This window comes from Pinus tabuliformis, chromosome 7 (genome assembly GCF_031772625.1).
Source record: "Pinus tabuliformis cultivar Carrire ecotype Pingquan chromosome 7, CPIR1, whole genome shotgun sequence".
NCBI lineage: Eukaryota > Viridiplantae > Streptophyta > Pinopsida > Pinales > Pinaceae > Pinus > Pinus tabuliformis.
The window spans coordinates 1,226,312,399-1,226,384,487 of NC_142293.1; the positions used below are offsets into that span (position 1 = coordinate 1,226,312,399).

General features: G+C 35.4%; 1 protein-coding gene across 1 annotated transcript; it reads right to left on the bottom strand.

Moving 5' to 3' along the window:
• Positions 1–18,679: 18,679 nt before the first annotated feature.
• On the bottom strand, positions 18,680–19,426 carry LOC149251804 (uncharacterized). Its single transcript, XM_089453995.1, has 2 exons — positions 19,266–19,426; positions 18,680–18,926 (listed from the first exon to the last, which is right to left on the bottom strand). Exons 1-2 carry the CDS (start codon positions 19,424–19,426, stop codon positions 18,680–18,682), a joined length of 408 nt encoding a protein of 135 aa, XP_089310121.1.
• Between the last annotated feature and the right edge of the window lie 52,663 nt (positions 19,427–72,089).

Consider the following 72,089-nt stretch of genomic DNA (forward strand, 5'->3'; position numbering starts at 1 on the left):
TAAATTTGACAAAACCATATGTTGTCTTCCATGTGTCCTTAATATTAATTAGATGTTTTGTGATATATTCCTTCTTAATTTCAACATGTTATATAAAGAAAAAACATTCTACATGAAAAGATGTACTAAAAATGTTACTGGTCATGTCATTAGTTTTCTTGCTTTGTAAAATTATGAGGTTACATATTTTTGGTGTAACTACCTCTAAAACTAATATGCTTATTAAATTTTTATACAACTAATTCATTTTAATATTTAATCAATATTTTATCTGGGCTTTAAGTTAGTGATTAATTTTGACCAAGTCATCGTTTAAATGATAATATATTGCAAATCCAACTTTAATGGTCCAATAGCTAAATTTAGTTAGTGATTGAGTTGGAAATTTATTATGATCTATCAATAAATATTGTTGAACCAACCTTGAGAAAATGGCTAGTATGAACAAAAAGGGTTGATCCACTATGGATTAGGAAATGCCAAAGGAATTTCAATGAAGGGTGGACCAATACAAACTGGTTGATGAAAAATCTTTGATGGAGGAAAACAAATGGCATTTGATTGAAACAAGCCTTGTTAATGATGGTTTGTCAATCACAAGCATTCCATTCATTATTTTATAAGAGGTATATATTGATTATATGGAAACATGTGATCAACTTTTAATATCCAGTGTTTTAATATTTTCTACTACAAATCCCATCATTATAGATCACAATAATGCAACATTAATAATTTTGTTGGAGTTATTATCAAAGGAAAAATTGTTGACAATGCAAGTTCATATTGATGTGAATCATGTCAACATCACCTTTTGTTAATGTTGACACATTAACACTCATTAACATTGAAGATAGTCAACTAGTTGTAATTACCTCTAAAATATGCTTATCAAAAATAACTATTTAAGCTAGTTGATTTGGTCAATTAAAGCATTATGAGACGTTAAATTATCATAATTGGTTATTGCTAAGGTTTAATATCTAAGGAATATTTGAACTATAAGAATAATGGTTCTTCCTACTCAAATTACTATAGTGAGATGCTTCAATTCAAAAATAACTAGCATAACCACATCTATTATTAATAAATGTGGTTGAAAAACTCTCATAGGTGTTAACTCTCATAGGTGTTAATAGTATAGATATAATATTAATGAAAATATTATTGTTCATATTCATATATCTATAACAATAAAAAATATATATAAATAAAAAATATATATAAATATAGATATTATTATTATTATTATTATTATAAATTGAAGTATTAAATACAAATATTCAAATCAATTACTATTATTACTAAATACTTATTATTTATTAATGATGATTCTTATTATTAATTAATATTGCTACTTTTTCCATGGGAAAATCAAGGTAGATCAACCCGAATGGATCTACCCACTGACCAAATAAGTAAGGCCTAACCCCAAGGGCATCGAGGAGATTTGACCTGTGACCTCCCAACTAGCAAGGTACTTAACAACAGGAACTCAACCAACTAAACTAATCCTTGAGGCTAATTAATATTGCTACTATTAAGATAATCATATTAATTAAGATAATAATAGTTATTAATTATTGTCATTACTAAATACTTATTTTTTATTAATTAAATTTTTTATTATTAATTAATATTGCTATTTTTTTTTTCACTACTGGTTCACAGATACACATGGTCAGTGGGTCCGCTACGTCCAGGATCGAACAACGCTAGGGTGGACCCCACCTGAAGGGGGTCACACCCCTCGGCCTATTGATTGACCTAACCCCAAGAGCTTTCGGGTTTCGACCCTGTGACCTCCCATTGGCGAGGCCCCGGGTTGACCGATTGAGCTAACCCTTGGGGCTTTAATTAATATTGCTACTATTAAGATAATCATATCAATTAAGATCATAATATTAATGTAAACAATAATATTAATTGATTAATATTACCATCTTTATTGTTAAACCCAAGGAAATAATAAATGCAACGGATTGATACTAAATATTATTATAAACCATAAAATAAGCATGGTTCACCATGCCTCACCATGGTTCACAATAAGATGTTGGACCATGGTTGACCATAATTGACCGTGATTGATTTTCATATGGAGATAATCTTTGTCACAATGTGATGTAGGACCATAGTTGATTTTCATATTGAGAAAATCTTTGTCACAATGTGACGTTAGACCATGGTTAATTTTCATATTGAGAAAATCTGTCACAATGTTATGTTGGAGCATGGTTTACCAAGATTATAAAGTCAAAGATTTATATTATAAACCCTAAAATAAACATCGTTGACCATGGTTGACCATGGTTCATTTTCATATTCAGACAATCTTTGTCACAATGCGATGTTGGACCATGGTTGATTTTCATATTGAGAAAATCTTTGTCACAATCTGACGTTGGACCATGGTCGACCAATATTATAAACCCAATGATTTATATTAAACCCAAATATTAAGATTATAAACCTAAGGGAATTATAAACCCAAATATTAATACTGAAAACCCAAGGAATTATAAACCCAAGGGATTAATATTGTAAACCCAAGGTATGTAAACCGTAAGATAAACATTATAAATCCTCAAATAACATGGTTGACCATGGTTGATATTCATATAGAGACAATCTTTGTCACAATGCAACGTTGGACCACGGTTGACCATAGTTGACCATGATTGATTTTCATATGGAGACAATCTTTGTCACAATGCGATGTTGGACCATGGTTGATTTTCATATTGAGAAAAACTTGGTCACAATGTGATGTTGGACCATAATTGATTTTCATATGGAGACAATCTTTGTCATAATGCAAAGTTGGACCGTGGTTCACTTTCGTATTGAGAAAATATTTGTCAGAATGTGACATTGGATCATGCTTGACCATTATTATAAACCCAAGGGATTTATATTAAACCCAAGGATTAATATTATAAACCCTATGAATATGAACCCTTACATTAATAAATCCAAGGGATTGATATTATAAATCCCATGGATAAATTCTTAAACCCCTAGGCATTATAAACCTAAGAGAATAACATTAAACCCAAGGGATAAATATTATAAACCCTAAAATAAACATGGTACCATAGCTGGCGATGGTTGATTTTCATATTGAGACAATTTTTATCACAATGTGACATTGGACCATGGTTGACCATGATTGGCCATGGTTGACAATGGTTGACAATGACTAACCAAGGTTGATTTTCATATTGAGACAATCTTGGTCACAATGTGATGTTGGGCCATGGTTGACCATGATTATAAACCTAAGGGATTTATATTAAACCCAAGGATTAAAATTATAAACCCTATGAATAATATTACACCCTAGCTAGGTATATGAACCCTTATATTAATAAACCAAATCGATTAATATTATAAACCCAGGGTTTTAATACTAAATCCCCAAGGGATTATAAACCCAAGAGATTAATATTACAAACTCAATGTATATAAATACTAATATACATATTATAAAACCTAAAATAAACATGGTTTACCATGGTTTATTTTCATATTGAGACAATCTTTGTCACAATGCAACATTGAACCATGGTTGACCCTAGTTGATTTTCATATTCAGACAATCTTTGTGACGATGTGACATTGCCCATGATTGACTATGATTGACCATGGTTGACGATGACTGACAATGGTTGGCCATGGTTGATTTTCATATTGAAATTTTCTTGGTCACAATGTGACGTTGGACCATGGTTGACCATGATTATATCCCCAAGGGATATATATTAAATGCAAGGATTATTATTATAAACCCCATGAATAATATTATACCCTAGGTATATGAATCCTTAGATTAATAAACCAAAGGGATGGATATTTTAAACCCAAGTGAATAATAAACCCAATGAGTTAATACTAAAACCCCAAGGGATTATATACCCAATGGAACAATATTAAACCCAATGGATTAATATTATAAACACAAGGTATATAAACCCTAAAATAAATATTATAAACCCTAGAATAAACATGGTTGACCATGGACGATTTTCATATTTAGACAATCTTTGTCACAATGTGATGTTGGACCATGATCGATTTTCTTATTGAGACAATCTTTGTCACAAATTTCGTATTGGACCATGCTTATCGATCATTGACAATGGTTTACCATTGTTGACCATGGTAGACGATGATTGACAATGGTTGACCATGGTTGATTTCCATTTTGAGACAATATTTGCCACAATTTGATGTTGGACCATGGGTGACCATGGTTGAGCATGACTATAAACCCTAGGGATTTATATTAAACCCAAGGATTAATATTACATAATCGATAAATAATATTATACCCTAGGAATATGAACCCTTACATTAATAAATCGAAGGGAATGATATTATAAACCTAAGGGAATGATAGACACAAGGGGTTAATACTAAACCCCAACACATTATAAACCCAAGAGAATAATATTAAACCCAAGGTATTGATATTATCGTAAACCCTAAGATAAATATTATATTACAAGCCGTAAGATATTAATTAATTAATATTTCTTTAAATATTAATTAATCAATATCTTTTAAATATTAATAATTAATGATAATAATAATAATAATTGACTATTATTAATAATAAGTATTAATATTAATAAGCAATAATTTATAATTAATATTAATTTTAATTAATTATTATCTTTAATTTTTCAATATTAATTATTATCAATTATTAATTAATTAATTAATTAATAATGATTTATTATTATTATTATTATTTAAGCAATAATTTATAATTAATATTAATTTTAATTAATTATTGTCTTTAAATTTTCAATATTAATTATTATTAATTGTTAATTATTAATTATTAATTAATTAATTAATTAATAGTGATTTATTATTATTATTATTATTATAAATAATAATCCTAATTAATAATTAATAATATTAGTATTATTTATAGTTAATAGTATTATTAATATTTTAAATTATTATTTTTATTAATAATAAGTATTATTATTATAAATTAATATTATTTGTGAATTTATTAATTAATTAATCAATGAATTAATTAAACAAACTTTTTCTTAAGTGAATTCAAATTAAATGAATTCAAGTTAATTAATTTGAGTCATTTAATTTATATAGTTCCACTAATAGTTAATTCTACCAATATATTATCATAAATTAATGCATTTAATAATTATTTCTTTCATATATTAATTAAAATTCAAGTAATTTTATACTCCAAATTTTGATTTATGTTTAATTATATTTTTTCCTTAAAATATTTTATATATCATTTTTGTGATGCTATATATTTTTAAATTTATAATAAAATTTATGAGTTGTTTTATTTCTCTCAAACATCTATCCATTTTATATAACCTTATTATTTAAAAAATTAAGAATGAAAACTCCAAACTATTTAATGTTTATGCAAATAACATCTTAAGTTTGTTATTTTCAATAATTTTTAACGAAATTTCCAACTAACTCATTAATAAATATAAAAAAAAAAAAAACTTTAAAACATAAATTATTTATTTATAAATGTTAATTTTTTTTATAATCCATCAATTTTTTCCTAAACCAATAAATTTACCAATTTATACCATAAAAAAAACACAAATCAAACAGCAAAACATTCAAATCTCACAAAATCCCAACTAGAACAGATCAATTATTTTTTTCAGAACGAAAAAACATAATTGTATTATATTAAGACAATATAAAAATACCAGATAGTACATCAATGCTCTTTTTATGGCATAAAACCTTACTGAATACATTTGCAATCAATGAAGTTTAAATTGGTTCACTTTCATAGTATGAAATTTGATCTTGTATGACAGCTTTAATTCTATTCATGCATAGATGAACTTGTTAGATCTTTTACTTGCCACTCAAGCACTGTCATATGGTTTTAACAAGTGAATGTTTAGATTGATTTTGAGTAAAATTTCTTCACAATTCATGCTCTCTTATTGAACTTCACTCGAATTTTGAGGCACATTACACCTGTGGCTTTCTTTCTTTAAGGTTGTAATTATGGGCACCTGTGTTGAATGACTTTCTATCTTAATGTTCCAATAAACTGTTCATATTGTTACAACAGAAAGATGAATTGGATCTCGCATATGGTTTTATCTTCATGAATAGATGTATTGGATAATTATATCCTCTTGCTGCGATAATAAAGTCGCAAGCATTTCAACAGTGCTCTAATGGTTAGCATTTTACATGAGGATGATATCATTTCCTTGCTTTTGTAACAATTTTCAAATTATCTCTTGAATTACTGTAAGGGTTTTAAGTCTTTGATCATCAAATTGCATCCAAGTCACCATTTCGGTTTGGACCCACCCTTGGAAATATTTTTCATTAGGAAAGATTTTAGGACTGGTGTTGTAATTTTAATAATTTTGAATAACTATTTTTAAATATATTTAGACATTTTTGGATTATTCACATCACAATTTTTTATTATCTAGTTTTAAAGCTAGCAAGTGTAGCTCATCATATCAAATTTAACAAAAGATTAATAAATTAAAATATTCATAATAATTAATAAAATTATTAACAAAAAAATTTACATGCTAATAAAATTTAAAAGTATTAAAAAAATAATAATTATAATATAAGAAAAAAAAAACTAATGTAGAAATATTTTTAATTAAATGCTTTAAAAAAATTAAAAGAAGCAAACACATATATCCATGTTTTTCATCATTTCTATAAAATTTTAGAATTTTTTTTAGTAGAAATGTAATAGAAAAATAAAGATCAATATTTTGCTCCTGAAAAGAAATTGTCATCCTGCTGAGCTCCATCCCCATCTCTAGATTTGAGAGAGCATGTAAGCAAAGGTGTTATGAAATGAATGTTATTTTAAAGTATGTCAAAATTTTAACTATGCTACTTGACATGAGGGAGATATTTAATGTTTAACTATTTTGTTGGATCTCTAAAATTTCTAATATAACAGTGCATTAAATTTGTAGATCATTTTATTGTGTGTAAGGTTTACTCTTAGATAGAGGTTATATCATGTAGGGAGTATAGATCTATCTTTCAACTCAACCTTCTCATTATAACTCAAGAGTTATTAATAACATTTCTGGCCATTAATGTTGACATGGACTCACTAAAAATTTAAACAACTTCAAAATTTGCATTAGCATGTCTAGCCCAATTTTGTAGGCAACACTTATTTCTTAATCCATAAACTTATTAATGCTTTCAAGTTGTATATGCATGACCCTTAGATTTAAACAATTTAAAATCTAACAATAGCTAATGGCTTGTTAAATATTGATAATCAATTTGTCAAAAAAACCCATAAAAATACAATAATAATAACATCTTCACCATTGACATTGATATGGACTAAAAAATTAATTTTAATTTAGGTTGGTATATCCAACAATAAGCAAAACATCAACCCCCATACTCTAGTTGCAAAAATCCATAGTATATACAACTTCATTTTAGATCTTCTCACTTCATTCTTTTCACTCGTTTCTTAACGGAGGATTTCACGGATTTCTTCAAACCTGGAGTGCTTGCACTCTTAATAGAGTCAGATGTGCAACATCTTAGTTAGGATTGTCACCTTTCTATCTTTGCTTAGCTTTTCTATAATTGACGTTGATCAATAAATTCTTATTCCCAATATAATTTCTCCGGTTATAAATTATCTTTGCATATTTCATGTGACTCTTGTGTTCACTATAATATATAACAAATAATAAATAAATTGGAGATTTCATTCGTTAATTTCCACTTCTAATGCCATTGCACCAAAAGGAGAATTGTGCAAATTTTCCTTAGTTTGCAAACTTTACTCCACTATAGGAATCTTTAGCACTAGCTGGTAGATTACTTATCTGGTATAAAGTGAGCATATACAAGATAGAACAACTAACAGTCAATCAATTTGGTAGCAAGTGGTTCTTTCCACTAATATTTATATGGAGGCATTTTGATGGTGAATACTAGAAGCTAATACTAAATATGTGGAGAGCATTTGTGGGTGGTATTATATGCCATTCATTATCTTTTGACTGAAAAAGAAAAAGTTATGTTAAGAGAAGAAGATCAAATAATTATTGAAGAGGAAGAGTTTGGGTTTCTCTGTGGTAGTTTGATGAGTGTGTGGTAGTTTGATGAGTGTAGAGTATAAGTTATTGTCTTTTTAACAAGATATGTAACAATAATAAAATCTCAACAAATAAATAATATGATGAGTTTGTTGTTTCTATTTAACTCATTAGGCATGTTTTTTTCTATTTCTACCAAATGCAAGTGAACAATGTTTGGTAATTTGGAAATATCTTTAGTATTATAACTATTGGCATAATTGGTCCAATGTTGCTAAATTTTATAGTCACTTTAGATATGGTGAATTTGACAAGCACCACTACCAAAAGTGTAATCCCATGTTAATCATTGCTTGGTATACAAAATCCTCTTAGAATGGAGACAAAGATATAAATTAAGTTGTTTGATGGATCACTTAATGCCTAGAGGTAGAAAAATTGGCTACATAAACATAGGTGTACTTCACTTGAGCCAAACATTTTTAGACTTATATTATTTTTTAGGTTCTTAATTAAAAATGTTAAGAGATGTATCGTTGTGCTAGGAAAGTTCATGCCAAGGACAATGTCAAAAAATGAACTAAATTCTAATCACAAATATAATGAGCTTAAATTCATATTATGAAAGAAGTTCTATGAGTTTGTTATAAATGAGATATGAAATTAAGGGTGGCATGCACTGAGGGGTCATTCTCAACCTTGATGAAAAAAAAGGTAATAAAATATTCTTGGGGCTTGGGACACATGGCCAATAATCATGAAGAGGCATATGGAATCCTTCAAGGAGTATTGTTGGCTAAAACATATAGGATTGATGATCTAGTGGTAATTGGGCATTCACAAATGATCATTCAAAACATGGTCAAAACAACATTGCCAAAATATGATGAACTAAGGGACATAATTGAAAGAGCAGAGGCCATAATGCAATCCTCCTCCTTGGCTTGTTTCTTTCAAATCTTGAGAAGGCACAATAATGAAGTGGATAGGTTAGCCAATGAGGGATAGAAGTTGCAAGAGGGTTTTCGAGTTCAGAATGGGCATTCAAGTTTAAACTCCATCCATAGGATTCATGAGTAGATATACAATAAAATATATTAAAAGGTGGTAGGGTAGGTCCATGCTATGCATGCCCTCCCATCCTCAAAATATGCATGCACTCCTCAATCATATAAGGAGTGCCTTCATCCATCGTGAGTACAAAGTGGTGGGAAGAGTTAAGTGGTTGTACGAAGAAGAGCATGCAGGTTTTAACCCTATATAGATAATACGTGTAGAAAAATTCTAAAAACTAATGGAAAAGATACAATGGATTTATCACATAAAATATACACAAAGATTTTTCTCCTCAAACCCAAAATCGAGAAAACCAATTTCACTTTTCATTATTTTCCTTTATAATGTTACAATATCAATATATATATATATATATATATATATATATATATATATATATATATATATATATATATATATATATATATATATCATAACATTCAAAACCTCAATCCATTAACCCAAGATTAGAATATAGCAATAGTTCCTTTAACCGGATCTACAAAACCATGGGAAAAACCAGCATGCACTCAAAAACTGCTAACAATGAAAAGCTATTGTTGTAAACCATCGAAAACATACACAAAAAACCACCCAAATAGTTTTTGAGGTGTTGCCCTGAAACCCACGCAAGGGATCTGCCACGCCCTTATAGCCCCCTGTTGCAGCCAATGCATACGTATCATGCATGGGGATAGCCATGCAAATAATACAACACATACCCAACATAGAATGGGGCATTAAATGCACATGCAAGAGATGCTTTTCACCCATAAGGTAAGCAGTAAGAGAGCTCAACCACCATTTATGGTGGTAGCCCAAGTTGTGACAAGACTCAACCTTAGAAAAATTAGTAATTCACCTCCAATGAGGCATATTCTATTTAGCTCTAAATTTATGGGTGATTGGTCCCGTCTTAGAGATATTTGTTTTAATTTGGGAGAAATACATCATTATGTAATTTTTCTTAGTAGCACTTGGAGTAGCACCTAGGAAAACCTCTTTAGAGAAACTACTACCTCCTTTGGGCACTTGATCCTACACAATTGTTGGTTGCAAAAGGAAGAAATTATAGTTTGTAAAGGAAACACAATGTGGGATCACATTGAATTGTTATAGTTGGTAATAGTTGAAATCCTTATCCAAATCCTTTGAATTATAAAATTCATTTGTGTAAGGCCAAAGTGGCCAAGGGCTGTCTCAGAATTACAACATTAAAATTAGGCTTTAATTATGGGGAAACTTTGATAATTTTAGATGCATATCTCCAAGTGTATCCTCCTTCAATTGTGAATGGTTATATTGATTGCATAATATTTTATCCCTAGCATATTAAGTAGGGTAAGATTAATGAAGTGTTTACAGTAAAGAAGGTTTGTTCAGTTGTTTGTCCCCTAAGAGTGTTATGTGCTATAGGTGAAAGTTTTTCTACTGAAATTGAGGAAACCTCTGCCATTGTGAAGGGCATAATAGATGACAATTTAGAAGAGACCTTAGCCTCATTTATCCTTGTTTTAAAGCACATTGTAGTCTCTTGATGTATAGGTTGCAACCCAAGAACAAAATTTTTACTGTAATATAAAATTCTCATCACTATTAAAAAGTTGAATGATATACGCAAATTAAGTGGATATTTCTTTGGGAAAATAGGGGAACATGATAGAAGAGTAAATGATAGAGTTCCATCAACTTTATATCATGTTACATATCATAGAGGATGAGGAATTAATAATGGTAAAATATGCCATAAGTTTGCGTGAAAACATTCAAAAGGAGTTAGCCTTATTTGAAATCAACATTCTCGACTATGCAAATGCCAAAGGTAAGTATATGGAAGCAAAAGGAACAAAGCGTACCTCAATGGAAAGTGCATCCAACAACTCTTTTGGATATTAAGGTGTATGTAAGTGAGAGGCTCCTAAAAGGATTTTAATGTTACTAAGAATAAAAAAACAAAGAAATAAGGGAACAAGTCAGCGATTATCTACAAAGCACTATGGTAAAAACATACTTGAATGAAAAGAAGTTATGGAATCCTCATGTGGATAAATCTCCAAGCAAGTGAGTAAATTCCTACTTGATATGGATAATTACGAAGAACAATTCAATGGAGATGATGAAGAAGATGAAAAATTTCCTCACATGGTAAAGTTGCAGCCTAAAGCTTAGGTAGAAAAATAAAACAATTGTTCCATGTGAAGATGTAGATCAAGAATATAATGTTCAATGTTATCTTCAATACAAGAAATCAGGAAATCCTCCTTTTTTAGGCAAAGGTATAGTTTTTGGGTTTTTCCTCTTGGGATCACATTGATCCTTTCCCACTAGGATGGGTAAACAAGAATGTCGGTTTAGTTGTTTGAAAGAAATACAGGTTCATGTTTTAAATTTTATATTCTTTTATTGAGGATATCAAGTGTGATTTAGTACAATTATATGTGTATAAATTCATTATGGAAGCCCCTACTTGTGGAATACAAATGCAATATTTAATAGGAGGGCCAATGACCACATAGAAGTGAAGGTTAGTAAATGTATCCTTCATTTTTTGAAGGATGGTGTTCCCTTATTATTTAATAACTCACAAATAAATCTAAATGGATAGATTTAATGAGATTTTTAAATGATTGAATGATTTAGCTTTAAAAATTCATTAGGAAATTAAGAACAAACTGTGGAAAGTAACAATAATATGTAAGGAAGAAGAGGTGTCAAACAAAAAATGAAAGAAATAAAGAGTAACAAAAATATAATCCTAAAACAACCCATGCAAGGTGAAAGGGACATATAAGTATATATAAATATGAATATGGAACATGCCCACCAATACATTAACTAGATGAAACTCACTCCACAAAATAAATGTTGAATATATAACAAACCTTGAATTCAATGTGAGTGGATTATAAATATACTAGATTCTAGCTTACAAAGTACCTAAGCATTAAAATCATGAAATACATGGCCTTGGGATCCTTCCTGCTCTAATATCCAACAATGCCTCCTCATCTAAGTATGGAGGAGCTTGGGGTGATGAAAGAATAAACATCCAAAAAGAATAAAAAAGGAAAATGATAAGAGGATATATGTCTAACGTAAGTTTGTTGGCCTCAAAGTAGACAAAAAATAAGAAAAATTAATTAGAAAAATGGCACTAAAATATATAAAAAAATATTAATGCTTCTATATTCAACACACTTCATATCATCCCCATAATTTTTTATTTTAGGAGAAGAGGATACAACTATTTAGGTTAAGATAGATTAAATGACGAGAGGTCATGTGTATTGAAGAGTAAAAATAGGAAAAGAGAGATACAATTTTTTGGTATGATTTTCAAAGGGATGCAATCCTCAAGGAGATGATTTTGTTGGAGACAATGTTTAGGATAGGACCAACATTTTGGGAGGAGGAAGCATCCTTTAGTTTCACTTTCATGTGGTTATGAATCCTCACTAAATATAGCTTAAAGGTGGATTGAGATGGAGGTTGGGATTGGGGACCCATGGAAAAGATGAGTCCTTAAGGGTACTCAAGACAAACATGACAGATCCATGCCAAATACATGGGGGCTTCACCTCATTGACCTCTATCTTATCACATTCATTTGTAAAGGGGGGATTTTAGTTATGAAAAATAAATTCGACATATTGTAGGTGTTAGGGTAGGATATACATAATGGGGGGGTTTATAAGTATTATGGTTTATAAAAAAAGGTATCTAGTAAAAATTATAGATATATAGTAAAAATAGGGATGTTTTTAATTGGAAATATGTATCAGGAGTGGGCTTCAACAAATAGATTGTGGGAAGAAACTATCAATATTTATTGAAATTTGGGGTACTCTTTAATATCACATGGATTCTCATGATATATTATAAGTTCACTAAGTGAAGGACCTATGACCAAGTAGAATATGTTGGGATTTTAATACGCCAATGTGTATTGACCCATGTTTTAAGAAAACATAGGAGCTGATGGGACCAGCCCAACGCTTTACCCAAACTATCGTAGGAAAATGATGTTATAATGTTTAATTGTCACGCGGGAATGACTTTCCAAAGTTTGTATGATTGATTGAATTATTTGATAGTGATGACACGTATATGCAATGCAATTGGATATTTTGGGCTTTGGTAGATATGGCAATCAATTCAGAAATAATGCAATGTATTTGCCTTGTTGTATGCGCTTCCCGCTCAACTCTTTGCCTGTTCCTTTCGTTCGATGGTATCCTCGGTCATTTGTTGTTGTCCGTCGAGGTTTTGCTCCTCAACGTTCTGCAAGGTCTTCGTGGATCCCTGGGTAAGACTCCTGTGCGTTCTAGTTTATTTTTGCCATGGTTCTACAGGTCACAATTTGTTAGCTCATGCGCTGAGGTTTTCTATTCTGGTTGGCAACTCGTTGTCTGCTTGTCTCTAGGTTTGGCTCGATGGCTTCCTCCAGTCTCAGGCTTGATGCAAAGGTAATCTATCTGTCTCTGTTTCAACAGTTAAGTTTTCTCTTACAGGCTCTGACCTGAATGCGCCTTGTTCTCCAGTCTAGCAACGTTGTTGGTGGAATGCCTATCTTCGTCCTCACAGCAACTCTCAGGTAACATTGGTAGTCTCAACATTTCAGTTCTGTTGCTTCCTGGTTCTAGTCTTCCACTTCGTTTGCCTTGCATCCACTAACACCTGTAAATTCTTGGTTATGCAGATATCGAGGGTTTGCTATTGGCGGATTTGGGGTTTTCCATCACGGCTTTGCATGGTAGGCTCTGCCTCCTCTAACTTATGTCAGCCCTTCATTCTGGTCTTCTGAACTCTGTCTCTTTTCGAGTCAAATGGGTTTGTCAACGTTCTCTGTGAGCGATGCTCTGTTGTATTTGGACCCCGGTCTTACAATGTATGTCGACTGTCATTTCCGGTTGTAATGGCGGTTCCTTTTCAAACCCTCACTTAGGGTTTAACGTCCAGGGTTTAGGCACTTATACTGGATTCGAATGCTTTGTTTGAAAACCCTCACCTAGGGTTCATGGCTCAGGGTTTGAGCGTGCACGGCTTCGGCCTTACAGTTCTGTTGTGTAATATTATTTCACTGAACTTTGCAATATTTTGAAAGTAATGTTTCCGGCATAAATGTGATAAGACTGGATTGGAATTACCTGGTTATATACGTTGTTTGTCTTCTCAGAATTTTGTGGTTTGAACTGCTATTGAGTGCCTCTGTTTGCTTTAAGTAATTCGTGAGATTTTTTTATATGAACCTTGTAATTCTGTTGGTACGTGATATGGCTGTCACTTGAATTGTAATTGGAAACTATTGCTCGGTCTGTCGATGGTTGGCCCGTATGAAATCCTGGCTTCTCCCGTGATCTGCTTTAATGAATTTTCAAACCCTTGAATTTAAATCTGTTCTTTGGTCTTCGCTGCATGCACTGGTTCTCTACCTTCAGGAACGTGAGGAATTATTTGTTTACAAGAATTTATGAATGGTTAGCGGTGTATTCAATTTGGTCATAAATCGAAAAACATAATGAAACACAATAGGTATACAGATTGGACAGAACTTCAATTTTCTCTGTTGTTATTTCTTAACTGAGTGCGAGAGGTATTGGACTAAACCCCTTCTTTGGTTTGTCCTGTTACATTTATAGGTTCCCTATTCCAGTTAATGAAACTGTACAGTTTCTTCTTCTTTTTCAGTTACCGACTCTTAAAGTTACTTGTTATTAGACATTCGTTTATATTATGACAAGATTTCCTCTTCAACTACATTTGTCTTTTCCCTTTAAAATAAAAGGATAATCACAGTTTGTTAACAACATATCAACACATGACTATAACTGTTCAACTACCCTTAACTAACATAAAATAAAATAATAAAAGTCTTATCTACTTTCCTGTCAACTAATAGAAAGACTAAATAAAAGTAAATTCAACTTTCTTTGACCTGGCAAAGACTTCACCCAGTCATGGTGAGCTAGATGCTCCTGCATCAGGCTCCCGAGGCAAAAAGAAATCATGGCTCCGGTCCATGAGCTTCTCAACTGAAGAACCTGTCTATTCAATCTGCCTGACGTCAAGCCATGAACTGTCCTCAATAAGACGATTCTTCCACTTGACCAAGTATTGTAGATATTCCTTCCGCCGAGTTTGTTTAACCACCTGAGTGTCGACGATGCTCTTGATCTCGGGAGGTTGAACGTAAGGCATCTGTCTCTTCAAAGCTTCTCCTTCATTCGGTGTGTTCCGTGTGGGTCGCGTGATTCCTTCTTCTTCCTTCTCCTCTAGGCCAGTTGTGTAGGGAAACAGGTCTGCTACATTAAAGATAGGCGAAATGCCTATCCTGGGTGGCAATTGGATCTCACAGGCATTTGCTGAAATTTTTTGAAGGACTTTGCAGGGTCCTATCTTCTTGTACTTCAATTTATTATACATACCTTTAGGGAAATGTTCCTTGCGCAAATGCGTGAGGACTTCATCTCCTACATTAAACTGTACTTCCCTTCTCTTCAAATCTGCTTGCTATTTGTACTTAAGGCTGTTGTCCTGTAATTTGAGTTTTACCTGTTCATGCAAATCCCTCATCGTGTTAGCGAAATCTTCTCCATCTACGCTTCGCCTTTCTTGCAGTCCAAGATCTTGCAGTTCATGCACTCTGCGAGGATGCATGCCATACAGGATTTGAAAAGGGCTCAAGCCTGTTTTGCGGTTAGGTGAATCGTTGTAAGTGAATTCTGCCTGCACCAGTACTCGATCCCACATCCGCAAATTCTCTCCCACTAGACTTCGTAGCAGATTCCCTAAACTCCTGTTTACAACTTCTGTTTGTCCGTCCGTTTGCGGATGATAAGCAGAACTGTAACTCAGTTGTGTATCCATTTTCTTCCACAGGGTATGCCAAAAGTGTCCCGTGAACTTCACATCCCTGTCTGACAGAATGGACTTAGGCAACCCATGTAACCTGACAATCTCATCGAAAAACAAGTGGGCCACATGGGTGGCATCACTGGTTTTCCTGCAAGGGATGAAATGCGCCATTTTTGAGAACCTGTCCACTACTACCATTACCGAGTCGTACCCTCGCTGTGTCTTAGGTAGACCTAAGATGAAGTCCAAGCTGACTGAGTCCCATGGTCTGCCTGGAACAGGTAACGGTGTATACAGTCCCGTGTTCTGACTGTGACCCTTTGCTAACTGGCACACTCTGCATCTGGCTACGAATCGCTGCACATCCCTCTGCATCTTTGGCCAAAAGTAGAAATGTCTGAGCTGCTCGAGTGTCTTGTCCACACTGAAATGTCCAACCAAACCTCCACTATGCCTCTCTCAAATAATATTCTCCCTCATCGAGCAGTTAGGTATGCACAACTATCCTCCCTTAAACAACAACTTCTCCTACAGATTGTAATCCAACCAAGGGCTGTTATTTCTCACTATGGGATTCTGGCATGCCTCATAGGCCTCCTTAAAGTTTGTATCAGTCTGGTATAAATCTCGTAAGTGCTCAAAACCCAGCACTTGCACAGTGCTTTCTTGCAGAAGTAGAGCTTTCCTACTTAGCGCATCCGCTACTTTATTTGCTTGCCCCCTAATATGCTTCAATACAAAATTGAAACTCTGTAAATATGTTGGGTCCCTATAATACTAGTGATTACCCCATTACTATTGTAGTTATACCCCTTATTTATATTGTTGTGCCCATATTACCCCCATATTGTTATTTCTGTGCCCCATAGAATCCCTCTATTGTTATTTTTGTGGCTTTATATTATTATTGTTAGGTCGGCTGGATTATATTGTGACTCCTTAGACTCCTATATATAGAAAGGAGGTTTTTTCATTTGTATCATCGAAGAATTGTTCATTTATGTAATGTAAAGGAGGTTTCCCCCTCGAAGAGGCTGAATTCTAAGGTGTGGATCTCTCTTTTCTATCTTTTTGTGAGCTAGTTTCATAACATTTGGTATCAGAGCTTTGGATTCTAGGGTTTCGCTGCTCCAAACAGGTCATCGTGGCATTTTCGCTATAACTTTTTTTCTGTGACGTTTCAGAAGTATGCACACTTTTGTGCATTATCACATCCATTTAAAGCCAGTACAGTTTCTACTACATTTATGGAAACAGTTCAAAAGCTACATGGAAACCCAAAGATTATTGTAAGTGATAGAGATCCCATTTCACGGGAAATTTTTGGACAAAAATATTTTCTTGTCTTGGTACTCAGTTAGCTCACAGCTCATATTATCATCCTCAATCTGATGGGCAAACTGAGATAGTAAACAAATGTTTGGAAGGATATCTTCATTGCTTTGTATCTGATAAACAGACACAATGGGTCAAATGGTTGCCTCTGGCTGAATGGTGGTATAACACTTCCTTCCATACAGCAACAAAAATGACCCCATTTATGGCACTTTATGGGTATCAACCACCATCCATCACATCATATTTAAGAGAAAATTCTAAGGTTCAGGCAGTGGAACATCACATCGAACATCAACAACAAGTCCTCCAACTCTTAAAGGATAACCTCGTGTTGGCACAAAATAGAATGAAACAACAGGCAGATCAACATCGTAGTGAAAGAAGTTTTGATGTAGGTGATTGGGTATTCCTACGGCTGCAACCATATAAGCAAATGTCCCTAAAGCAAGCTAAGAAGGATAATAAATTATCACCAAAGTATAATGGTCTGTACAAGGTGTTGCAAAAGATTGGTACTATGGCATACAAATTGGAGCTTCCTGCAGCTTCTCGATTGCACCCAATTTTCCATGTTTCATGTTTAAAGAAGGTTATAGGCGACAAGCTCCCAGTTCAAACAATATTGCCAGAACTTGACGAGGAAGGAAAAATTATATTGGAACCGGAAGCAGTCACAGAAACAAGAACTCAACAGCTACGAAATCGATCAATTTCAGAGTATCTTATCAAGTGGAAGAACTTATCCACTGAAGATTCCACATGGGAGGATGAGAATTTTATGCAGAAGTATCCAGAACTACTCAAGCGTTGAGGACAACACTTTTTTGAAGGAGAGGGGCATGTTGGGTCCCTATAATACTAGTGATTACCCCATTACTATTGTAGTTATACCCCTTATTTATATTGTTGTGCCCCTATTACCCCCATATTGTTATTTCTGTGCCCCATAGAATCCCTCTATTGTTATTTTTGTGGCTTTATATTATTATTGTTAGGTCGAATGGATTATATTGTGACTCCTTAGACTCCTATATATAGAAAGGAGGTTTTGTCATTTGTATCATCGAAGAATTGTTCATTTATGTAATGTAAAGGAGGTTGCCCCCTCGAAGAGGCTGAATTCTAAGGCGTGGATCTCTCTTTTCTATCTTTTTGTGAGCTAGTTTCATAACAAAATACTCCACCCATTTGGCGTGTTTGTGGTTCAGCTTGTGCTATTGAATTACGTACTGTAGTGCAGAATTATCTGAAAACAACACAAATTTGTTTCCCAACAGATAATGCCTCCAGTGTTTTAATGCTTGTATAATAACATAGAACTCCTTATCATACGATGAATATTTCTGTCAACTTTCATTCAGCTTTTCGCTGAAAAATGCTACAGGCTTATCCTCCTGACTGAGTATAGCTCCAATTGCTATCCCGCTGGCATCACAACGAACCTGAAATAACTTCTTGAAATATGGTAATCTCAGGATCGACCTCTCAGTAATCTTCTTCTTTAACAACTGGAAACTTTTCTCCGTTGCATCTGTCCATCGAAAAGGCTGGCTGGCCTTTTTAATGGTGTCCAACATTGGTGCACAAATTTTGCTGAAATTCTTTATAAATTTTCTGTAAAAACTCGCTAATCCGTGAAAGCTACGTACCTCAAATAAATTTTTCGGAGATGGCCAATTCACTATCGCTGCCACCTTCTCCGAATCCATCTTCAGTTCATTCTCTGCTATTACAAACCCCAAATAAATCAATTCCTTCTACAGAAGAGTACATTTCTTCAAGTTTATTAGTAGTTTGTTCTGCTATAATTTCTCCAGCACCTTACGCACATGTTGAAGGTGTTCTTCCCTTGTCTCGCTAAAAATAAGTATGTCATCCAAATATACTATCACAAACTTCCCAATGTACTCCTTCAACATCTCATTCATTAACCTCATGACCGTACTGGGCGCATTGCTCAACCCAAATCGCATGACCAGCCATTCATACAGCCCCTCATTCGTCTTAAAGGCTGCCTTCCATTCGTCCCCCTCTTGTATCTGAATCTGATGGTAACCACTCTTCAAATCTATTTTAGAGAAATACACTACCATGCTTAAACAATCCATCATGCCATCCATCTGTGGTAGCAGAAACCTGTACTAGATGGTGATTTTATTGATGGCCCTTGAGTCGGTGCACATTCGCCACTCTCCTCCCTTCTTGGGGGCGAGAACCGTTGGAATAGCACAAGGGCTTAAGCTTTCCCTTATCAATCCCTTGTCCAATAGCTCTTGCACCTGCTTCCTGATTTCTTCATTGTCTTTGGGGCTCATTCAGTATGCCGCTTTGTTCAGCAAACTGGCTCCGGGTATGAAGTCAATATGATGGCTTATGCTCCGTTTGGGGGGTAATTTGTTTGGCAAGTCATCTACCACTATATCTGTAAACTCCTGCAACATCTCCTGGATTTCCAAAGGTAAATCCGATACCTCCATATGCAACAATATTGTCCTTGCTTTCTTTACAACTGCGTAACCTATCTCACTGTCCTCCACCTATTTTAAAAACTGTTTTCCACTGATCAACAATGCTCTTGGTTCACTTGTCTCTGCTGCCCCTTCTTCCTTGAGGGGTACAAGCGTATGCTTGATTCCATCCTTAACAAATTTATAACAGTTCGTCAATCCATCGTGTACCACTTTCCGGTCGTACTGCCAAGGCCTACCCAGTAGTATGTGACATACATCCATTGGCATGATGTCACAAACAACTTTATCCTTGTATTTGCCTATTTGAAACTCCACCTCGCACTGTTCATCTACCAGCAACTGATGGCCTTTTTGCAGCCATGAAACTCTGTAAGGGTTTGGATGTTTCAAACGCTTCAACTCTAGCTTTTCTACCATCTCTGTGGACACTAAATTTTCAGTACTACCGCTGTCAATAATCACTTTACAGCACTTACCTCATGACTTACAAACTGTTCTGAATAAAGCCTTCCGTTGTGTCTGGTCGGTGATCTCCTTGACTGGTTTTAACAACACCTTGTGCAGCACTAAAGCTTCCCCTATCTCTGGAGCATTTTTTGCTTCTTGGGGAGGTGTTGCCGCTTCTTCAGGCTATGCCACATATGCACCCCGCTGTCCAGCTTGTTCTGCTTCCGGACATTCAAATGATCTATGTCCCCATTTATGACACCAATAACATTGGTAACCAGCCCCTCTTCCTCAGCCGTTACCTCTGCCCCGCTGGGATGACCTACCGCCTCTTGCATTATCTCCTCTGTTCGTTGATCCAGAAGCTCTAGAACTGCTACCTTCCTCATTATTACTTGCAGTCCACCCTCTACCATATGACTGGCCTTTCCCCCTACTGGCTCCTCGTCCTCTCTGAGCATTTTTCCTTCTAGTAATTTTCTCTTCGGCCTTCATCGCACTCTGATACGCTTCCTCAGTGTTGTTCGAAGACAAAATACTGATTTCATCCAAAATATCTAACCTTAATCCATTAACATACCTGGTTGTTCTTTCCACAGTATCCTCTGTATATCCGGCTCGCAAATTCACTCGATAGAACTCCTCCGTGTATTCCCTTACCGTCAGTCCTTTCTGTCTCAGATTCTGCACCTGTCTGTGCAATGCAATCTGGTAGTCCTTTGGCAGAAATCTGCCCTTTAACTTGGCCACCATCCTTGACCAGGTTTTGATCGGCAGCTTATTCAACCTTTTCCTCTCATTCTGGACACTATCCCACCACAGGGCTGCGTGTCCCTTCAATTTAGTTGCAGCGAACCTAACTCTGCGGTCTTCGCTGATTTCCTCGCACTCAAAATACTTATCCATCTCACTGATCCAATCCAATAAGACCTCAATAGACAGACTACCATCATAGGTTGGGAGTTCTGGTTTTGGTTTACTGCTTGCTACTAGAACAGATCTCAACAATCTCACTTCTGGACTCTCACCTTCTGGTCCATCTGCTGCTGCTTCAGGTTCCTCCTCGCTTTCATCACCCATCTTCGGGTCTCGTCTTCTCCCTGCCTCCACTACCTCCAAACGGGCAGCAAGAATTTGAATCTCCTCTCTCAATCCTTCCTCTGCCAACCTTCGAGCGCCTCTACCATGACCCCGCCTTCCTACTTCCATATCTTCAATCAATTTTTCCTGCTCTGATACCACTTTGATGGGACCAGCCCAACGCTTTACCCAAACTACCATAGGAAAATGATGTTATAATGTTTAATTGTCATGCGGGAATGACTTTGCAATGTTTGTATGATTGATTAAATTATTTGATAGTGATGACACGTATATGCAATGCAATCGGATATTTTGGGCTTTGGTAGATATGGCATTCAATTCAGAAATAATGCAATGTACTTGCCTTGTTGTCTGCGCTTCCCGCTCAACTCTTTGCCTGTTCCTTTCGTTCGTTGGTATTCTCGGTCGTTTGTTGTTGTCCATCGAGGGTTTGCTCCTCAATGTTCTGCAAGGTCTTCGTGGCTGCCTGGGTAAGACTCCTGTGCGTTCTGGTTTCTTTTTGTCGTGGTTCTACAGGTCACAGTTTGTTAGCTCATGCGCTGAGGTTTTCTATTCTGGTTGGCAACTCATTGTCTGCTTGTCTCCAGGTTTGGCTTGATGGCTTCCTCCGGTCTCAGGCTTGATGCAAAGGTAATCTATCTGTCTCTATTTCAACAGTTAAGTTTTCTCTTACAGGCTCTGACCTGAATGCACCTTGTTCTCCAGTCTAGCGACGTTGTTGGTGGAACGCGTGTCTTCATCCTCACAGCAACTCTCATGTAACGTTGGCAGTCTCAACGTTTCAGTTCTATTGCTTCCTAGTTATAGTCTTCCACTTTGTTTGCCTTGCATCCACTAACACCTGTAAATTCTTGGTTATGCAGATATCAAGGGTTTGTTGTTGGCGGACATGGGGTTTTCCATCACAGCTTTGAATGGTAGGCTCTGCCTCCTATAACTTATGTCAGCCCTTCGTTCTGGTCTTCTGAAATCTGTCTCTTTTCGAGTCAAATGGGTTTGTCAACGCTCTCTGTGAGCAATGCTCTGTTCTATTTGGACCCCGGTCTCACAATGTATGTTGACTGTCATTTCCGGTTGTAATGGTTGTTCCTTTTCAAACCCTCACTTAGGGTTTAACGTCTAGGGTTTAGGCACTTATACTAGATTCGAATGCTTTGTTTGAAAACCCTCACTTAGGGTTCATGGCTCAGGGTTTGAGCATGCACAGCTTCGGCCTTACAGTTCTGTTGTGTAATATTATTTCACTGAATTTTGCAATATTTTGAAAGTAATGTTTCCAGCATAAATGTGATAAGACTAGATTGGAATTACTTAGTTATATACGTTGTTTGTCTTCTCAAAATTTTGTGGTTTGAACTGCTATTGAGTGCCTCTATTTACTTTAAGTAATTCGTGAGATTTTTTTATATGGACCTTGTAATTCTATTGGTACGTGATATGGCTGTCACTTGAATTGTAATTGGAAACTATTGCTCGGTCTGTCGATGGTTGGCTCGTATGAAATCATAGTTTCTCCGGTGATCTACTTTAATGAATTTTCAAACCCTTGAATTTAAATCTGTTCTTTGGTCTCCGCTGCATGCACTGGTTGTCTACCTTCAGTAACGTGAGGAATTATTTGTTTACAAAAATTTATGAATGGTTAGTGGTGTATTCAATTTGGTCATAAATTGAAAAACATAATGAAACACAATAGGTATAAAAATTGGATAGAACTTCAATTTTCTCTGTTATTATTTCTTAACTGAGTGCGAGAGGTATTGGACTGAACCCCTTCTTTGGTTTGTCCTGTTACATTTATAGGTTCCCTGTTCCAGTTAATGAAACTGTACAGTTGCTTTTTTTTCAGTTACCGACTCTTACAGTTACTTGTTATTAGACATTCGTTTATATTATGACAAGATTTCCTCTTCAACTACATTTGTCTTTTCCCTTTAAAATAAAAGGATAATCACAGTTTGTTAACAACATATCAACACATGACTATAATTGTTCAACTACCCTTAACTAACATAAAATAAAATAATAAAAGTCCTATCTACTTTCCTGTCAACCAATAGAAAGACTAAATAAAAGTAAATTCAACTTTCTTTGACCTGGCAGAGACTTCACCTGGTCATGGTGAGCTAGATGCTCTTGCATCAGGAGCACTTGCATAGGTGGTGCCCATGGTTAATATATAAATCATAAGGTAGTCACAAATTTGAAATATAGGTTGGGAGAAGGTTTAGTTGGTGAAAAATAATATCCGACAGTAAATAAGGAAATGAAAGATAAAAATAGTTCCTTAAAATATAGTTCGAAAAGAAAAATTAAAATAGTAAGGGATCTTTCTCCTCAAAATAGAAAGGTTGAAAAATAAATAAATGTTTCCTTTAATAGAGAAATGTTAAAGAGAAAAAGAGAAGTAACATTTCCTTGGTAAGGAAAAGGTTTAATAGAAATTCCCAATTCATTTTCAAACATGTAAATGGATTCAAATAATATATCCTTGAATAAATGCATTGAACCTGTGAGGGGAAACACTAGGAGGAATACCTAGTACCTACTAGGAGGCTTAAGAAACTAAAGGAGAAAAATTAGATGTATAATGGGAAAGGTGTGAATTTGAAATCCTAAACTATACTAGAATAATTTTTTTATATGGAAAATATGGATAATATTAACAAGGGTCGAGTTTCCACTTGGTGTTTAAGAAAAACCAAGAAAATGATGGAGTTTGTATCTAAATCAATGGAGTCCAAATATTAACTTATAAAATGATGTTATTATATATTGTTCCTATTTGGGTTAAATTACCATATTTTCCCCTTCATTATTAGAACACAGACACATTTAGGAACATTGAAAATGTTATAGGTTGTTATATCAATTGGGAAAAACCCAAGAAGGTATGCAACCTTGTGTGAGGATTTATGTAGAAGTGGATCTTGATAAGGGACTCATATTGGACATAAATCTCCAGCTAGATAATTGGACTCATTATTAAGAAGTGGATTATGATCAACTACCATTTATTGTAAGAAATGTCATGAAGATGGGAAATTTTCCTTAAGATTCCCAAAGGGGAAAAATGAAAAAAAATAATAAGGAGAACAATGGAAACAATAAAAAAGATGAAAGGGTGCCCCCCAACAAAATATAGCCACAAGGACACATGAATGAAATGTATTGAGACCTAAAGGCCCTCCCACTCCAAAGAAATAAGTTGTCAAAGTTGAAGAATTATCCTCTAGCAAGAACAAAGGTTTGGTAGGGAACAAATTTGGGGCCCTCAATCAAGAAAACGAAGAAGGATAAAATCCCCGATCCACTCAATAAGGAGATCTAGTTATTAAACTCCCAATGCATGAGTTATAAGGGTTGAAATGACATGCATCCCTCAAAGATGTTCCATCTAAAAAAAAAATTAGTGACAAAGGAAGAGGTTGCATCAGAAGAGGAAGAGGTATTTCATTCCTTTAGAAACACTAGGAAACATCAAGGATGTTTAATTTATGGATTTGCAGATGAAAAATAAAAAGGTGAAAAGGTAATCCATGAAAAACCACATAAGGAAGTAGGCCACAACACTAATAATGATCTTAGAAGTTCACGTGCAGAGAAGGATAACGAGTTAGGCTCTCAAAGTTCATTGTAAGAGGCCTTTTATATGACCTCTAAACAAACCCATGACAAGGAATCAGGGGAAGAAAAAGAATCCATGCCTACAAAAAAGGAGAAAAAGAAGGAAGGTTCCATTGCACTTACAAAAAACATTGAAGATGATAAAGATTCCTCCTCTCCATCCTTTTTAGAAGTGTTAAAGAAAAACTCAGTTCCATCCCCTTCTTTGACAAGAGGTGAGAAATACCACAAAGAAAGAAACTCCAACTCCCAGAAATTTCCAACCTTTTTCAATTTACTAGGAGTGTATTTTCATCATTATTGATCATGCTCGGTTTTTGTATCAATTTGTGTAAGTCACGCATAGATGTAATACCACCTTATGTTAGTTAGTATGTGTTGTAAATTTTGCTAAATTTGTAATTATTTTGGCGTATTTATGCATATAGGCATAATGGTTTAGATATAAATGAAACCAAACTTTTTGATCCACTGGGCATTCCAAGGAGTTGCATGGGTGGGTCAGATAGCTGGAATAACCCCTCTTTTGTTGTAATTTCTATGTCCACAATGAAAATTCTTATAAATATAATATCTCATTCTGGTTTAAAAAGAAGAATTTTGAATTAAACTAAATAAACGTCTTTGATGCAAAGAAAATAAACAACTAAATAAATCAAGGTGTATTATCCTTTTTTGTTTGATTCCTACTTGTCATACTTAAGTTATACAAAATATCAAAGCATATAGGAAATTAACTGAAATATATATTTTTCTAATTTTCCCTCCAAAGAAAAATGAGAAAAGAAAAATCCATTAAACAAACAATATTTATTGATCAAATTTATTTTCTTGTGTGCTTAAATAAAATAGAAGTATAAGGTTCTTAGTTTTTATGGTGTGTAGAAACCCTTAAAATTGTTTTAACCTAATAATGCTAGTTGGACATAGATTGATGCAAGATGTTTTTGCTTATAGATGTATAGAAAAGAATCACATGTAAAATTGCAGCTTAGCACAAAAATGTGCACATAAGAAGAAGTAAACACATAAAAGGCACAAAAGAAGACACCAAGGCTTGATAACGGAGTTCGTCCAATTCGGACTACATCTCCAGGCCTACCTCAACAATGGGGAGGCCTTTCTTATTAAATGGCATGAAAGAACAGAATTACATTCATCAAACTGTCCACAAAGAGGCTTATTCCTCCAATCTGCAAGATGACCTGTGCAATGGATGCCTGAGATGGAGAGGTAAATAGCACCAAAGCGTCCCGCAGAAATGAAAGGGGCTAGAGTCATGTAGACTGTCTAAAACAGATCAATATGTGTTCTCGGCCTCCTGCAAAATAGCGTGCTACAACCATAAATGCCTCCTCCTATGCTCTTTCCATCAACTATGTTTTATAATGGGTTCTTTGGATAGAATCCCATTCAAATCAGAGTTTGTCTGTTTCATTATGGAGGTTAGTAGCGTGGAATGATCGATAGGAGCAACCGCTTCTTTAAGTGGCCTTCCACCGTTGAAGTGATAAGACTTCAAAAATCCCAAAAAAACACTAAAAATCTGCCCAAAACACATATACCCGGACTTCAAAAATCATAAAATCGATCGTATTTTCCATAGCAGGTCCAACCTAGGGTCGCAAATTGGCCTATTGGGGCTGTCCCTGTTCTGGTTATCGAGAACGACCAATTGCCAATTGTCGATCACCGATATCGGAGTCGGCTGATCGCATCAGAGTTCCCTCATATATCGCTTTGATAATGATCATTGATCCGATTAATCGTCGATCGCAACCTACCACTACCGATATACATATGTGTAAGACATCCGATCCAGTTGCCTTCGATTCACCGATCCGATCTGATCGAAGATTAGTGATCGGGGGTTCCACTACTCAAAGCTTAAGTCCACTTCTATGTGACCTCCGATTGCGATTTGGCCTTAAATGCTTAAGACCCATTTTCAAAGGATAAACCTCATTTTCTTAAGGCTTAAAGAATCCTTCTTTGTGTTATAACTTCATCATCCGGACTCGGATTGAAGTACCGTTTGCGCCATTGGAATCAGGAAGACGAGATCTCTGCTCTGATTCTGAGTTGACTTCCTTCCAATCACTTTGATTTCAATGCCATTGTATCTGAAGATCCACTTGGATCAATCCTCCCCGTTGAGGAGATTTTGGACTGCCAAAAGATTTTCATTAGTCAATTGGCAAGTGAGGGAACTGTTCCCTCACTTTCTCTTTCTTCAGCGATCTGGCCTTGCTGGGATGCATTCCCTTGAATCCAAATCGAAGGTATTCTACATCTTCTCGCTGCGAATTCCTAGTTCTTCTATCAAGGAAGATGTCTTTAGGAAACTCATCAAGATATTTTGGTGTAAAATCATCGACGATAGGAACTGTGCCCACCTCATCAGTGTCCATGATCAAAGGTGGTTCATACAAATTCAAGTTCTCCACATTCACTACTGAGTACATCTGCATATATACCAGCAAGTGAAGATGAAAGGCATTGTTCCCAATCTTCTCCAATATGGTGAATGGTACGTACCAGATTGGCCGCAACTTTTTTCCTTCTCCCTTCATCTTGTCTTTGCTGATGTGGAACCACACCTTGTCGCCCACTTGGAATTGATGGTCAACTCAGTGTTTGTCATGTCGAGCCTTATAACGGGCTTGAATTTTCTCCAACTATTCTTGCACTGCTTGGTGAATCAATCGGATTCGCTAAATGAACTGCTGAGCTTTGTCCTTATCATTACGTCCACTGGAGCCATCCTCCCTTCCAAAGAGCATATCAAAAGGGTCCTTTGGCAGGTAACCAAAGCATGTCTTGAATGGTGAACGTTGCGTCAATGAATGCACTGCTCGGTTGCAGGAATACTGTATATAGGGGAGATGTTCATCCCAGAACTTGGGATGTTTCCCATAATAGCCTCGTAATAAGTGTACCATGGTATGGTTAACAACCTATCTCTGCCCATCAATTTGCGGGTGAAATTCCATGCTTCTTTTCAATTTGGTGTCTATCATCCTCCACAAGCTGGTCCAGAACTCTCCAGGGAAGCGAGAGTCCTGATCTGACACAATCGACGTGGGTAATCCAAAGTGGACCCAAACACGCTGAAAGAAAAGAGAAGTAGTCTTTTGTGCAGTAATCTACTTTTTACAAGGCATTAGAATACACATTTTGCTGAAATGGTCAAAGACGACATACAAATAGTCATGACTCTTCCTAGACAATGGTAAACCTCCTACAAAGTCCATTGACACACACCCATGGATGACTCGGAATAGGGAGTGGTGTGTAGAGCCCAGGCTTTCTATTAGAGGGATTTGAAATAGAACACATCACACAACCCTTTATGTAGCGAGTCACAATGTTTTTCATATAAGGCCAAAAACAAAATCTTTGTACATGACATAAATTCTTTTCGACACCAAAGTGTCCAGACACAAGAGAGGTGTGGGCCTCTCGAATTACATGTACTCTTTGTCCCATGGGAATACACAATTTACCAAGGTGATACAACAATTTCCCCTGCAAGTGTTAGTTGTCCACCTGTGAACCATGGGTTAGTTTTGCATAAACCTCATTAAAGTCATAATCGTTAGCATATTGTTCAGCATAACTTTCAAAAGATAATGAAGCATTATGCAAAATAGCAGAAGTGGAAATAGGAAGGCGACATATCATATCAGCCACTTTATTGCTAGTTCCCCTCTTATACTTTATTACCAGATGAAACTGTTGAAGAATGACCATCCACTTGAAATGACGAGTTTGTTGCAACTTGGTTTGTGACTGAAGGAACTGCAAGGGATGATGGTCTCCTTGCCGATCAAGTAGTGTTTCCACTTTTTCACACTCTGCACCAAGGCATAAAGCTCCTTGTCATAGGTGGGATAGTTTATCACAACTTGAGAAAACTTCTTAGAATGGTAACAAATTGGCTTCTTTTTCTGCATCAGTACAACTACCATGGCATAACCACTGGCATTAGTTTTGACCTCAAATGGCTATTGGAGGTCAGGTAAGGCTAAGACTGGCGCGGTGCTAATTTTTTCCTTCAATGTTTCGAAGGACTTCTATTGTCTTCCTCCCCATTGGAAGACCTATTTCACACTTGTCAATGTGTGCAAAGGTGCTTCAATAATAGAGAAATTAGCAATAAATCTCCTCCAATATTGGACTGCACCAAGAAAGCTACGGACCTCGGTTACACTAGTAGGCTTAGGCCAATTTACAATTGCTTCAACTTTAGCGGGATCAATTTTTAACTGACCATGACCAACAATATGACCTAGCTAACCCAAAGAGGTTTTCCCGAACTCACACTTTGACAATTTTACAAAGAGTTTTTCCTTTTTTAGCACATCAAGCACTTTATTTACATGGATCACATGTTCAAACCAACTCTTGCTAAAAACTAGTATATCATCTAAATATACGAGAAAAAACTGATCAATGAAAGGTTGAAATATATTATTCATAACCCACATAAAGGTGGTTGGAGCATTGCAAAGCCTGAATGGCATCACCATCCATTCGAACAACCCTTGCTTGGTTTTGAAAGTGGTTTTCAACAAATCCTACTCCGCAATTCAGACCTGGTGATAGCCACTGTGCAAGTCCAACTTTGTGAAATATACAACATTTTTTTATTGATCCAATAAATCATCTACACGTGGGAGGGGATAGCGATTTTCACTGATATTTTGTTGAGTACGCGGTAGTCCATGCACATCCTCCAGCTGCAGTCTTTCTTTGGCACTAGAACGATCAGCGAACTGCATGGAGAGGAGCTCGGCCTGATTACGCCTTGGTCCAACAATTCCTGCACTTGCCACTTGATCTCCTCCATTTCAACTACCGACATCCTATACATGTCGATGTTTGGCAGAGGGGCATCATGCAATAGTTTGATTTCGTGTTGGATTTCCCTCTTCGGAGGTAGTTCCCGTGGCTCCTGAAACAGTTCAGTATAGTTAGAAATTAATTCAATTAATTCCTATTAATGCTTCCCATTGCAGCCCTGGAACGCATCAGCAAATTCGACCTCTTTCTCCCTTATGACCATAAGCATGCGTGTTTTACTTGAATTCACCAGACATTTCATTGCCTAGTGCTTACGAGGCTGGCATTAATGCTATTTTGATGAGCCTACACTATGTATTCTACCCCATCCTTAGTGATGCAGTATTTATTCTCATGGCGGAAAAAGATTGCTTTTCTTTCATATAGATATGGGCTCCCTAATACATGCCACAGATATCCAGTGGTATAACATCCATCTCTACTTCATCTACCCACTTAGATGCAATCACAAATTTTATCTTGCACTACTAGGTTACATTCAATTTAGCTTTATCATGTATCCATCCCAGCGAGTAAGGTTTTGGGTGTGGTTTTGCCTCTAAGCCAAGCTTCTTCACCAGGGATTCTACAATTAAATTTGCTTGAGACCCAGTATCAAACAGAGTTTCAACCTTGGTGTGATTTACTACAACTCTGATATGAAATAATTCAATTATTTTTCTATCATTTGAAAGGGACTTATCTACAGAACTGATGCTTTCATGTGATTTAGAATCAACAGGAGGTGTAAGGGAACCTTTTGTTCCCACTGCTGTGACTAGCGCTTCATCTCCCGAATCTGATCCAAAGTCTTGTTGTGTCGTTGCCACCTTTTTCTTCTTCTCTTTTCCTCCATACTTCTTTGGACACCTTTCTGGGTGCTGCTTCCAACAGTGATCATCATCATGGCCTTCTTTCTTGCAGTGATTATAATAAGGCCACTCTCCCTCTTTGGCTGTTGCTGTTTTCTTCTCCTTCCCTTTCCATTTCGCTTTGGATTTGCCATTGGGATGTTTGAATGGTGGCTTTCTGGACTGGTCCTCTCTTTCATTCTTGCCCCTATTCTCAATATGAATTGCTTTCACACTAGCTACGTCAATAATGGTTGGTTCAAACAACAATAATGAATTTTGAATATAACTGTGCAGTGAGCCAATATACTTAGTTACAACTTTAGGTGTATCAAGTGCAATACCCAAATCCAGTGCTTGCTTCCTAAATTCTTCTATAAAACTCTGAACATCCTGCCCTTTGCCTTACCTTAAATATTGCCAATTCATCAAAGCTTTCTATTTGTATCCTAAGGGATAAAACTATTCCCCTAATGCAAAAGTAAAATCAACCATGAGGAAAAGAGCTTACCCATATTTTTACTACTCTACAATTTGCTCTCCCACCAAACGAGAGCTGTGTTGCCCAGCCATAGAGAGGCCAACTAGATTTTCGCCTCAATCCTCTACGATTTTTTGAATCCTGTAGTAAACCTTGATCTACCTGATCCAATTGTTAAGCTTTTCTACGTTACTTTCACCATTAAACATAGGATGATCAAATTTAACATCTAATTTAAAAAAAGGTTTCGTAGATGCATCTTTTGGATTTCTCTGATTATGGTGGCAAGGGGAAGAAGAACCTTCACCACCAGAAGGAGAAGGAGGGGGTTCTTATCCACCATTCCCATGTGATGAACCTTGTCCTTCTGGATTCCTCTCTTCTGCTTTTTCCAGCCTTATAACCAGCTGACTAATATTCTCTGCCATTGAATAGAAAGTCTTTCTGAAATTTCACTTCTCTTCAATACAAGCTTCCTCTTCAGCCATGTTTCTTCTCCGAGGTGCACGCCATGCCTCTAGATCGAAAGGTTCTAAATTCCCTTCGCCTCTTCGAAGTCTGCCTCTTGTTAGCATACAAACATGCAATTCACATCTAAAAAGCCCTGCCCTGATACCACTTGATCCAAGATGTTTTCGCTTATAGATGTATAGAAAAGAATCACATGTAAAATTGCATCTTAACACAAAAATGTGCACATAAGAAGAAGTAAACACATAAAAGGCACAAAAGAAGACACCAAGGCTTGATAACGAATTTTTTCCAATTCGTAGTACATTTCTAGGCCCAACTCAAGAATGGGGAGGCCTTTTTTATTAAATGGCAAGAAAGAACAAAATTACATTCATCGAACTGTCCATAAAGAACCTTATTCCTCCAATCTGCAATATGGCCTGTGAAATTGATGTCTAAGATGGAGAGGTAAACAACACCAAAGCAGCTCGTAGCAACGAAAGGGGCTGGAGTCGTGTAAGTTGTCTAAAACATACCAATATGTTCTCTCAACCTCTATGAAACAATGTGTTGCAACCATAAATGCCTCCTCCTGTGCTCTTTCTGTCGACTGTGTTTTATAATGGGTTCTTTGGACAGAATCCCATTCAAATCAGAGTTTGTCTATTTCATTATGGAGGTCGGTAGTGTGGAATGATCGGTGGGTGCAACCGCTTCTTTAAATGGCCTTCCACTGTTGAAGTGATAAGACTTCAAAAATCCCAAAAGACACCGAAAATTTTCCCAAAACCCATATACCTGGACTTCAAAAATCATAAAATCAGGCATATTTTCCCTATCAAGTATAACCTAGGGTCGCAAATCGGCCTATCAGGGGTATCCCTGTCCTGGTTATTGGGAACGACTGACCACTGATCGCTGATCACCGATATCAGCATCAGCCGATCGCATTGGCGTTCCCTCATATATCGCTTCGATATTGATCACCGATCCAATTAAGCACCGATCGCAACCTGCCATCGCCGATATACATATGTGTAAGACCTTCGATCCAGTTGCCTCCGATTCGCCGATCTGATTAGACTGGAGATCGACGATCAGGGGTTCCACTGCCCAAAGCTTAGGTCCGTTTTATGCGACCTCTGATTGCGATTTGGCCATAAAGGTTTAAGACCCATTTTTCAAAGGAAAATCCTCATTTTCTTAAGGATCAAAGAATCCTTCTTTGTGTGATAACTTCATCATCCAGACTCGGATTGAAGTACCATTTGTGTTGTTGGAATCAGGAAGATGAGATCTCCTATCTGATCCTGAGTTGACTTCCTTCTGATCACTTTGATTTCCATGCCATTGTATCTGAAGATCCACCTGGATCATAGATTCTATGGATTTTCAAATTGCACTTCACCATCCACATGTTCAATAACAAATGTTTACCTCATTGCATTAAAATATCACTCTTGTTTCATGGGAATAAAATTTTTGGAAATAGAACAGAATGCACTAATAAAGTATCTATTATCAAAGATATGGTTAAATTGGAACATTTTAATCTTTAGGACCAAGGCTAGAAATTAATGGAGATTGCATTATCATCTAAGGCTCTATTTCAAAATACAACAGCTTATAATGGAAACTCAATAATAATTATTAGTGATTACACCTTATAAGAGAGGCACTAACTTCTAAATATCTTGAAATCCCATCCCTCTTATACTCTTAGTTATCATAACATACTAATGAGAGACAATATCTAAAAAATCCAATTAGGTCACAAGGAGATTAAGAGGTGAATTTATGGTAGGTCATACCCTATTCCTTATTTTTATCGAGCATAAAATGATAACCCATGGGTGGAAGATGCAAGGGAGTTTGTTATTGATCCTCAAGAACATTCATAATTTTGTTTTTCTTAGGGCCTAGAAATATCAAATAATAACAATGTTGAGGCCTCACACTACCCAATTTCCTAAACCCAATTTGGAATATTTGTTACTAGGGACTATAATTTAGTTTGTAAAACTCCTCACTCAAAAAATTACAAACACGTCATTCTTCATATGTCTTATGGCATAATAGTTTTGAAGAAAAAGGAATGGAAACAAATGGGTCCTCTATGAATGATGGATATTTATTGTAAATGAAAATTAAGTTGTCCAACATAGCAACCATCCTAAACTATGACTCATCAGAGGTGGTGTGATAGTAAGGGGGAGAATCTCTAGTTTTCATTACACATAAATCACAATGGATAGAGATCATTGACAACCCTCATAAAATCACAACATATTTATGAGGGAAGGGGGAGGGAGCTATTAACTTCCCCCTTAGGTATCTCATCTTGGAAGCTCACATACATGGGATTTAAGGAGATCTCATCCTCCTCCCAATTCCATTCTCAAATACATCATCCTTCCATTTTCCTTCAACACCATTAATATTTTGTTGATACCATTATTTTATAATGCCTCTCGTAACAATGGTTTTCAATGTTCCTACCAATGTTGAAAGGGAATAAATATTTGGAAGAAGAAACTCTCTTTCATTGTCCTCATAATCAACGTCCTTTAATTCCATCTTCACCTTTCCCAATCCAACTTAGATATAGAGAAAAACCAATGTGTCAATTGTTTAGATAAGGAATCAAAGTCATTAGATCCAACTTGAACAAATGTGACATTGCTTGAGAAACAACCTTCCATGTTGGTTTTATCATTGTGAATCACAAATATTGATTCAATGATATGGATGTCAAGAGGTCCAAAATTCCTAGTTGTTTCATGAAAAAATTCAATGGAATATTCACCAAGATTATGATTAGGGAAGCATGTACTAAGTAGTACCTTAGCCTCCTTCTTATAGGGAAAACTAGTGTCCATTCAAAGCTGCTAGTCCCACTAAGATGGGTAGCTATCTTAGAAGCAAACAATTTAATGTTACTTGTGTTTTCCTTTATGAGAGATAGATGAGAGAGAAGTAGAGAGTACCAACCTCAGTCTTTCACTTGGCTCCTTACTTGTTTCCTCTCTCCTTTGATAGAGATTTCGCCACTCTTTTCTCACTTGTCCCACTTCAAAGAACACCTGTAGAGTCAAAGCAACAAAATACCATCAAAGCATAGAGATCTATAACCATAAACAATATAGGATCAGATGTATATTAACCATCCAAATGCATACACAAATACAAGATTCAGAGATATAGAAGTATATGGAGGAAAACTCAAATAGCTTTATTGATAGAAGTAGTAGAAGAGAGGATTACAATCAAGGTGTCTGATCTAGCGCCATCCTCCCAGCATGAAAGCCCTATTCACCTCATGAAAAGCTAGATCACCCAACAATACAATGTCTCAAAGAGAAACCAACAACACTTCCTTACAAATTACAAAATTCCAGCCTCTGGATCTCTGGGATGAGGGATCCATATATAGATATTTGCAAGTGGGTGAGTTAGCTTCTGGGATTTTTATTAATGTCATTTCACTGATAGTTCTTGGTTCCACTTGGAGATTTCATGATCTCTTACTCATCCCTGGGCGAATTCAGAGAGGCAAGTGTCAAATGGGCAGTTTCTAGAAGATTCTCTGGGTTTCCACCTAGCCAACTGCCTCTGCCATTTATCTGTGCTCACTCATTACACCCTACAGAAGGTCTTTTCAGTATGCATCACAATTTTTGCATGTAGCAGGTGAGATGCATTGCACACTTAGCACTGATCAGTCTGTATGGTTCAGTTTTAACTAGTTCTGAGTAGTTTTTCAGGGAGAACTTCTGGGAGATGATGTAATCAGCTGACCTTGTTCCTTTAGCGTATGAAACAACACTTTTAGGGGCTTAGAAGCCCTTGTTTTATGGACATATGAGATCAGGGTTGTAGTGCCCAAATATGTCTATGACAGTTACCCCCTAAAGCATGAGGTCATAAATTTTCTGATGTCGGGTGAAATGCTTTATCATGAGGATCTGAGGTTTTTCAAACTGGAAGGTGACCTGTAATAAGATACAATACAATCAATTATATTCATAATATTTTCATGATCTAGCTGAGGTAGGCATTCCCATGCTCAGATTTATAAATTCATTTTCATGTACATATGACAGACAACCGTCTGTGTGATAGACTGATGATTCTGGTAGAGCCATCATCCTTTGGATTGGATGATTATCTATGCATCTATGATGTATATTTGATGTCTTTATTTTCCTGAATATATCGCAGCCCGAATGGATGAAACTAGATCCAGGGTCTTCAAACTCGTTCAATCTTTGCCCGATGTACAAGTCGATCCATGTGAAAAGATGTTCTGATGTCGAACATGGAAAGACATCGCCTGATTACCAGCCAATGATGTAAGCTATTAACAGGCACGAGAGGAATCACCGATAATGATAATGACCCTCAAGGTACTGCAGTACAATTCACGTGGTGTGAATACATGAGTCGATGTCGAACACCACACAAAATCTTTCGGTCGAAGGCCATTGATGTAAACCTGTCGCCGGAAGTGAGAAACTTGCCACTGAGGCATGCAAGCTTCAAAGCACTGAAAGGTTTGTTCCTAAGTCAACTTCTTGGATAATGAGCTGATGTCAACAAGAAGTGACCCGTCGTACGAGGGCCTTAATGAATCCCACATCTACGACACGAAATGGAGCAAATGATTTTGTGGAGGTGAAAACAATCTAATGATATAAGGTTCAAGGTGGCAGTCATGAAAGAATGAAGTGTGAAGGTATTGCAGCAGATGAGATGTAAGCTAGGTTGGTGAATTCTCTTAGCGACTTCTCATGAACATATCAATGACACTGAAATGGATTGGTAGCATAAACCCTAACAATGGATGGTACAGAGGACCAATGGTGATGTGACCGGTGAATGGAATAACCCAACCCGACTCAATCATGGTGATGGAGTGAAAGTGTCATGTTCAAGAGCGACCTGCTACCAATGAAGTTCTTCAAGTTTTCTTCCCAATTTTTCCCCAGTCATTGTTGACCAGTACCTCTTTATTTTTGTCAAGCTTGAGGAGGATAACATATTCTTGTTCTATAATTTTCCCTTCGAGCAAACATGTCGCTATGTTTTAGCGAGCCTAGTGACAGTGAAACTTGCTCTTGTCTGTAATGGACAAGTTTGTCGCTATCCTTTTAATGAGTTTAATGACAAAGATAACTCAATCCTTTTCAATTTTAGAGAGTCTGAAAAGAGATGGAAATGAAACTCCAGTAATCCTTTTTCATAGTATAATCCCTTAAGTCCAAAAAAGTATAAAATAATACGAAAAGGGATGACTTTTCCGATCACTTTAACTAGTCGAAAAAATACAAGCGCTTGATATTTTTGTGTAATGATCCCTCAGGTCCAGAAAGATTAAAATACAAGAGGGATGGCACTTCCAATCACTTTAACAAGCTGGAGAGGCCAATTTCTCGGCAATCTTTTTATATTTTACGAGTCTAAAAAGAGCTTAAAAGAGACTCGTCTTTGAGGAATGAGTGATATTTTCGGGGAGCAGTTGGTTCCAGGTGAGGTTTGGAACTTTTCAATCACGGCAGTGTAAAGAAGATGGCTAATAGAATCACTCGTCGCACCTATTCCTCAAAAGGGTAAATAATCAAGTGGAGGTGATGATAAGAACACGACCAAGGCTCAAAAGCTGATAGTAATGCGATCACAAAGGTTATTTACCGAGGGATGGGTTCATTTTTTAATGAGCTTAAACTCTGGGGGAACATATGCTCATTGCTAGGTTTATTTTCTAACGAGTTTGAACTTCGCGTAAACTTGCTCGTGCTAGTCGTATAATAAGGATGTCCCTCATCAGTAGGTTCATTTTTTAGGGAGCTTTCCCCATGCACAACTTTGCTCCGAAGCCTTTTGTATGCAAGCTAGGAACGACCAACCTACGAGGTTAAAGGGTTGAGAACCTACAAAATTAGAAAATAAAAGGTCAATTTTTCACTTGCAAGCAAAAGGTTTGCATGCCCCCAGGTATAAAGAAAAATTGGGTTTCCAAGTAACCATATGGAAGTTCTTGCATTAAAGCGAGGTTGTTTCATCCGCATTTGCATACAAAACACTTCCTTGGCTCTGTCCATTGAAATAGACAAAGGTGAATGGTACGAGCTTCCACTCACATGACCTTTGACGAGGGAATCCTTTTCCAGTCTAATCCCATTTTCCTAAATGGACGGGTGTGTCAGACTAGTCATATATCCTACGCAGAAACCTACCTTATATCTGGGGTTTTTTGGCCGAAGCAGACCAGGGTGCATGCCCCATGGGTTAAGTCACATCCATCAAATCACTTGCGCTCATCAGGTGGACGGACTGGAGATTGATGAGACATTCCTTGTGAAAAAATACTAGTTAGGGATGGTACTTGACTATTAGTTGTGTTTGAACCGGGGAATGAAAGCTGGTCTACAAGCTGGACCACTCTGCCTTCATGCGGGAAACACATCACTCGAAAGAGTGAGGAAACAATAGCTCCCATGCTATAAATGTAGTCACGCCCAAGGAGTATATTGTAATCTAATGGCCCTTGGACTACCATCATGTTCAAATAAACTGTTTTCCTTCTCAAAGTTATAGGAAAATTTGGAAGGATCCCTAATGGTCGACTGGTTCCTTTGTTGAAGCCTGACAAATTTCGAATCTTAGGTAGAAGCGATGGTGAACCAAGCACTTTCCAAGCAGTGGAGGAAAGGATACTCACGGAAGCCCCTTGATCTATGATAGTACCAACCATGATCATTCTGTAAGCTTGTACAATGATTCAGAATGATACATTAGATGGTAGGCGGGGTCTCCCTAGTAGATTCCAATCAAAGGAAATGACTAGATTTCTTGGAGGAGGGACCAAATAAACGACTGGATGAATCTCTGATGAACTTCCTTCCTGCTGTAACAGAACGAGTAGATTGCCCCCAGGTTCATCGGACTCTGTGTTAACAAAAAGAATTTGAACGGTGTCGTTCTCATTCTCTTTGGAGACTGTATCATCCAAAGATGGACCTTCTGAAGACAAGACTAGGTCAACTACCGTCTTGACTTGTTGACTTTGGTCCAGTGTGGACTCAAAGGGTTTATCTTCAATGATAGGTACTTCGACCGAAAATAAATGTGTGTCAGTCAGATTTTCAACTAGTGATGGACTCGACAAGAGTTTCTTGTATCCAGGAGGAAGTCACTGCAGTGAAGCAGGACAGTTGTCCAAGACTCTTTTAGCTTCATCTAGGAAAGGACAATGGTGGAGGGCATGATCTCCTTCACACAATCTACAAGGAAATTTAGATCTTCATTTTTGTCCATTGACTTTGTTTTCACTAGTTGATGGTGTGCTTTCAACATGATTGTCAGAGGTTGAAGACACCGGATTGTGTAAGCGGGGAGACCAGTCCCTTAAGATCTGCGGGATGCGAGGACCATCTCGATGATAGTGATCTCCTTTGCAAATGATGCATGGAGATTTAGGTTTGGATGGTGCAGTGTGTGGATTTTTGCCATACAATGCATGGTTGCCCCCTTTCGCCATTGGCTTCTTCTTCTTCTTCTCCTTCCCTTTATTCTTCTTCTCAGTTACTTGGCTTTTAGCGTTACTAGCTTCACCAAGCGAAGAGGAAGAAGGATAGGGAGAAATAAACGAAGTAGAAGTTTGGGGGGTAACTCTAGTATCATCTGGTTGTTGATTTGATTGCTCAGGAATCATGGAGTTTTGAATGACAGAGGTTGAGAAAAGCCATACTGGCAGGATGATTGTAAGTCCTGGAAGGGACAAAGTAGCCATACGAGGTGCACCAACATCTCCCCAAGAGGAGAAGGGACTAGGATTCCCCCCAAGGGGAATTCCTTGGTTGGACTCCATTTTCTCAACCTAAGACCAACGAGGGAACAATGATGTTATTCCGATTAAAATAAATTTTATGACGCTTTGACACAACTTGCTTTTTCAATTTTAAAGAGTCGAGAAAAAGCTAAAGATGACTCTAGTCACCTTCGATTTTTAATGATCTTGAAGTGACAAGTGCTCAGATGGACCTTTTCTTTTAAGGAGTCTGAAAAGGAATGAAAGTGACTACTCTGGAAATCTAGACAGAGGGATTACCAAACCAATCGCAAAACTACAGAATACTTTTTACGTACGGCAGTCAATCTTCCCAAATGCTGTGTTCAGTGCATTGCGATTGATAGGGCAGCAGACACGGCTTCCTAAGGATAAAGGATATAGCCTATTGTGGTCTCCCAATATATACTCGACGGTACATGGGAGCACAAGTCCATACTGGCACTTGTTGTATCAAAGAGGAGGAATCACCAAACCTATGATGAAAACAATAGTTACCTGGCTTTACGATGCCGGAGTACGTCTCTAGCCTAGACTTCTAGATGTTGTGCGTTAGGTTCCAAAGCATTTTTATGTTCATTGAGGTTTATTTTACAGTTGATATTTCTTAAGAAGTTCGCCTTTAAGTTTCACCGCGTGATGTAGATATACAAGTCCTAAATATGCAATATAAGATGATAAACAGTCGTTTACTTTCTTTTAGCAATGAAAATCCTAGCTACTAAGGAAGGAGAACTAAAATTCTTTCAACATAGAGCAGAGAACACACACTAAGATGCACTATCCTAAATCAATTTCCGCATGTAGTCTAAATGCAAATGCACATGGATGTATTTGTTTCTCAGTTTCCTTAATGTGAGAATGACAAAAGAAAACTAATTACAGATCTGAACTATCTTTTCTCAAAGCGACACTTCAACAATTTCTTTTAAAAAACAAAAGGAAGATTAAGACGACTCTTTCAATTTCGACTCGAAAACGAATTTTGACACTTCAAAGAATTGATGATTCAAATCAAATACAATGTAAAAAGTGTAATCGACTATATAAAAGAGGAATACTTTATGACATTCTTTTCTTTGACTGAAAATGACACTTGCGACACTTTCAAACCAAAAAACGACAATTCGATTAAGCTACTATTTGCAAAGGAGAACCGTAAATGATGAAAAATACATAAAAAAACATTCACAATTCTTTATCAATGGAGGCTAAATAATGCAAAGGAAGAGAGTTTCAACAATAATATACTGATCATAGACATCAAAACTACTGAATAAAGTTGAAGACAATGAAGAAAAAACCAAAATCTAGAGGCAAAAACAGTCTCACTCAATCATCGCACCTGTAACACAGGGAAACATGGATGCATCTCACCTGTAACACATGGGAGGTATGATGCATACAAGTTGCCAATGAGAGAAAGTGCGATGGTCGAGGGATGAGACTGAGCTTGGTTTTCACTCACAGTTTTGTTGGAAATAATACTGAGAGGGGGGGGGGGGGGGCTGAATCAGTATTATCAAACCAATCAAACTTTTTCATTTCCATACTTAGATCCATATATGCTACTTTAGTTAATGTAACCCACGTGTATATGCAACTATGTCTAATGCAACTAGCGTATATCCAGAATACTTATGAATCAATTAATCCATTAAATGTTGATCTTTATTTAGAGCATCAGAACTTCATTAACCATATGTATAGAAAGTAGGATCAGTAAAACAGAACAGATCATCACACACAAGAAGCACACATGAACTCCATGATATAAGGTGGAAACCCAATGTGGGTGAAAACCACCTGCTACAAGTCATCTCTATCTTCCTTCAATAAGATACTTCATTTTACAATATTTTGTACTGGTGCAGTCCTTTACCAGTATGCAGGCTTCTACCTGCAGAGGGCTACAACCCTCTCTTGTTTTCCAGACTCTCTTGGATGGGAGCTACAACCCCCTTAGCTTTTGTACTAGCTAATCCATTTACTAGTACGTAGGTGCCTGCCAACTAAATGCTCCAATCTTCACTTGTTCTCTAGCTGCTACTAGAAGGGAGCTTCTACCCCCTTTGCTCTTGTACTAGCTGATGTACTAGTACATAGGCACCGGCCTACGATCTCCTTTCATCCTCCAAGGACCACATTTCATACATTTTCAGACTGGATACTCCTGAAGCACAACACTATAATCTGAAGGCCACGTTTCATCAAATTTTCATACTGGACCCATAAATATCATTGACACACAAAACAATCAATACTAGCATCATCAATCTCTGAATCATTGAAACACTGAAACCCTGTCAACAACACAGTCACCAGAACACCGAGCAGACAACAAAACTCTGCAATAACAATCAGACCCAACTGCAACTTCAAACATCAAACTTCAAAATGTACATGCTACTACAATGAATCAGACCCGCATACATACGTGCTTTTTCAAAGGCCAATCCACATACAAATCTAAAAATATTTCTTATAAATTTGCAGCTGTACCAGACATCAGTCATACTCATAACATTTATAGAACATTACATGCGTCAGTATGCAGATCTAGAATAAGCATAATCAACCATATAAGGATAGTCCATTTCAAACCATTTGATCCCAATCTCTCCTTAGGTCTTGTTCTCCATCAACCGGTGAGATCCCTCCTTAGCTCAGATCAATCAATGCATCATCAACCCATAACTTGCATACTGGATCTCATCCTTCATCAGATATTCAAGACTTTTCGGATACCTTTGCCTAATGATCTTCTTCTCCTTTTATAGTCTTAGGCCTTACTCAATACCATGGTCCAAAACCATTGAGAAACAATACTAGGGACCCAATACCTGGGTTCAACACTTCGGACACAATACCAAGGACCAAAACCATAGGTCTAAATACCACAGACCCAAAAATAAGCTTTCCGACATGTACGCATTTTTCCATGCATGAAAGTGCGTGCATACGCATACACGACTTTGCCTCGTCCAACCTACGTCTATACGCGTCTTTGTATATAATGAAGCTGCGTGTATACCTGCGTGTATACCCTACTTGGTATATAGCAAACCTACGTATACGCAACTTGGTATATAGTTAACCTGCGTATACCTGTGTGTATACCCTACTTGGTATATAGCGAACCTGCGTATAAGCGACTTGGTATATAGTGAACCTGCGTATACCTATGTGTATACCCTACTTGGTATATAGTCAATCTGCGTATATGTACTCTTATTTCTTCATTATTTGTAGTGTGATCATCAATTCTTTCTATTGACCTGCTGCACTATAATCTGTCATCTTGCCATCAAGGACAACACTTGTATCATAATGCCAACAATCTCCCCCTTTGGACTTGATGACAAAGCTAACTTGTCATACTGAGAACTGTCATCTGATTCCTTTGAGTTGTCCTGCATCCCATGTATTTTGTCACATCTGATATCTCTTCTGTAGATTCATCTAGTTATATATATAAGTGAGTTGTTCTTCTACGAGTGGGTTTCCATCAAGTACAACATATGCATCATAATGCCAACAATCTACCCCTTTGGACTTGATGGCAACAACACCAAATCACTCTCCCCCTTTGACATCAAGGGCAAAGGGCGGACCAAGATATTTTCTTTCCTTAATAAACATTCCGCTATCCATACTCCCCCTGAGTATCTGCTGAAATCTTTGAATGAGCTCCCCCTTTGTATATGCCAGGGTGTACCAATCTGTCCATGCTCCCCCTGAGTACATGCTAAATCTCTACTCTACTGAAGTGTGCTAATCATGCTCCCCATGACTGTAGGCAAGATCTGCAAAAGGATGTTCCACAAGAAGAACATGACTCTATCATAGATGACCTTCCTATCACTAAGGACTCATACATATAACCATCACCCAACCAAGTGGGGATCATCAGCCCAACCAAGTGGGGATACATATGATAAACAATTACATTACATCATTCATCCCAGGCATAGTGGGGAAACCAAAATAGGCCGTTACATGACCTTGATAAAAAGAAGATATACATGACATAGAGACGAAATATCTAGAGCAAGACTATGGAAGTCATCAATAGACTAATATCAGCAGCATCTGTCAATCATCAGCAATCATGTTCTCCTTCTATAGCCAATCTACTTGTCTCTGTCAGACCCATATCAGACTCTTCTTACTGATTTCCTTCAAACCAACATATATGCGACTGTATCCACAGAAACAGGCGTATATACGCGGATATTACTCATAGAACTTGTGTACAACCACTTCCAGATCAGCAACCTATAAATGTCCTATAGAGTATAATTCATCAACCTATAACAAAGTATGTCTGCATCAATTCATCCCTTTGAACAGAATTCTGCATATATCATATAGAGTCATTCACATTATATCATGTGTGAAACTACCATAGCCATTTTATCAACATCAAGATCTACATGATCCAAGTATCATTACTTGGGAACATCTGCATCAGTCAACATATGTAAGTATCATATAGATAAGAACTCATCATCATGTTTAAAGAAACTTTGAGTAGTCATCCATGTATCAGTACTATGTATCTTGAGCTCAAGCTCATTTGACAAAACTTCTTGATATCAGCAACAATCCTTATCCACATGAGTTCCTGCATCATAACTGTATTATATGATCTTTATGTATATGACCGTAGTAGCATATGAGTGGCCCATTACCAAGTACTTTGTACTTCTCCTTATCCTTATTAAGATCACCGTGTAAGCATCATATATGCACCATCTACGAATCAATCCACAAATAAGATCTGAACATCAACTATGTAACCCCAAGAATCATATGAGATTTTATCATGGACAACTCACAACCACATCATGGCAAGATATATCATTTAGCCATATAAGCATCATCACCAAGGACTATTAACCATAATGCTAACAATGCATTATTAAGGGCATATGCTCCCCTTCAACCTGTGCCATCTGTTAGATCTTATCATGCATATATCAGCAATAAGCATCAAGACATCATCATCATCAAGTTAGGATCAAAACACTTCTAAACATATTACAAGTGTCAAAACATTTCCACACATCCTCAGCAGACTGTAACTATTAACCAATAGATCAAATAATGGATTGAATCATATCAGATCCTTTTTCTGAGCCTGTCCCCACTGCTTTTCCTCAGACTGACATATACGCGACTTTGCAGTGTCTAACTCGCGTATATACACGATTTCCCTTTATGAAACTTGCGTATGAGATTCAGGACACTGAAGTTTTATACTTTCAGCTCCTTCTGAGTCTGTTATGTCTGTGATGTGCTGTGTCTGAGTACATTGTGCTGTGCCACATGTTTCTGAATGTACTTCCTTCTTCTTCCATATCTTCAAGTGTGATGATGTTTTCTCCTTTTGGTGTGATGTTCGTACTTTGTTCCTGCATACCTTTGCTATATGTCCAAGCTTGTTACATGCATAACATCTTACATGTTTCATATTCCTTCTGTAGCAATCAGTAGCTTTGTGACCAAACATATTGCAAGCAAAGCAATATTCATTAAAGTACCTAGAATGTGATGATCTTTGTGTGTGATGATCTTGAACCATCCTTCTTCTGCATCTAGCTGCAACATGTCCAAGATTATGACATTCATAACATTCAATATTATTCATCTGAGTAAATGGCCGACCATAGTTAGGAGTAAGATATTTTCTTTGAAGAATCTCTTTCCTTGATTGCTGATGAAGTTGACCTCTCATCTCCTTGTTGATAATTTTGGATTTCTCTTTAGAGTTCCTTGCCTCACCTTGTGAACTAGATTCACCTTTAACAGATTCATGAAAACCAAGACCAGTCTTGATAGCATGAGACCTTTGACTACTAAGAATATCATCCAAGGCTTTAGTACTATCTTGAAATCGTAACAGTTTATCCTTTTCTTCTAATTTACCTTTCAAGATATTTACCTCAAGTTGAAGTTGTTCTTCCTTTTCTAGACATTGCTTCTTCATGTTTTCTTCAACTTTCCTTCCTTCTTCCAACTGATGCCTCAGTTTGAGAATCTCCTTTTCTTGTTCTTCATTCAGATCCTGCTGCATTTGACGAATTATGAAGGCACATTCCAGCTGATATTTTAAGCTGATAACTTCATTTTCCTGTTTTTCAATAGCTTGGAGAAGATCTTTATTTTGCTTCTTTAATTCTTCAAGATCTTCCTTTAGCGAGCGGATCGTGGCTTCAAGACTTTCATAATAACTGGATCTATCTCTGAGTTTCTTGATGATTGTGTCTCTCTCATTGACTTCATTTCTTAATGATGTCACTTCATCCTACAACTTTTGATATTTTTCCTTGAATAACTTCCTTACGTTGTTACCTTCCTCACGTTGAGCCTTTAGTCTGGTAACAACTTCTTTGATGGCACCATCCTTTATGTTCAGTAGATCTTCTTGATCTCTGATTTTGTCAATCAAGCTTTTAAATTCTTCCTCTATTTGATATCTTTCTTGCTCACCCGTAAGAGCACATTCAGTTGTTTCGCTATCACTTTCATCTTTTCCAAATGGATAGATAGCTGGAACATCAGAGGATAGCAAATTCATACCTAATAGTTCATCTTCATTCTGAAATGATTCTGAATCTGATTCTGAGTCTGAAGAGCTTCTTACACCTAATCCCCAATCGATTCTCCCGCTGTCATAGTTCTTCTGAGATGTCTTCTTCTGCTTATGTGCTTTCTTCTTAAGCTTCTTTCCCATTGTTCCATGGATCTCCTTTAAGCGATCAAGCCTCTACCAAAGGACCTGCTCTGATACCAATTGTTCGAAATAATACTGGGGGGGGGAGGGGGTGAATCAGTATTATCAAATCAATCAAACTTTTTCATTTCCATACTTAGATACATATACGCTACTTTAGTTAATGTAACCCGCGTGTATACGCAATTGTGTCTAATGCAACTAGCGTATATCCAGAATACTTATGAATCAGTTAATCCATTAAATGTTGATCTTCAATTACAGCATCAGAAGTTCATTAACCATATGTATAGAAAGCAGGAGCAGTAAAATAGAACAGAGCATCACACACAAGAAGCACACATGAACACCGTGATATAAGGTGGAAACCCAATGTGGGTGAAAACCACCTGCTGCATGTCGTCTCTATCTTCTTTCAATAAGATACTTCATTTTACAATATTTTGTACTGGTGCAGTCCTTTACCAGTATGCAGGCTTATACCTGCAGAGGGCTACAACCCTCTCTCGTTTTCCAGACTCTCCTGGATGGGAGCTACAACCCCCTTAGATTTTGTACTAGCTGATCCATTTACTAGTACGTAGGTGCCTGCCTACTGAATGCTCCAATCTTCACTTGTTCTCTAGCTGCTACTAGAAGGGAGCTTCTACCCCCTTTGCTCTTGTACTAGATAATGTACTAGTACGTAGGCGCCGGCCTACGATCTCCTTTCATCCTCCAAGGACCACATTTCATACATTTTCAGACTGGATACTCCTGAAGCACAACACTATAATATGAAGGCCATGTTTCATCAAATTTTCATACTGGACCCATAAATATCATTGAAGCACAAAACAATCAATACTAGCATCATCAATCTCTGAATCACTGAAACACTGAAACCCTATCAACAACACAGTCACCAAAACACCGAGCAGACAACAGAACTCCGCAATAACAATCAGACCCAACTGCAACTTCCAACATCAAACTTCAAAATGTACACGGTACTACAATGAATCAGACCCGCTTACATACGCACTTTTTCAAAGGCCAACCCGTGTACAGATCTAAAAATATTTCTTATAACTTTGTGGTTGTACCAGACATCAGTCATACTCATAACATTTATAGAACATTACATGCGTCAGTATGCAGATCTAGAATAAGCATAATCAACCATATAAGGATAGTCCATTTCAAACCATTTGATCCCGATCTCTCCTTAGATCTTGTTCTCCATCAACCGGTGAGATCCCTCCTTAGCTCAGATCAATCAATGCATCATCAACCCGTAACCTGCATACTGGATCTCATCCTTCATCAGATATTCGAGACTTTTCGGATACCTTTGCCTAATGATCTTCTTCTCCTTTTATAGTCTTAGGCCTTACTCAATACCATGGTCCAAAACTATTGAGAACCAATACTAGGGACCCAATACCTGGATTCAACACTTCGGACGCAATACCAAGGACCAAAACCATAGGTCTAAATACCACGGACCCAAAAATAAGCTTTCCGACATGTACGTGCTTTTCTGTGCATGAAAGTGCATGCATACGCATACGCGACTTTGCCTCGTCCAACCTGCGTTTATACGCGTCTTTGTATATAATGAAGCTGCGTGTATACCTGCATGTATAACCTACTTGGTATATAGCGAACCTGCGTTACGTGACTTGGTATATAGTTAACCTACGTATACCTGTGTGTATACCCTACTTGGTATATAGCGAACCTGCGTATACGCGACTTGGTATATAGTGAACCTGCGTATACCTGTGTGTATACCCTACTTGGTATATAGTGAACCTGCGTATATACTCTTCTTTCTTCATTATTTGTAGTCTGATCATCAATTCCTTGCTATTGACCTGCTGCACTATAATCTGTCATCTTGCCATCAAGGGCAACACTTGTATCATAATTCCAACAAGTTTGCAGCTAAGTTCAGGGATTTAGGCTGAGCTAATGATAGACAGTAAACACAAAGTATAGGGGCTGATCTAATGAGGTTACTTGAGCTACCACCAAGGCACTTAGATGTTTGCAAGTCAAATGCTCAGTTGATAAACTAACCCGAAGATTGACTGAAGCAGCGTTGATCTACTTTTCAGTTGCATAGCAAAAGCAGTTCAAAGGCTAGCTGGCTTAACTTCAGGATCTGTCTGTAGTTTATAAAGCAAACAAATAGAAACAAACAAACAAACTATTCACTCCCCGGCAGAGTCGCCATTTTGTTATCGGGAAAACTAGTGTCCATTTAGAGCTGCTAGTCCCACTAAGACGAGTAGCTATGTTATAAACAAACAATTTAAAGTTACTTGTGTTTTCCTTTATGAGAGATAGATGAAAGAGAAGTAGAGAGTACCAACCTCAGTCTTTCACTTAGATCCTTACTTGTTTCCTCTCTCCTTTGATAGAGCTTTTGCCACTCTTTTCTCACTTGTCCTGCTTCAAAGAACACCTGTAGAGTCAAAGCAGCAAAATACCATCAAAGCATAGAGATCTATAACCATAAACAATATAGGATTAGATGTATATTAACCATACAAATGCATACACAAATACAAGATTTAGAGATATACAAGTATATGGAGGAAAACTCAAATAGCTTTATTGATAGAAGTAGTAGAAGAAAGGATTACAACCAAGCTATCTGATCCAGCGCCATCCTCCCAGCATGAAAGCCCTCTTCACCTCATGAAAAGCTAGATCACCCAACAATACAATGTCTCAAAGAGAAACCAACAACACTTCCTTACAAATTACAAAATTCCAACCTCTAGATCTCTGGGATGAGGGATCCATATATAGATATTTGCATGTGGGTGAGTCAACTTCTGGGATTTTTATTAGCATCATTTCACTGATAGTTCTTGGTTCCACTTGGAGATTTCATGATCTCTTACTCATCCCTAGGCAAATTCGGAGAGGCAAGTGTCAAATGGGCAGTTTCTAGAAGATTCTCTGGCTTTCCACCTAGCCAACTGCCTCTGCCATTTGCCTGCTCTTGCTCATAGCACCCTACAGAAGGGATTTTCAGTATGCATCGCACTTTTTACATGTAGCAGGTGAGATGCATCACACCCTTAGCACTGAGCAGTCTGTATGGTCCAGTTTTGACCAGTTCTGAGTAGTTTCTCAGGGAGAAATTCTGAGAGATGATGTAGTCAGCTGATCTTGTTCCTTTAGGGTATGAAACAACACTTTTAGGGGCTTAGAAGCCCTTGGTTTATGGACATATGATATCGGGATTGCAGTGCCAAAATATGTCTATAACACTCCTCTATACCTAATTCCATAAAAACACTGAGACTTTTTAGGAAGTGAATAGAAACATTGAGAACCTCTAGCCACAAATGGGGTCACCTTTCATAAATTCCACTAGCCTATTTCAAGGAACCTCTCTCAACCACATCCCAAGAAATAGATATTCCTATAACTGCAAAATCAATAGCCAATACCTACCCTAAATTCTAAAATTTATGTTTAAATTATGTTTCTGTGTTTTGTGTTATACTCTTATTCTTGGATAACACATATGTTAATATATTTGTCTCTTTTTGACTAGAAAAAATGCTTTTCTTTGTTAGCTATCATTTTTAAGGACATAAATAAGATGACATTAGAACCTAAACTCAAACCACTTTGTTTTGTTCTCTATCGTATCAATATAACCCCAACCTTTTAAATCAGTTGAAGTAATCATTTTATCAATAATGACAACAACAATAATAATAATTGGTTCACGAAAGAACAAATAGTAAGTATCCTTGAAATAAAGAGAAACTTATGGTTAAACATACTTACATACCTAAAATTTCTCTCCATTTACAAGGACCATGAAGAATTTCCATTATCTCCACACACACAGACATATACATTCTAAGGAACATAATACATAATAAGTCATGATAAATTTACATACACAGCAAATATGGGTGTGGGACACATCATCCAAAATTATAGTTATGATGGATTACAAAATAAATTCTCAGTTATTTTCAGCCCCCGAGGGGAAGCTCAATTGGCAATGGTTGTGAAAATGAAGTATTATGTTCCAAGTGATTGCAAGTTCAAATCCCCTGAGTTTACTCATAGGCCATGTGTTGATGTAACCACAGTTCACCTAGGATTTATAGTGGTATCTATTAGAATCAACCATGTGTCAAGTGAGTAAGTGACTAACACAATTGTCGATTCCTCTAACAAAAAAAAAATATTAGTTATTTTCCACGGAAACTCCTTAGAAATTAGGAGTACATCCAACTACAATAATCATAATTCAATTTGTGTAAAAATGACTTTAATTACCACTTATATATGCTTGTTATCATCCATTACCCATATGGGCCTATAACTAGTTTGAGCCACTATTTACATATACATTTTCCCCGTTATATACCTTGACTAGGGTCATTACATATATTACATGATCATTCCCTATGAAAGTGTGTCCTCAAAGTTTTGTAGTTGAAAATTTTAGATATGATGAAACCAAATAATATGATTTTCTCAAAATTTAGCTCTCTTCTTAACCATTATTGTTAACCCATCCATCTATAACTTATTATTTTCAATATCAATATTTCATATAATTTATTTCCTTTCTTTCAATACATTAGTATAACTTTTCCAATTTACACAACTTGCAATGAACATAGTACATAATAAGGCATGAATGGCTTGCATACACACAACATACGCCATATATAAATATTGGTGTAAAACATGAGCCCCAAAATTATTATCATGAGTTAATAATAACTCATATATTGGGAAAAAAGACTCTAAATAACTTAAATACAACCCAATACAATAAGCATATATCAATGCGGGTAACAATGACTTTATTGAGCTCTTATATGTACTAGTTCTCATGCATTCCTTAATAAGGAATGCATGAAAAGAGCTCTTATATGTACTAGTTCTCATACATTCCTTATGAACTGCATGAAAAGAGCTCTTATATGTACTAGTTCTCGTGCATTCCCTATGAACTACATGAAAAAGACCAATTAGTAGAGGTTTTAAGCATATATCAATGCATGTAACAATGACTTTATTGAGCTCTTATATGTACTAGTTCTCATGCATTCCTTATGAACTACATGAAAAAGACCAATCAATAAAGGTTTTAAGCATATATCAATGCGTGTAACAATGACTCTATTGAGCTCTTATATGTACTAGTTTTCATGCATTCCTTATGAACTACATGAAAAGAGCTATTATATGTACTAGTTCTCATGCATTCCTTATGAACTACATGAAAAGACCAATTAGTAGAGGTTTTAGTGTCACGTGATTAGAAAAAAATATGAAAAAGAAATCTATTAGAAAAGGTTAAGGTTTTTACATAGGTTTTATTGGATGTTTTTTACAACTAAAGAATCTAAATTGCCATACGTTTCTCCAGAGTGCAATTGTTATGATATGGTAGATTTGCTTGCTATCATTTAAGATACACTAGCTCATATTATATATTATAAGGAATCATTGCAATATATCTTTGTTCACTAACAAATCTTAATAAGGGTAATAGTAACAATAACAATTTCTATAACGGGAATGACATTATTAAATGATAGTACCGAGCTAACAAAGTTAGTGTTATGTGCTTAGCATCAATACTTCACCTATTAAAAACACATTAAAACAAGTTCACCTATTAAAAATGCATTAAAACAAGTTCAATGATTTTATATTATAAATAATACCAATTCTCTAATACACATAAAAAGTACCATGGTGTACAAACATGTAAATATAAACATCAATCAGTGCTATAATCTATGCATATTGGTTTTTATATATCGAACATGCACTAGTGCATATAAATTATTGAAACAAAATGATGCATATAACTATTGGTGTTTACAAATGATCTAAATGCAGTGATGCATAGAAATGAAAAAAAATACATCTATATGTTTTGGTGCCCAAGTTCCTCATATGCTATTTAATATTTTCGTGGATATGAAAATGTAAATATTTTTCCTTATTTTTTCAATTATTGATAAGAAAATCAAATAATTTATTATAGTAATATTGACCAAATAATTTATTGCAGTAACAATGACATTTCTATTTTAATTAATGTATTCGCTAATAATATTTTCATTACTATAATATATCGTTTAAGCACATATCAATTGATTACAACTTACTCATTATAATAATGTAAGTAATCTACATTATTTAATGGTTAACATAACATTTACAACTAACATACATTACAATAGAGTAAGAAAGTCATTATTATAAAAATAAAAACCTTTTCTCTATATGAATTGGGACAATATAAAAGTCTATAGACTATATTAAACAAATTTTCAAGAAGTAGCTGTTATAATTATTGGTAACCCATCATTATCAAATAGAACAATATTAAAGTCCATTTCAAATAAAATGTTTATTTTTTACAAGGAAGCATTACAAAATATAAAACTTGTAGCATTCATATATTGATCACCATTCATTGCTTGAGCCATTCTAAGTGCTCGATCATCTTCCATTCCTCATTTCTTCGTCACTTGTAGGGATGTTGTACTTGATTTTTCATTTTCTTGTTGATTAGCTTGATTTTTCAGCCTCTCCATCCCTAACTATAAATATAGACATAAAATGTACCAAGTATATCTATATTTATAGTATATATACATTTTTTTGAAACTATAAAATTACAAATAACAATGAGTGCTTCCTGAACAATACACATTGTTTTGAAGTTGTTCATCATGGTGTCTTACAATATATCTTTTATTGGCTCCACTTTGTACCTTTTTCTAGTAAGTTTTGTACACGCTGACAATGTTTAAATATAACTAAAAGTTTACTATTGTTCCAATACAAACAAAATAGGGGATATAAGATAACATAACTACTTACAAATTTATTAATTGATTATCGATACTTGAATCAACAAATAGTCACAACCTAGACTTAATCCTTTCTCAATCAAATGTTTGGATGGATTTTTGTTATACACAAGCACCTTGTCGAAAACATATATGGATGATATAAACTAATTAAAATATACAGTCACAACAAATATGCAACTTTAACAAAGGAGAAGGCAATTACTCTTTATAAATTGTGTGATAAACCCTTGTCTACCTATTTTAATATCCTATGTTATGAATGGTTCCCATTTTTTTCTTTTATATAACAACAAAATGATTGAAATTGAATATATTATGAAATAAAATACAATGATTACACATATTTTTTTTAAAATGCATATATTTTTTGCACATTATTGTTGGGATAATTATCCAATGATTTCGTTACTTTTAACTATTTGACCATCTTCTTGCACATCTTTTTGAACATCCTTACCAGCATATTTTGGATATCATCTCATTTAACATTTTTACTTTTCATAATCCTCCTAAAAAAGGAAGACCAATAAAAATCGATTAACATTTTCATGAGATAAATTGAGAAGTATTAACTAGGAAATTTTTTTTATGGGTATTATAAAAATTACATGTTTAGTAATAATATTTTCTAAAAGATTTATCTTTATTGTTGTACAAATTTTATGTTGCAAGCCTCATGGGTTTCATTACACATTTCTCCAAAGATACTTGTTGTAGTTTAACATAACTTGGTTATTGGATTGATTTTTGTGTTGTAAGTGAAAATAACATCTAAACATTCTTTTCACAATTATATGCCACAGAATATCATAAAAGTTTTTTCCTTTATGGATTATTTCCAACATCACTCTAAATGAATTCATAACCAATTCATTACCCTCATAATCTCTTTGTGATACCTTTGTTATCTTAAATAAATGCCAGTATTAGATTCCATTTTCAAATTTTGATTGGAATTTACTTTTCTCTTCACATTATATTAATTTTATTTTGTGTCTTAGAAAGGGTTTTGCGTTCTCATATTTTCTCTTTGGTTCCTTTCTTTTCCTAAATTCATGTTAGTACTATAATACATCACTTTCTATTTTAATCCCTCTTGCAACAAAATATGGAAATGGGTGACTTTAAACCTGGTCGATCCCTCAACTATAAGACCTTGTAAATAAAGGACATCATCCTTGATAGAGTATGGGTAATAATCATGACATTTAGACATTTTTGTCTAGTATTATAACGATCATGTTTAATTACTAAGATTTAAAAGAAGAACCTTTTTACCCCCCAAAAAAGAGAATTTTGGAAGAGGATCTCCGTTGGATACAAGCAAAAAAAACTTAATATATTTAGTGATTAAGTACTAGGAACCAAATTGGAAAACAAATTAGTATAATATCTAAATATAAGATAGTGATGGGTTACTCCAATCCTCCAAAGTAGTCACATCCTTGTCTAGCTAAATGATATTATCATTCGTTTAAGGATTAGGTAGATACTATCACTATATTATGGAACTATAATACCTATGTTTGATACTTTATAGGTGTCTTATAGAACATCAACCCCACACAAAACCTTATCCCCAATTTTTGGATTTCCTTATGGTGAGAATAGGATGGATTTCCAGAGCTTATGTTAGCAAGGTCATAGGAGTAGGATTACATTATTGGTGGGACCGAAGGGTTTTGAGGACTTTTATGGGGGCCGACTAGGATTGCTTTCCATTTTTCATCATCAGGATCGATTTTGCATAGTTGATCTTGGTTTTGTTGCATTGCAGCGAATTTCGTAAAATGGAGTTATTAATAGGCATATTTTAATTTATGCTTAAGGTGTTGATTTGGTTTGATTACTTGGAGAAACACTTTAGTGTAATAGCTCGTCGGAATCGAGATGAAAATATCTACAAGAAAAAATGATGAAAAGGGGCTTTAGGAGGCTAGTGTGATCATGGTTGCAGTTTAAGAATTTTTTAGAGATAAAAGTGACTTTAATTAATAATAAAGAAGCACTTATTAAATAAAAGGAGAAAAAGTTTTTTTATCTAAGGGTTAAATAAAAGGGCGGAAAGTAACTTGGAAAATAGGACGAAAATGCACTAAGTGAATTCTTAATAAAATAATAAAAGATTATTTTTAGAAGATTGGATAAGATCCAAAAAAATCTTATAAAATGGAACAGAAGGCCATCTCTCATTCATTCTAGTTTATGATTATTTTTTATTGATTGATTGGGAGCTCAGGAAAGTTTCTCTCGAGGGTTTCAGGTGAGGCTCTCCAACTAGTTTGACTACAAATCACTTGCGACCCTAGCTAGTATTCAATCAATTTTAGTGGGCATCAATTACCACCATAGTTGTCCATTGACAGGAAATTATCTACATTTTCCATTTGCGTTTAATTTGAAAGAGATTTGCAGATATGTCTCAAGTGTCAAAGTGATGTCAATTTTCCAAAGATAGAGTGCCATTATTGGGGTTGAATTTATATTCAAAGAGGCCAAAGTTGATTACTTGATTTCTTGAGGATAAATTCAAATTTATGGAGGTTAAGTGCATAATTTCTCTAGAGTTTGGGTGCCTATTATCTCCATTGATTTGTGTTATAGCACCATTTGCCACTCTTGGTAGATTTGATGCTATGGTTATGGCCTAGGGCAACGCCTCCTTTCCATACTTGGTCCAAAATCTAAAAAACAATGTTTTATTTCCTATACGCTACTTTTCCCTGTGTTAAAAGCGTGTACACACTGGTTAGGACATATCCAACCCACGTATATGTGTTTAAACACTTAAAAATAATAATTCTCACCAATGTAGATACACTCTTTAAAATTTATTTTTATGTTTTCAGATGGAACACGATCAAGAAGATGAAAGAAATCGATCCAATCAACAGAACGTTCCTCCAAATAATCCAATTCATGGATGTAGCTCAAGCACTAGCAACAATTCTAGCGAAGAATGATGATCTATTTGGATATCAATGCAACCTATTGTATTTTTTGAAATAATTGCCTGTGAAAATTAGACATTTTGTTTAATGTAATGGACATAATGTCCCAACTGAAAGACAAGGGGTTACCAATAACAATCCCATTTTGTATGAAAAAAGCCTCTTATTGATATATAATAAAATACATTTTTAATTTATTCTATTGTGTTATCTAATGTCGTTGTGAAATGTTACACCACTCCCTAAATATATGGATGATTAAATATTATAATGAAGAGATGTGAAGTTTCATAATATAAAAAATTAATCCAAACATCATATACAATTACAATAATAAAATTTTAATTTATATGAATAATGTTATAAGATATATGTCGATTTTTCGATGAATAACATAATTTAACAAATTACAATAATTGTAATGTCATGTTTCCAATAAAAAGAAAATATCATACCAAAAATTAGTGTGTCCATAACATAAAAACACGTCGATGTGTTATGTTATATAAAATCATTGTGACGACATCATTTTTCATGATCAATTCCTTTTCAGAAAATGATAGAATTGAGGTATTTATCTTTTCAAGCACTGATATTGTTTGCAATTAATGCCTCGATGCATTGTAATTCTTAACACACTAGTCCTTTCATAGAACTATCACCCCAGTCCTACAAAATATTATTTCTAGCCCCGATGCATTACTAAAATTAACAACATTATTTCTTTTATATAATAAATGCACTTGTGTGTTTATACAAATAGTATGCGTTGGCGCTGCAATTTTAAACAAAACAATTAGGACTATAATTATTTTTTGCGTGCCCCGGTGTCGTTCCTTACACGAATGCCCCAAGGCTTTTTTTATCTATTAGGACCGATGCATTATGAAATTTAACAACATTGGTTCTTTTATATTACTAATGCACTGGACTATACGCATTGACGCTACAAGTTTCAACAAAAGCACTTACAGAACAATTATTTTTTATGTTCCCCAATGTCATTCCTTACACAAACACTCAGGGGATCTTTTATCTATTAGCATCGATGTGGTATATATTATGCACTGATGTACTTTGGATTCAATGCCCCAGTTCTTTTAGTTATGTATGCAGTTTGATGCATTTATATATGTAGTGCATTGTTTCTACTTGTTCCATGAAGTGCATAAAAAAAAAAAAAGCATCTGCTAAAACCTCTAGCCACCCATATTTTTTTAGTTGAGATGAAGTTTTGTTAAAATATCAACTAAAAATTCTACTATCACAAACAGATGTTTTAGTGGATTCTTTTTTCAATTTTTTTCCAATTTGATAACACTAAAAACCTTTGCTATAACCTCCGCTAGAAGATATTTTCCTTGTAGTGTATTTTATTTGCATATAGATATTATTGATGTCTCCTATAACACACAAATGATGCATATTTTATTTAAGAATATGTGAACTTCTACCACCCTTCACACTTTTTCAAAACCATTTTAGCATACTATCCTCAATCTATCACCCTCACACCCCCTTAAAATTGATTAAGAATCTTATATTTCCTCCCCTCCAATCTCTTTTCACTTATTTAAAATTTTATCACTAGTAATGTAGCCACTTGTAAAGGTTTTAAAGGTTCTCAAGTTATATATCTCAAATATATGAACTCCTTTCACTCTATGTTTAACATATCATTCTATGTTATTGACCTATTTTATGATGTGGTTTGTTTGGGTTTCTACGTTTTATTGTCATATGATATAATCCACCTTATTTAAGATTAAGTGGAATTTGTGATCCTAGTAATTACAAGGATATTATTGTATGTATTAAACATATAGAATTATAATCATTTGAAGAAGAATAAATTAAAATCTAAAGATCAAATATATTTTGTAATAAAATTCCAAACTTTTGATCACATGTTTATGTTAAAGCATCTCTTGACATCATGAGCCCATCATACTAATCATCTATTATTGCTTCTCCTCTAAAAACATGTCCAAAAAACACGTTGTAATATGCATAGTATTTGTCTCCAAAAAAGGGTGTGTGACACACCCATTTGTTTAACAAAAGTTGTGTACCTTAAAAGTGGATTAAAAATACGAAATGCTTAAAAATCATGTGTCTCTAGGTGGGGTTTACAAAACCTATGCACCTATAACTTCTTAAAACCCATTACCAACTACCTTAACCAACTCAAAAGGGTATAAAAAGAGGTCTAGCATTGAAGGAGCTACTATAGTTAACATAATTGAAAAAACTACATGGGGTATCCACTTATTCATCCTATGTCATTGCATTTGCATTCATGGGATATTAAATAATATCTTTAATTTCTCTAGATATTAATAAAAACTTCCCAAAATCTTTTTATTAAACCACACCCATAGTGCATCTTTATCATAAAAATAACCCCTTTTTAATAAATATCACATATTTTTACCAAATACCATTTTTATGCCCCACAATATCTCTAAACCCCCATTACCCCACACCCCCCACCCTTAATGCCTACAATGTATTGACTCTACTTTTCACAATTTTAAAACCCCCTTTATGAATGAACATGTTGAGACATTGGTTAACAAGGTGAATCTCCTATGCAAATCCACCATACCAATAGCCTCATTTCTATAATAGTTAGAGGTTATTGTTATTTATTCTTTTTACCCATAAAAATAATTGTTTTATAAGCCATATCTTCTTCTCTTTGATTGGAGGCCTAAAATCACTAGTTTTCCTCAATCTATTCCTTAAAGAAGAGTTAAAATCCAAAAGTTTCCTTAAGTGACCTAGGTCTGGACAAACCCAAATGATGGTTATGAAATGTCTTAGTAGAAAGACAATAGGCATACTTATATTTTATTGTTTTTATCATAAAAAGCATATCTCTTTTCTTCAAACCACTTTGTGATAGTTTAATCCTAGCTATTAAGATACTTTTTATCAATGGTAGTGTTAATTGGGGAGAATTCCTTGACTTCTTATCATTAGGTTTTCTTTTTTTGTTTTATGGTTTCTTTTAGGGTCTTATGGTAGTTCTTATAGTATTTACATTTCCTTCCTTCCTATAAGTTAGTTTCTAGAGAATATTTTAAGGCTTTTGTAAGTTCCCATCCTATATATACTCAATCCACTCCTCTCCTTCGTTGGTAAATAATTCACACACTTGATATCTTCAATTAAGGTGCATGCACATTCTATTTTCCTTCATAGAAGGTATGTGTACCTATTGTAGCAATGATTTCCACATTTTATTCCTATTTCTCCTCTTATTTCAGTTAGTTTTTAGCTAATATAGAGGATTAGGACTTTTAGTGAGTAGGCTATCAAAAGAGGTCTAATTTTAGAGGAGATTCTAAAAAGAACATAATTGGTAGTGATATCATACCAGTAGCATCATGCTAGAAAAGTTACAGGTGATTTTTATTTAGAGTTTTTATGTCCTCCCTGTAAAAAACTAGGCTTTGTTTCTAAGTCGTGTCTTCTTCTCTTGGATTTGAGGCCCAAAACTCCATATATTTCCTTAATCTATACCATATAGAAGAATCAAAGTCCCAAAGTTGTCCTAAATGGATAAATCTTGGAGGAACCCAAATGATGGTTAAAAGGTACATATATCACTTCATATGGGATACAATTAAAAAAGAAGTAGTGATGTTCTAGTATATTCTACCATGGATCAATATGTAGGTAATATTCTAATCATAACCTTGGAAAAAGGGAAGTTTAAGAAATGTAGCTCGAGTAGGAACTTCTTACATGGGTATTAGTGTGATAATTCTAGAAGTGGCTCAAAAGATTTCATTGATGACCACCTTGGAAAGGTGACCTCTAATTCCCTCCTATAATTCTTGAAAAACAAGTGAAAATATAATATTTTAAAGTTAACTTAGTCTTAGATATCTTCTAGAAATGTTATTGAAGTTCTAAGTATAACACCCCCATCCACTCCATAGATGCTAATAAGGGCAGAAGAAGGTGTTACTATCATTAACCTGATCTCCAATGTCATATCATAGAAATGGAGTATTAAATTTCATTAATTTTAAAACACCTCAAAGCATAAAATAAACATTGCCATTGTGTCTAGCTTATTGAGAGCTTTCTGGTGATACAATATTTTTTTTAAACTGATACCCTTATCACAATGTTATGTAAAAAATTAGTTTATTTTAGGTTATTGTTTAATTTTAGGTTTAGTTAGATGAAAGGGCACGATCATAAGATCATGCCCTTTCCCAAAGGGTGTCTGTGGCGGTATATAAGCCAGGAACCCCATTGTAATCAATCATCATCTGTCTATTCATTTATTAATAAAATATTTCTATATATATTTCTATCATCCAGAAGTTTTTACACTTCATTGGTATCGGAGCGGTCGAATCCCACACCTTTGGTTTCCACCTGTGTCTCTCCCACACTATCCTCCTACCATTACGCGTATTCTTCCACCTCTTCCCTGTGCTGTCGGAAGGTTTTCGCATTTTGGGTCACACGGTTTTCTTGCGGTTAATGACATAGTCATTACTTCGGAGATTTTTGTTGCGGTGAACAACAGAGTCATTACTTCGCAGATTTTTCCTTAAAGCAATAACATTGCAGAGCAGGTAGATTGTTGCCTTCTTGCTTTCGTCCCGTGCCACGCTGCCTTAGTCGCTGTTTGCGGCGTCCAGTTCAATCACATCAGCCACACACGCATCGTATTTAGTCAATTCACCACTTCACCGCCACGTACCAGCCGCTGTCTTCATTCCGCTGCTCTCTGTCTCCATCAACGCCTTCCTTTCTGTTGTCCCCGCGTCCACGACCACGCACTCTGCATTCCGTTCCTATCTTCCGTCGTCCATACCAGTCCCAACTACTTGCCGCTATCTCTGCCGCCATCATTCTGCCGTCTCTGCACCGCCCAACAATCAACAACGCTCTGTCGTTTTCTCCTCATCTCATACGTCACGCCCATAATCAACCTATCCCCGTGTCCCTTAGTTATATAATATATGGTTATATAATAGAATTATATAATATAGTTATATAACAATAATTTTAACGTAATCGTAAATTATATATATATATATATATATATATATATAATTATATAACTTAATTAAGTTATAATATAAGTTATATATATATAACGGTTAATTTATATATATATATATATATATATATATATATATATATATATATATATAAATATATATAAGTTATATATAATATATATATATAAATTTTATAACATATAACTTTTATTTTTAATTTAATTATAAGTTTTATATATATATATATATATAAAAGTTAATTTAATTAATTAAAATTATTTTAATTAATTAAAAAGTTATATATATATATATATATATATATATATATATATATATATATATATATATATATATATATATAGTTAATTTAATTATTAAAAGTTATATGTATAAAATTTATTTTAGATAAAAAAAAAAAAAAAAAAAAAAAAGAGGGAAAACCCTTAAACTGGCAGATAAATACACGCCCCCGCAAACCCGCTCAATGTCGACAATGACAATGGCGGATTTCCAGAAAAGGTTGTTGGATGCAGAGCAAAAGATAAATAACAACCACGACGAGGTCAGTAAAAGATTAAATGAAGTCGAGAGCAAGCTTGGGGAGCAAGCGGACAAAATAAAAAATCTTGAAGATACGACAAATCGAATAGAGATAAAAATGGAAAGTCAACATGTCCAAACAGGAGTAAACTTCAAAGAGGTCTTAACAATGCTAAAAGTTCTGTGTAAAAGGTCGAATTGTACGCCCGAACAACTGCTAAAAGAAGGTGAAGAGAATCAAGAACACCTTTCGTCAGATTCAACTAAGTCCACAGACTCTCATGACAAAGTTGAATCCCCAAAAAAATCAGTGACACCCCACCAAGAAGCGAGTAACACAGCCTTTACAAACAAGCAACTCTGGGATAACTTTACCAATCAACACCCTTTTTTCGCTCAACCAGTAGCAACATACCAGCGACGGGCAAAAGTCGAGATGCCTAAATTCGATGGAAACGAAAAAAACAATGTTGCATGGATAAATAAAGCAGAAGAATACTTTGAGATATATCACATCACTGACGATGACGAAAAGCTCAGACATGCATCCATGAAAATGGAGGGAGAAGCATATAACTGGTATATGTGGTGGAAAAAGACAACACATGTCATTAGCTGGAGGAAATTTAAAGATGCATTCTTCAAAAGATTCCAAGGTGTAAAGGAAGAAGAGTTCTTTTCAAAACTCATCAAACTACGACAAAAAGGAAGTGTCGATGAATACACTCAAGAATGGGAGACCTTAGTAACACGAGTACCTGGGTTATCAGAATCTCGTCTAATTCAGTCATACATCTCGGGACTCAAAACCCATTTACAAGCAGAACTTGAGATGCATGATATTACATCTATAGAAGAAGCAAGACGAAAAGCAAAAACAACCGAAAAGAAATCCGAACCAATATTTTGGTCAACAGTGGAAAAAGCTTATGCAAGACGAAGGATACCCCAGTATGTGGACTCAAATAATACAAGATATGTTCCGCCACATCGTCGTGAAGATGAAAAATTTAATGTGGAAATGCCAAGGATAAAAGAGGGTAAATGTAAACGTTGTGGTGAGAAGTGGGACCCCAAACATAGATGTGCTAAAGGAAAAGAACTAAAGAACCTATATAATTATGAAGCAACCAATGATTCAAACAGTGAAGATTATGACATAGAAGAAACAGAAGACACCCTAGAATTCTCACCAGAATTAGATGACGGAAGTACTCCGCAAGTGTCATTATCAGCCATGACAGGTATATCACAACCTCAGACCTTGAAGTTAAAAGGACACATAAAGAAGAACAACATAGTGGTTCTCATCGACTCTGGAAGCACACACAATTTTCTAGATACGTCTGTGGCCAAGAAACTCAATATCTTTTCATTTCCCTTACCAAACATGAAAGTGATGATAGCTAATGGTAAGAAGATTGAAAAGGTAGGGAAATGCCATAAAGTCAATTTGCAGATTCAAGACTTTAAATTAGAGTCTCCGTTCTTCACGGTACCATTAGGAGGAGTAGATGTAGTCTTAGGCATCCAATGGCTACGAACTTTAGGTACTTATGCCGCCAACCATCAATTACAATTTATAAAATTCAAATGGGGAGGTCAGAAGTACAAACTACATGGATTCCAAGCACCAGAAAATCATGATGTATCATCATCTCAGATGATGAAGCTGAGTCGAAAAAGAGCACCTACTTATGCAGTGCAATGTCATCAATTAGAAATGTTATCTGCAAATATGACCAGAGAAGAATCACCGGAGATACAAGATCTGATTCGGAAGCATGAAAAAGTATTTCAAGACCTACCTATGAAGATGCCGCCTAATAGGGAAATTGAGCATACAATAGAAGTCAAGGCAAGACTAGACCCTATTAACATCAAGCCATACCGATATCCATCACCAAAAAACGAAACTTGAGAGATTAATCCAAGACCTTTTAAAATGTGCGACCTTGATCATCTTAGAATATCTGATCAAGTGGAAGGACTTACCCGAAGAAGACGCTTTCTGGGAGAATGAATCATTCTTCAACAACATCCGTCGTTACTTATGCTTTGAGGACAAAGCATTCTTTCGAGAGGAAGGCAATGTTATGTAAAAAATTAGTTTATTTTAGTTTATTGTTTAATTTTAGGTTTAGTTAGATGAAAGGGCATGATCATAAGATCATGCCCTTTCCCAAAGGGTGTCCGTGGCGGTATATAAGCCAGGAACCCCATTGTAATCAATCATCATCTGTCTATTCATTTATTAATAAAATATTTCTATATATATTTCTGTCATCCAGAAGTTTTTACACTTCACACAAGGTATGGTCCTTTAAAGTTAGGCCATTAACTCTTTCCATGTCAACATTGTGTTTCCACATGGAACCCATGTGGCATCCCTCCACTCTTTAGGAAAGGTCCACATCATTACACCAATCCATGTAGCACCTCCATGTTGCCAACTTTATTCCACACAGAGGGGGTGTCCTCAATCATCATTTTTCCCCTCCTGAAACCATGCTACCACCCCTTTCTTTGGGGAGAAATGGATATGCAACAAGACCTATGGCGTCCATACCATCCTCCTGACCACGTAATCCTACCCTAGGTTCCACCTAACACCTTGGCCAATTTTTTAAATTTTACATTCTAATTTATAGAGATAATTTAGCCCTAGACCATGCAATTTCATGCCCTCACCAAGATGAGCCCTAAACAACTCGGGCCTAGACCCCTAGTTGGAGCCTAAACACCAGTTGCAACATGGTATTTTTTCTCGAACCTTGAATAGGCGATCCTACCCTGAGCTTAGCTAATTCAAATGATTTTCGATACTTAGAAACTATTCGCATATTCACGCTTCTTAGACCAAACATTTCATAATTTGATTGCATTCTCATGAGTTTATATTGCTCCCTACAAAACAATAGATTGGAATCCAAAACCATCCAGATCCCCCTCTCGGCCTGCTTTGGTCGCGACAGAAATCAATTAATGCACCCATGCTATCATCTAGGCATGTTGTAGCACTCAATAAGAGCCTATCCCCAATTTTCACTAGGTCAATAATAATACCTAGGCCATTAAAAGAGTCCACTAAACACATATAGCTTACATGACTTATAAAACAATGTCATCCCAAAGGCTCAGTTGCGCCCAATACATGAATAGAGATAATCTACACTCATTGATAACAACCCAATAACATAGAGAATATGAATAAAATTTAACAACAATACATGCAAGAAACCATGTTCATTACATTCAATTAAATAACATCACAAAGAACTGATTGCATAAGTTTTAACCACTTATCTTGTGTTGAATAATGAACTGACAAGTGAGATCAAGACAATAAATCTCCACTCAACCTTATGATGATTTCACTATGGCCTTTCTTGCAGTCAACCACCCCTGAGCTAGATTCAAAGCTTGAGAAGGAGTGCTTCAGGGAAATAACCATAACTCCTCACCACGCCAAGGGTTCCAAGTATCATTATCTCCACCCTTGTAACCAAGTAATCTAGAGACATCACCAATATCTCCACCTTTTCAACCAGTGAATCTAGAGATATCATCATCTCCACCCTTGCATCTATGGAATCCATAAACATCATTATATCCACCATTGTAGCCCACGAAAAAAGTAATCAATACTCCACCTAGAATCAGGAATCCAGAGTTCATTAATTGTATTTTTTGGCCTAAAAAACAAGCATAGGTAGACACCATGAACACTCTTTTATAAGGAATCCAAAGGAGCAAGGCCTCCACCCAAACCGGGAATTTAGAGAGTATTTTACCTTCACCCAAGAGGCACACACTAAACCCTCTACCTCTGCTTGAAACCAAAATCCTCCTCTACAAATTCTCGCTAGAGAATGCAATGATGTTTGTTGTAACCTAAATTCCTCCATACAACTCCCTTGTTTTCCTTTCAAGTTGTTGTATCCTGTGAAATTACCTTGCTAGAGGTTTGAATACTCCCTTCAAATTTTCCTCCCCCTTGTTGTATCCTACGTAATTTCTTATGCTCCCCTTTCATAAATATCTCTCCTTTCCTGAGGTTCAAATTCCTTTCATGTTCCTTGGGAACTCTACCCAAGAAAGTATGAGCTTGTCCTCCTCTTAGACAAGTCCATATGCTTCTTCCAACAATCATTGATTTCTCAGTTAACTTCATTAAAAGATAAAACTAGTTAGCCCCATAGCTTTCATTAAATGGGATACTTCCTCCAATTTCCCAAGTGACCTCCTCAAATCAAAGCTCTGAAATTTGTGTCCCTTTTCCCTCAACTAATTCATTGTACTTACATGTCACAATAATAATTACAAAAATATTTACAAATGTTTACAAGAGGGAATTTGAAAAATTGTGCTATCACACTAAGAACATTAATCGCTTAAATTAGGTTTTAATATTAGTTGTACATCTAAATATTGAGATAGGTGACAACCAGGATTAAGGAGACTAGGTTTTATCTCAATCATAAGTGAGACTAGAGAGGAAGAGGTATGCCTTATATAAGAAGAAAGAAAGAGTGATAAAAGAGGGAATAATGCATTCAGGGATACAAAAAGAAAATTTATAAATGAATAAATAGGAAAATAAGATGTATAGGTTGTACCACTTATGTAGTCATCTTTTCTTTTGTGTGTGGGCCATACACTTTTAAATACACTTCCACACATATATATATTTTTGCACATAGTCCTCTATGGTTTCTTAAGTATCTTTGTTGAGAGGAGAGAGAGGATGGTTAGTTTTCTAGGAAAGGTATAAAAAGAGAAATCCATATAGTTGTAATTGTAACATTATTTAAACAAGCTATATGCTTTTGTTTGAGGTGATTTATTGACGATATAACTACTAGTTCCAGCAGACTATAGAGGTTGTTAGAAATTGTAATCGTTCAGGATTATGGTAAATAGAAATTATGTGTAAAGTTAGGTGTAATGTAATGGATAGTTGGTTGGGAGAAATGACAACACACACATTTCTAAACATAATAAATATGTCTCATTACTTATTGAATACACATCACAACTTTTTGCATGATCCTTACTATGACATGGTATCAGAGTTGAGTGTTCCATGTGCAAGAGAGGGATACTGTGATTGGAACACCAAAGAAGACATTGTTGGAAATTTGTTAAGAAACTTGGTACACACCTCTCAGTGATTTGTTAGGAAACTTGGCACACATCAGTCAAAAAGAAATATTTCATCAGTAAAGAAATAAAACTATTATTTTTCCATTATCTCTTTGCCCAGTGAAATAAAAAATTGTTGTGCTTTGTATGGATTGCATTGTTTTTGTTGTGTAGCTCAATGCATTAATATAAGATATGTTTTACATAGAGATACATCCCTCTTTTCAATTTCTTGCGGGGTGAAATTAGAAACATTGAGTAATGAAACCATCCAACATTTCCATGGTCAGACAAGTGATCAAGTGTTGAGGTCAAGCCACAAATTTGGTGCACCATTGATACTATTTTGTGAATAGGAAATTTCAATAAGAGCATAGCGTTGTCATAAAATAACTTATAAAGTGGAGGAAACTCATCAAGGAAGCCACACTACTCCTAGTAATGTACATGATGTCGAACCTTTTGTGGTGATCTTATCAGTGATTGTAGTTTTAAATGTAGTATTTAAGCTTCGACATTATTTTTTAAGTTTAAATTTGAATTTGCTAGTCTAGAATACATCCTCTTCTTTGCAATACAGTGCTTATTTTATCTGCATAACACCAAATTAGTGGGAATAACACATGTCATTGGTAAGAAAAATATAGTGCAACACATATAGGAAGTTTAATGAGATTGAATAGGATTTTCATACCCAAGACAACAAGGATGAATTGGATTAATGGCCTGAGAAGCTCTGTTATCAATGGCTTGATGTTGATGAAGACAAGATAGAATGTTGTTCATTGGTTGACTTGCAAAATAATTTGCAAAGAATTTTAAATTGTAAGGAATGTTGGTCGAGGTGCATCGGATTATTGAACCAAGTTCCATATGCTCATGCAAGATCACTTTATTTGAAAGATGAAGTGTCGATAAAAGCTATATTGAAGGTGTGAACCTCCTTAAAAATTCTCATGAAGTAGGTTTCAGCTACACATCCTTTTATTTCACTTGTAATGGTTTTTTTTAATTGAATTATAATTTTATTTGAGATGAGATGCAGTTTCACATATTTAGAATCCTAAGTTTTAATGTTGTCTTAAGGTATATATATATATATATATATAGATATATATATATAGATATAGATATAGATATAGATATATATATATATATATATATATATATATATATATATATATATATATATATATATATATATATATATATATATATATATATATATATATATATATATATATATATATATATATATATATATATTATCTCTTCAAATATATATATCTTGGAAGAGAAATTACATAAGGGTTACTTGAACAAAATAAGGCCTTTATAAAAAATGCACTCATTAAACTCCATAGTTGGCATAGTACTAACTAGTAAGGAAAACTACATAGAGTGGCTTAGAAAGATAAAGAGCACACTCATTTTTAATGATCTATGGGATGGATTTTGTGAAAAATAAGTCAGAGAAGAGGATGAAGATGACGAATCTAAAGTTAATCCGAAGGAGGAGGCACCAATCAAGCTTACATCTGCGAGAGAACTTGTCATTTGGAAGAGCAAGGATAAGAAAGATTTTCACTCATCAATGCTACAACAAGTGAGGAGGTAAGAAGACACATTGTCTCACTTACTTATTCGTATGGTTCTCTTAAGAAGTTAAAAGATTAGTATGGTTCTCATTCATAATTAGAACTCATACAGTTTCTTGTGAAGCTTTTTAATCTTGAATTAAAAGATGATGATCCCATGACCATAACCTCAAAAATAAAATTATATATCATGCATGACATAGATGCCATTGGAGTAAAAATAGATCTTCCTCTCACAGTCTTCATAAAAGCCCTCTATCCTACCTATGCTCACTACCTTGAATATATGCAAGCGAGTGGCCAGATGAAAAGTATAACATTTGACACCCTAGATGAGAAGGTTATAGAAAGAGAAAAATCATTTGGAAAGAAGAAGAAAGCATCACAATTGATTGAATAAATTGTATGCATTTCCTAAAAAGGAAAGACAAATATTGCTAGAGCAGACAATGGCAAAAGAGGATGTGGGAGAAAGAACATTAGACGAAGGGGTGGTATATAGAATCAAACAAAGAGACCTCATATACATTGTATCCATTGTGGTAGAAAAGGTCATGAAGCCAAAATATATAGAATTCCACAAGAGAATATCAAAGAACAAGAATAAAAAGACAAATTTCCAAAACAAGCAAAAGGTAATGCACCAAAATCTGCTCATTATGTTGTTTCTCACTGTAATATTGAATTCATGAGGAAGTGTTTAACATTTCATCCGCTTCTTGGAGAGAAATATGGGTTCTTGAAATAGGTGTTTCTTGCCACATGGCATTTCAAAGAGAATCATTTCAATAGTTTGAAGAAGACATATATGGAATGGTGTACTTCGCTAATAGGTCTAATCTCAAGCCTTCAGGCATTGGAACAATAATGCTAATGCTACATGGACTTTCATATTTTTCCCTAAATGAGGTTCTCTACCCTCTTCAATTAATGAGGAACCTGGTATCCCATGTTCATGTACGCCAACAAGTTCATTCCATCCACATTTTTTTATCGAAAGGTTGAGATAAGGAGGAATTTTGGCATCAAAATTGTGATGATTGGAGAGGAAGAAGAAATATTGTTGAAACTAAAGGGAACATTTGCATCATCTACACAACATTCATCTCATATTTCTCAAGTGCACAACAAAGGTACAATTCCTTTAAGTCTTCTATGGCATGCTAGATTTGGGCATATTAATTATAATAATCTTTGTTTGATGAAAAGTAATGGTGTTTCTATTCTTCCAACTATTCATAGAAAGATAAAGCAATATTATGTGTGCACTATTGGAAAACATAGCAAACAACATTCCATGAATCCAATTCTAGAGCATGTAAGAAACTTGGTTTGATTCATTCAAATTTCTGTTACCCTATGCATGTAGCTTTCACAAATGGAAATAAATATATTTTGACATTTATTGATGACTACACCAAAATGTGTTTGGTAGATTCGTTAAAATACATGTATAAAGCATTTGAAGCATTTAAAACCTTTCATGTATAGATTTAAAATTAAGAACAATCCAAGATTGATATCCTTCATACTTATAAATGCAAAGAGTATACTAGTAATGATTTTGAATCCTATCTTCGACAACATGGGATCCAACATTACACTAGTATTCCATACAATCTTAAACAAAATGGTGTAGCTAAGAGGATGAATAGAACATTGTTAAATATAGTTCGTTCCGTTATGTTATTTAAGAATGTAAAATTGATTTTTTGGGTTGGAGTTGTTTTGTGTGTAGTTTATGTAAAGAACGTATGTCCATCACATGCTATTCAAAACAATATTCCTTATGAAATATGGTATGTCCACACCCCCTCCATCAAGCATCTCATGGTTTTTGGTTCCACCTTCTATGCCTTGATCCCAAAATAGTAGAGAAATAAACTTGAAGGAAGGAGTCATAAATTAATTTTCTTAAGGTACTCAGATACCACCAAGGTCTATACTCTCTACAATGAGGCAAATTAGAAATTTGTAATTTATAGAGATGTAATATTCCTTGAGTCCACTAAAGGTTATGACTATGTTGAAGGATAACTTGATCATCTAGAAATGATTTCTTCGATGAATAATTATCATGAATTTGATGATGAGATTCCAAACATTGAAGGGGAGAACCCAATTCTAGGTGAATCTTTGGAATCTCCCTCTATAGAACTAGAACCAAATCTTCCTCATGAAGAAGTTTTATAAACCTCATCAAATTTGAATGATACTTTAAGTAGAATTGAGAAGTTGAGCATTGGTGTTGCTATAATCTCAGGGGATCCATCTAGTCCTTCTCCAAAAGATCCAAAGTGGTTGATCAAGGTACTTGAAAGTGTCCATCCTAATGAGATTTGAAATATTAGAACCAATATTTCTACATGAGAAGACAATGGAGGTACAAATTCAAGTGATGTGGATGACAAAAATACTTTGTATAATTTTGAACTAAATTTGTATGTTGACTTTGAACCTACTTCAAAGAATATTCTTCTCATGATGAATGGAAGGAAACTATGCTCAAGGAATATGATGCACTCATCAAAAATGGAACTTGGAATTTGATGGACCCTCCATATAGAACCAAACCAATTGGATTCAAATGGATCTTCAAAAAAAATTACAAAGTAGATGGCTCACTTGAAAAGCACAAAACAAGGCTCATGACAAAAGGATTTGTATAAAAGGGAGGTGTTGAATATGAGGAAACCTTCACTCCCACAACAAAATGGGTGACCATTTTGGACCATATTCTCTTTAGCAGCCTAAAAAGGATGGAAATTCCATCAGATGGATGTGAAGACAACTTTATTGAATGGAGATTTTAAAGAAAATGTTTTTATGTATCAGTCTAAAGATTTTGTTGTGAAGGGACAAGAAAAAAAGGTATGCAAGTCCACCAAATCCTTTTGTGGTTTAAAACAAGCACCATAAACATGGTATGAAAAGCTAATTGAGCATATTCTGAATTTAAAGTTCAAACATTACAATCTTGATGATGAAACTTTGTTTGTCAAAAAGGTTGGAAAAACAATTGTGTATCTTGTAGCATATATAGATGATATGTTAATAAATGGAAACAATGAAACTTATATTTCATCCATCAAAAAATATCTAAAGAAAGGTTTTAAAATGAAAGACTTAGGACATATTCATTATTATTTGGGTACTGAAGTCAATCAAAATCCAAAATACATATTCATTTCCCAAAAGAAGTAAGTTGTAGGACCACTAAACAAATTTGACATGTTAGATTGCAACCCTCTCTCCACTCCAATCGAACTGAACTTGAAGCTTACATTGAAAGAAGGGAATGAATTTGAGGATGCAACAAAGTATAGACAACTTAGGAGTATCATCTACCTCACCATGAACACACAATATATCTCATGTGTTGTGAGAATCCTTTCCATATTTATGTAAAATCCATGTGAGGGACATTGACTTTCTATGAAAAGAATCCTGAGTTAAAGGGAACTCAAGATTGTGGACTTAAGTAAACCAAGGGGGGTGATTTCTGTCTTATTGAATATTCTGATTTAGACTTCAATGGGGACAAGGAAAATGGAGTATTAATTTTAGGATATCTCATACATATAGGACCAACAACTATCTCTTGGAGGTCATGCAAACAATTAATTCTAAAAAATTCGACAACAGAGGAAAAATATGTGGTAGTCGTAGAAGCAACAAAACAAATTGTGTGGCTTAGGAAAATACTTGAAAACTTATAGGAGAAACAAGTGAACTCAAATCCTTTACTTT

Excerpts from the sequence above, each read along its gene's own strand:
- LOC149251804 (XM_089453995.1), bottom strand. The coding sequence starts at position 19,426 with ATGGTAGTGTATTTCTCTAAAATAGATTTGAAGAGTGGTTACCATCAG. Across the intron at positions 18,927-19,265 it reads GCGCCCAGTACGGTCATGAG|CAAAATTTGTGCACCAATGT; the intron begins GTTAATGAATGA and ends AAAGAATTTCAG.